This window comes from Camelus bactrianus, chromosome 9 (genome assembly GCF_048773025.1).
Source record: "Camelus bactrianus isolate YW-2024 breed Bactrian camel chromosome 9, ASM4877302v1, whole genome shotgun sequence".
In the NCBI taxonomy this organism is placed as follows: Eukaryota; Metazoa; Chordata; class Mammalia; order Artiodactyla; family Camelidae; genus Camelus; species Camelus bactrianus.
Genome location: NC_133547.1, coordinates 60,102,294 through 60,174,382, shown reverse-complemented (window position 1 = coordinate 60,174,382; position 72,089 = coordinate 60,102,294).

The window sequence follows — 72,089 nt, the reverse complement described above, 5'->3', positions numbered from 1 at the left end:
CTGTTACCTTGTTTTTAACAGTGTGGTACTTTTATTACAATTGATAAGCCAGTGTTGATACATCATTATTAACTAAAGTCCATTGTTTATATTAAGGTTCACTCTTGAAACATTAGGGTGTACATTTTACAGATTTTGACAAATGTGTAACATAAATGTGAATGAATCCACCATTACAGTATCATAGTCACCAGTTTGACTGTCCTGTGTTCCATCCATCCCTATCATACCCACCCTTACCTCCTCCCCCCAACCCCTGGTGGTATTCGCTGTTCTTTTTACTGCCTGTATGGTTTTGCCTTTTCCAGATTGTCATATAGTTGGAATCATACAGCAGGTAGCCTTTTCAGTTGGCTTCTTTCACTCAGCCAGATGCATTTAAGATTTGTCCATTTCTTTTCATGACTTGATAGCTATTTCTTTTTAATCGCTGAATAATCAGCTTGTACTTCTTATTGGGTGACATTGAGTAGGAACTCAGTTTTTCTCATATGGAAGAAAAGATAAGGAGACTTACCTTTTGCTCTCCTGGGTCCATCCTGGCATCTTAAATTTTCTTTTCTACTACTGATCCCCTGGTAGTTAAGACACCATTATAATATATAGGCACAAAAATAATGAGACTGATTTATTAATACACGTAGGAAGATCAGACTCATTCATTTGATCACATTTCATATATTCATGCTAGCATTTTCCCTTGGTTAATTATAAATGACATACAGTATCGAGTCTTGCTAATAAAAAGAGACTTATTCTTAATGCTGAGTGTATATACTTGACTTGAAACCAGCTCAGGTAAGTTATGTGTCTGTGTCTGTATCTGTCTAATATTAGGCACATACTCAATCCACAAATATTTTTGCACACATATTGGATATTAGGTTCACTAGGGATTGGTGAACAAGACAGAGCTTATAACATTCTATTGTAAACAACAGAGAGGCAATAAATAAATATTTAACATAATTTAGGTAGTAAAAAGTGCTATGAAGGAAAACGGGGTAATGTGGTGGAGTGGGAGCATGTGTGTGTGATGCATTTGTGTAGTGTGTGCAGGTAGTCATCTGTTGTGTGTACATGTGTGTAGTGTGTGTGTAGTGCATGTGTATAGTGTGTGCATGTGTGTATGTGCACTGTGTGTGTTAGGAGACCGGTTGCAGCTGCTTTTGCTAGGGTGTTTAGGAAGGGCCTCTCTGAGAAGGTGGCATTTAATTTGATAAGTGGGAGGCAAAACATGCGAAGATCTGGGTAAGGGCATTTGGGCGGAAGGAACAGGAAGAACAGGAGCCCTGAGTTCCTGGGAGTGTCCCAGGAACTAAAAGAAAGCTGACTGACTGAATTAGAGCAACTGATGGGGAAATGAAGATGTAGGAAAGGCAGGTAGGGACCAGATCTTATCTGGCTTTGCAGACTGTGGTAAGTTTTTGTTCTGAATGTACTATTAACTTTACCTAAAGAGAGCTCTGGCCCTTGCCCGTGGCTCCTGGGAGCTTCTTGTGATGTTCTGCTTGATAAGAGTGTCTTTGTTTATCTGAGGATCTTAAGCCACACTGGATAGTCTAGCAGTGTGATTTATGGTGGCGGCTTTAGGCCATGCAAGAGCAACTCAACCTCCAGAAAAACTGGAGACTAAAGATCAGCCTTCTAGACAGTCAACAAAGTCTAGGTGACTGAACTCCAGTAAAAGCTCTGGATACCAGGTCTTGGATGAGCTTCTCTGGTTGGCATTACTCCTTTAGAACTGTCACATGTCATTGCTGGGAAAAGTTAGTGCTGTACATGGAAAGGACAACTGGATGGTTTGTGCAAGGAACTCTCCCGGAGTTCCCACACTCCTCTTTAGTTGGCTGATTTCAATCTATATTCTTTTACTGTAGTGAACCATAACTGTGAATATAACAGTTTTCAGCAAGTTCTCTGAGTCCTTCTAGACTGAATAGGTCTAGAAGATCCTCTAAACCTGGGGATAGTTACGATGACTTCCAAACCAGCAATTGGCTCATTAGGGTGATTGATGTTGGATACCTCCGAAACTTGGTAGTTGGTGCCAGAAGTGAGAGTGTTGTGGAGACTCCCTAATCCCATAGAAGCCATTGGAGTTTAAGCAGGGGAGGAACAGGGATGGATTTTTACTCCAGGAAGATGACTTTGACTACTCTGTTAGGAGGCTTTTATAATAGTCTAGGTAGGAGATGGTAGAGGCTTAATGTGGATGATAGCAGTGGAGATGGTGAGAAGTGGTGAGGTAAGGCACACATTTTGTTAGTAAAAATAACAGTACTTATTGATGAATGAACTACCATACTGTCTGTCAGAGACAAGTGTCTATGACTGGTAGATAAATTCCAGTATTAAATACCAACATATTTTAGGTATGCATTAACAGGAAGACTTTCAGAGAAATCTAGAAATCCCTTCTTGAGTTTTTCAGGCACTTTGAGCTCATTCTCTCCTTAGGAGTATATCTTAAAACACATTTAATACCATACTATTAATGTTCAAAACCTTCCAGTAATAATTCTTTGTGTGTAATTCAAAGATGTGTACTTTAGGAAAAAGTTGGAGACTACATGATTTTGATATACTGGGTGTGCATTTGAAAGCAGGTACTTTCTTTAATGCTTTGATGCTGCTGTGCCATGCCTTGTGTCCCAGGACTTCCAAAAATTTCATGAAACTTTCATTTATTCTTTGGTATGGGATAAAAATGAGTACGAACATTGAAGAAATGTGCTCAGTGTCTAGCACTGGGTCTGATACATAAAAAGTACTAGATAAGTATTGGCAAGATAGAAGAACAAATAAAAAGCATTTGAGTCTTGACATCATCCTAATAATAAGCACATGGCAAACTCACAGGTCTTCCAGTATTTAGGTTTTGGAGCAAATAGGTGTCTTTACTACCACAATCTATTCTCTGAGTAAGAATCTAAAGTTTGGCACAGTTGAAAAGGGTATTATATGAATAACATCTACTCTACTATTAGTCCAAATTCATTGCCTTTTTTGGATGGAAACATTACTTTGCTTACTCACTATACCATCATCGAATTCCTGCTGGATACCAAACAGTAGGCTGGCCCTGGGGATTATAAAAGCAAAGGAGATGTGATCCTTACCCTGAACATTTGCATGTTCTCAGTGAGCAACACTTCTTTGTCAGGGAGGAGGAGGAGGAGACTGGGGTTCATTTTCTGTAGGACAAGATGTTTCCTTGGGTGTTGAGGTCCACATGGCATGCCTTGTGGACAGAACAGAAAACAAGAGGTAAACATCCTGGATTATCTTTTGTTTTTTACACAACTCACTTCAACATTGGGTAGATAAACAGGATAAAACATTCAAAGCAACAGGCTGTCAGTTCCTTTCTAGTAAAAGGCAAATTTCATACTACTGCTTCTGAACAGATAAAATTTTTTCTGACTATTCTCTATGAGTCTTTGGATTTTTGCTCCATCTTGCTCTGGACCCTGAGAAGTTGATGCTTCAGAATTCCATCATCTGGCCCACTTGCTCAAATTCTTAGGGGCTTTAACAAGGGGAAAAAACCCCCAAATACTGAAGGAACCCTCATGTAGTTTTTAATCTATAAGGAGATAAAGCAAATTCCTAAAGACATACACAATGAGGAGGATAATGAAAGCTAAATACAAAGTGCTCTAAGGGGAGGGGACGTTCCAGGGAGGCCCATATCATATCTATTGGGGCCAGGGTAGCTGGGACCTGAAAGGGAGAATTAGGAAGAATGATATATTATAATCAGTTTATATTGCCTCTCTTCATTCTATCATTGTATTTTCAGGAATTTTGCCTTTGGGTTAATGTCAACTTATTAGGTTGAAGTCAGCCACTGTCAGAGTATTTATACCACAGAAGTTGGCAAACACTACAACTTAGGGCTCCATCTATCCAGAGCTGATTGTTGAATACTCACTAGCACCATGGTAGGGGGAAACTATGGCTCTGATGTGGAGCTGAAATGGAAAATGGAAAACTCCCTAGGTAGAGAACCTTGCTTAAGTCTCAGCAGGGAGGTAAGAAAGGACACATTGTGTGTATGTGGAGAGCAATGCAAGCATCAGCATGATTGAGGAGTAGGAGAGACATAAAGAAGCGTTGAAAATGAGGCCGGAAGGTAGGTTAGGGTCTTGCATATCACAATATTCAGCTAAAGGATTTTTTATTTCACTTGATAGGCAATAGAGGGCCATTGAAGATTTTGGAGTATGAAAGTGAGACAGCCAGAGATGATGCTATACAGGTTGTTTAATCGCCATCCAAGATTAAGGTCACAGAGTCCTCTGGTCCTTCACGTGCAATCAGTTTCCCAGTCTTATAGCTCCTAGTTTCACAATTTCTTTTCACTGCATCCCATCATTCCCACTGTCAGTGGGAAGCTGGGGAGCTGGCCTTGGGGTACAGGAATGAGCTTTCTGTCTTTAGGGGGTCTTTTCCTCATCAAGATTGCATTTTTGGCATTTGTAGCGGTATACAATCGGAAGTAAGAGATCTAATTTAATTTGTTGCCCTGCTCCCCTCTCCCTCCCTACGTGGTTAGTTAGTTGTTTCAATATATTGACCAGTTCATCCTTTCCTCACCGATTTTAAAGGTCAGGATACACACAAGTAATAAAGGTTAAGATCCAAACTGATATCCTCAGATGACGTGATGCTTTTCTCTATGAGTTCTGGTTATACCAGCGTCCCTAACCGGATATAAACCCTTTCCTTTAACTGCAGAGTTTTCTAACATGCCTTATCAGTGGGTTTGCTTTAATTTGGGTTCTCCTGGAAGCTGAATCTGAGGCATAGGAGGGCAATGGGAAAGTAAAAAAAGGAAGGGAGGGTAGACAATAAACATTCTTTTATCATGCAGGTTACCATTGTGGGTAATTAGTTTTGGTCTTAATTTATGTAATGAAAATTGTGATAGCTAATACTTACATAGTGCTTATTATGTACAAGGCACTGTTCTAAATCCTGTACTAATCTTAACTCATTTATTCTTGATAACAACTTTATTATTTCTCCATTTTGCGGATGAGAAACTGAGGCAGGGAGAGATGAAGTCTGTGTTCTGGGTCACACAGGGCTGATTATCCAGGGGAAAATATTCTTTATAATGAAGTTGGTAAAAAGCTAGGGCTTCTGAAATTACATCAATGGTGAAAATTGATGCAAAGTATTGCTTTTGTCCCTTAGTAGCTAAATGTTTGTGAAAACTGAGGCATGACCCTTAGATATGCCATTCTAATTTGAAACAGAGTAGGCAAGAATTTCCCAAAGAAAACCATTTTAAAAAATACTGATTAAAGGAGAATGTCCATCTGAATGGTAGATTTTGTTAAACTGCTCTGTGTAGAATAAGGAATGAGGGAAAGAACAAAAACAAAAATCTTCTGTTTTTGCTGGCATTGGTTTATATACCTAACTCCTTCCCTCATCTTTGTATATCAAAAATCAAAATGGAGAAAACATTTTTATCTTTATTTTTCATTAAAATACCGTTAGGACTCTAATGTTGTCAGAATATGCTTAATATTTTATTTGCATTTCATTTATCTATCCCTTTGATGTAATTGGTACTCACTCACCCCAGGATACAGGTTAATAATCTCCTGACCTGAGCAAAAAAAGAATGATAAAAACAACATCCCATGGTTTAGGTAGCCATTTAAGTCACTGTCTCTCTTTTTAAAATAAACTGTTCTGTTTCTTGCCCTTTCTGCCCATACCATTTTGTGCTTTCCACCCCACCCCCATCAGAATTGGATTTGAATCTAAGGATATAGGAAGTTCTCTGAGCATTGTGTACATTCTTTCCCTTGGTTTTCCATTGAGTGGAATTGGAGACAGTTCACTTAGCTGCTCAATCTTACCTGTTAAACGATGATCTCTAAAATGTGTTAAAGCTTTAAAAGTTGACAATGGTACTAATTTCAATTATCTTTAAAGAGGAAACACAAGGTCTTTGTGGAATGCAGCTTAACACTTAATTTTATTTGTGAAAACAGCCATGGCAACAATAATTCTTTTGGCATTTGTTACCTTGTGTTGAAGCTGTCTACATGGGATTGTAAATTACATGATAAGAGAAAGTAAAATGAATCTTGTGTCCATCCATGGTTGTAGACTAGGGGAATGTAGATGGCATAATAACAGCGCTATGCTCACTAGAGTGCAGAAGCACAGAATGTAGCTGTGTAGGGATAGTAGGACAGTGTCCAGGAGAGACACTTCGCTGGGATTTCTGCCCATATGCCATTCACCCAAGCCTATTGTGAGTCCATGGCAAGAGTGTGGGTACAAGTTAAGGGTGAATATTTAGGATCAATCATTCAGTGTATACTTTGTGTGGTATATATTGTTTTGCCTCTTCATTTAAAAATTATAAAAAACTTTACAATATACCTGGCAAATCAAAAGAGGAATCTTTGTTTAGGGGATTTCTTTTCATCCAGCAAAGCTGGATCTCTATAGGTTAGTGTTCCATTGGATGGAAGATTAATAAGGATATTAATTAAAAGGTTGATGAAAGCTCCTTTTCCATATGAGCTACTGTGATTTTTGATGCCTAATTTGATTAAATGTTTCATGGAGGTGAAACCTCCCCACTGGGAGATACATACATTATCTTAATTCTTTGAGCCAACTGTTTCTTCTCATGTGACATCTTTACAGTATTCTCTCAATTGAGGGAGTATTGATCAGTTTGCCAGCATTATAGATTTTCATTCAGCAGCAGTGCTTCTGAAACTAATGCAGAGTTGACTCTTAGAGAAACTACTGTCCCATAAAAATTTTAAGAACTGGAGCAATGACTATCTGTTTTGATTATTTTAAGTGAAGTCCTTTTCGGCTGTCTGGTACAGGAGATGACCTCTTTGGGCCCTTTTCGGTAGTGTGCCCTTAAGATTTGTTGCTGGGAAAACTTACTGAATCTCTTGCAGAAATAGATCAACAAGGGACTCATAAGTGTTCATTGTTTTACGTTTGAGAGCCTTTTGCTGCTCTGAGGATAAAGACTGGCTCATTGCTCGGGATTAAAGGGTTTCAAGGCAGGCCAAATGATAACCAGCTGTCTTAAAGTAAAGTTTATATTCTAAGGCTTTTGTTTTATATTCCCCAAAGATTTTATGTTTACAAAAGAATTCAGAATGAATTTACCATTAGTGCCTGTTGGTATCCTCTTAAGTCTTACCATATAAGAAACTGGAGAGGAAGTTTAGAAGACAGAAGGAAAGAGGTATAACATAGGAAATGTGGATAAGAATCAAGGAAATTTTACAGGACCAAGAAACAATTGTGGGCCTAATAATGTTTTTGGAAACACTGAAGGCTAGACCAGTGAAAGTTATATTTTTTCACTAACATAAACTAAAATCTAGAAATAAGAAAATGAAGCTTGCTAGTTTGACTGTCCTATATCTTCAAAAAAATTAATAATTCTTTAATAAAGAAAAATGTGGTGCTTAAGAGGGGAAAACATAACCTGAACAAGATGGCTTGTGCCTAGTCCTTCAGTCGTGATGTTCTGTGATACTCAGCTGAGGATCAACATTGTAACAGTTGAGAAAGCAGCAGTGACTCTTGGTTTCTAGGCAAAGATGAGGTTTGCTGTTTCTTTTGGGGAGGGATGAAGCCACTGAGAAAGAAGGTCAGTCCCATTTTCATGAGGAAGTTTCACTTTGAGGTTTATTTTTTGCCTCATAAGAATTCTGAACATCACACTAAGGCAAACCTTGCTTCACTGTGAGCATTTTGCTTCAGCCTCGTGAGCATACATGAAACAGACACTTGGACTTTGAGGCAGGCGTCCAGGATGCCTCGAACTCACAGAATTTTAGAGCCCTCTTTAAGAAAACACAAAATGGTGGATACAAAACTAAGCATGAAAGTAAATATCTAGATTAAAAAACGAAGACAAAGTTAAAAAGCTTAAAAAGCAGACAAATAGAACAAGACTGATATGACCCAGGAACATAATATATCATTTGTATAACTTAACTGCCTAACACATCTCTGGTACTTTTTCTTATAGTTGTTGACTACCTAGTATGATAATTTTTGTTTTAATATTTTCCCTAGTGTTACTGAGATATAATTAACATATAATACTATAAAGTTTAAGGTGTCAACATGAGGATTTGATACACGTATTTGATAATGATTTTTAAATTTTGCTTTGGTTGAGAGGACAGAAAGATAATTTTGTTTTTAAAGCATGGTTGATTGACTTTTTTTTATTGTTGATGCTTAGAAAAGTTTATTTTAGTGGATTTACTTTTTATTGGTAATTCCATGTAAAATTTTAAAGATGTTTAGCATTCAAATTTAGGAAAATTGTCCCCCCATTTTTCTTCTGTATGGGTTATGAGCTTTGAAGGTATTTCTCAGTGCACAGTTGTGGTCTTTGAATTGACATCACTCATTGTTGTCGATGTCCTTGTACATGGTAAGGTTTATGTTATTTTCATCAATATCAGAACTTGCTATCAAATCAGGAAGAAATTTAATCTTTTCCCAGTGTGTTCATTTGAGTTCCTCCTCTTAATAAATTTAACGATCATACAATTCAAGAATGTATTCATTATGACTAGTCAACACTTATTTCTTCTTGTAATGAATTACTGCTTTGGATATCATTTAAACATTTTTGATACAATTCTTTTCTTGATGCTACAGTAATTTCTATTGATTTCAATTCTCATCTTTATCTCTTTTGTTACATATTTCATTATTTTTTATCTGAATTTTCAGCTCTTCAATACATAAATTTAAAGAAGCCAAAAAAAGATACCCTTTATATACATCCAAATCAGGATTCTGTAATTTCTTATTTATTAAAACCTTGTAAGACATCTTTGTAAACTTTGATTAAAATGGTATTTTCTAGCTTGCCTATTAAAAATAGAAGAAAGATATGTATGGTGTGTTTCAGATTGTACACACTGTATCATTTCTGACAGGAGAGAGGTTCTATTTTGACTGTGCATTGATGAGAACTGAATCCTCTGCTTGCAGTTTTATATATCCAATGATAGGAAGAATTTTTTACAAATAAGCTTCTGGCTTGATACCTTTCAAACCTTGTCATATCATGTTACAGCTCCTGACTTTGCTCCTTCATATCATGTAGCTGGGTGAGTGGGCACAGTGGGAAGTAAGGAGTACTTACTTGGTGGCCATTCTTCCAGGAAGAAAAACAGTAATTTAACTCTACATGGAAGGGACAGCAAAACATGTCACTCTAGCCCATAAACTCCAAATCAATGTATTCCCAACTCCTTTACCAAACAGCAAAAATGCCACCCAACACAAGAGGAAGTGTGACAGAAAAGTCAGAGTGGAAAGAGACAGTGTCTTATCTAATTATGGTTAAAAGAAATCTTGGCTTTGAAAATTTTATAAAAACATATTGCTAAGGCCTCTTCAGGGCTTTGAAAGGGCTGTACAAGTGAGGGGCCCTAAAGCTGAAACCTTATTAACTTCACAGTGAAGATGCCTTAGCTATAAGGTTAAAACCCAAATTTGTATGTTCTACTGAGGTCTTCTCTTGGCCATCGATATGTCTCTCTGGGGCATACATTCTCCATATGTTACCTAAGTTAATTTTTGCATTTAAATATTTTCTAGAATAATTGTTATCTCCTCTTTTCTTTTTTGGTTCCCTCTATCCATGTGTTTGTATTGAAGGAAACATCTCTCTGGGCATATGTATCCTCATGTACTTATGTGATTTTTAACTCGAACGTGAAGCCAAGTCCTTATTATAGTTGCACTTGAAACTGGTTCATTTGTATATAGGCTTTGGTTGAATTTCAGAGGATCCCTTGAAGCTTTATAGACATACTTTTTTTTTTTTTTTTTGCTGATTTTCATGTGAAATTTAAAGATACTTCTTTAAGTTGCATTTTGCATTGAATTTTTGATTACAGCCACTGACAAGTTAGATAGACAAATGGCTTGCCCCCGTTGTGTTTGAGGATATGACAACTGGGATGATTTTCCACATAGTCATAAACAAATATTCTTTCTTTGGGCACCATGTGATTGTATAGATGTGTGTAAGAAATGTTCTAGGGAAGATATGAGGGCATCAGGAGAGGATATAAAAGTACCAGTGATGGAGGTTATTTATGATACTACTTAGTGAGCAAAAGCCACAAACTTCAGAGAGCCCTTGGCTGCCCATTCCTTGGCTTCTTGGTCTATAATTTTGTGAGATGAATCCACCATCTTTAACACTAAGCTCGATAGTGGCTGGGTGTGTTATTTCATTTAGTGAACAAAGTATTTTTCTCAATATAGTGAAGTTACTCTTTATTATAGAGATAATTTTCTCATGTCTATTTGTCAAGGGAGTAATATCTAAAGATTTTTTAACAGATAATTCATAACTAATGAAAGCAATATCTGATTATTACAATTTTTTGAGGTTATCTTCTTAATTAACAAACTAAAATTCTCTTTCTGGGAAGCTCAGTGTAGTTCAGACATGACAAGTGAAGTGAACAGTGTGTATTTTCTTCCTGTATTAATCTCATCTATTTCTTTAGGTCAAGGTTAAGCAGGTCTAGAAAAACAGGCATCTGTGTTTGTAATGCAATAGAGTGTAATGACTGTGGTGACTTTTTCTAATTTACCTCAGCTGGATATGCAAATCAAACGATTAAACTTATAACGCGTAACTCTGTAGGGGAACTGATGGGTAACGAAAGTACAGAGTATTTACTGTAGCTAATGGGAAAGTTGGTGGATGATAGGAGTGTAATATGTTCTGTTTGCAAATGTACTAAAGAACTAGTTAGCAATATAAATGAGGATTTGATTATTTAGGAATAACCTTCAAATTGGCAAAATTAGTCCCAATAGCATGATTTAAATTTTAAAAATCAATCATTTATTTTATGGTATTTGAATTTACTAACTACAGCTTGTTACATGTATTTAGAGATCTGCTTTTATCAATGGGAAATTAGTAGTCTCAACATGGAACACATCTATGTAGTATATAGTTCTTCATTTTTATGTAATATTTTTCTTCAAGAAACTCATATTCATCACGTGATCAAGTGGCTAGCCCCATAATATATTTATTAGGAAGGCAAAGTTCAGGTTTACAATGATAACTTTATAGATACAAAAATTATTGATGCAATCATTTGCTCAAATTCTATCATTGAAGACACTGAGTGAAACTTAGCGTTTTGGTCTGAGCCAATATATAGACAAAACAATGATTTTCTTCCTATAGCCAGTTGTAAAGTTTTCCATTTTATAACCTGTGTATGTACAAATTCTCTAGCCTTCAGGGGTCACCTTCCCCCTTTATACCCAGATAACCTGTCCTCAAATATTCTATAGTTAGAGGGATAAATGAGTAAACAGAAAACAGTATGAAAAAGGTAACTCCATAATGTTAAGGAAGCAGAGAGAAGTCCCTCTTTGGACTGCATAAACCATTCACAAAAATATCCACTCATGATTAGAAGAGGCATTAGGGTTGATTTTGTCCACTTGACTCATAATGCTGGATGGATTGCTTTACTCTGTAACATCCTCCTTGGCCACGAATCACCTGACTTGAGCACTTGGAATGTCAGGAAGCCAGCAGGAAGCTGATAAGCAACCATTTTTGACAAATAAAGTAGCAATTTCATAGGTTTATCCTTGTAAGTTCTTCCTTACCATAAGCCAAAATCTAGCTTTCTGTTCCATTGTTACATAGGAATATTCTAAAACCTGTTCAGGAGTAGAGATTTAAATTCCGTCTTTGGTATATTATTCTGATATTTCATATTTCCTGTATTTTACCTTTGGTAAGTATTAAATATGAGAAAAGCAACTTGAACACACATTATTTCAAAATTATGCCTTTAAAAATGATCTATCCTAAATAGAATTGTTTTTTGCTCCCATTTGCTTCAGTTTCTTTTTTTTTTTTTTTTAATTTTATACTCTGTGATCTATATACTCTAGTGGAGATAAGTGAGGTAGAGGAATAGGATTCCATCACCATACTCTTCTCCAAATTTTCCTATATAAGAACCATGTTCTCTAAATAAAGCTGGGAAAGAGTCATGCATCTCTCTCTGTCTCTTATTTCTTAAAGCAAATGCTCAAAAACTGTAAGACAGCACCATAATATAAAGAAAGCTCAATGGATATAATACGTAAAAAAGTCATCACTAAAATAAAATAGGATCTGCTAGAATCTGTCTTGAAAATGTTTTACATTTATCTAAGTAATAATTCTGTCACAAATTGCCAATGTATGCTAAAATTATTGAGTCAAAGTTTGATGAGGAACAGGTTATTTGTATGGTCTCAAACTCTCTCCCTACAAATTGTAAAGGGAGAAAGAATAACTTTTAGAGTGAAGAAGCTTGACAGACATTGCCTTAACCAAGTCATCAAAGTTAATACTACCGATAATGGGACAAAATGATAGTGTGTGACTTCTGACATGTGATACACTAAGGACACCACATCACTTTATTGGTATTCCTGCCAAAAATGTACTCCATGTAACCTAAATTGGATCTTGATGGGGAAGCATCATCTAACTGAAACTGAGGGGCATTTTGCAAACTAATTACTCTGTTATCTTAAATATCTGTATCAAGACAAAGACGAGTCTCCAGACTAAAGAAGACAAAAGAGACATGGCAACCAGATATAATGTGTGAGGCCGGATTGCATCTCATACTGAATGCTATACTGGATAGTATTGGGACAGTTGGAGAAATAGATATGAATATGGGCTACTTGGTAGATAATGGTGTTTATATTTCTGACTTTGACAATTGTACTGTAGTTGTATAAGAGAACATCTTTGTTCTTGGGACTACACTCTGATGTGTTTAAGTGTTAAAGGGGCATGGTGTCTGGAGTGTACTCTTAAATGGTTAAAAAGTTATGGAATCTCTTTATACTAGTCTTGCAACTTTAAAAATTTTTTCAGAATAAAAAGTTTTAAGATGTTCTCCATAAAAAAAAAGACGTGCAGATTTGCTGGAGTTTCTCCATTTGATTTCATATAGGGTCATATAAGCATTAAAACAGTATGTCAGCTGCTATAAGGAAACATGGTAACACATGAAGAAATGGACCCAAATATTACCAAGACCAGGGCACATTTTTTAATACTGTTTTATTGATTCTGAGAGCATATTTTAACCTTTTGGAAGTCAAGATCAATCTTAAAATTGATGGCGTGCACCACAGTTGGTAGCTTTTTACTCTTTTTCTTGGTGCTAGATAAAATAATGATTTGAGGAATGTCAGATATGATAAAATATAGTAGTCCTTGGTCTTGTAGGTCTTGGGTTAATTTAATAGAAGACAGTAAGTTGGCAAGTTTTGTTTGGGAAATCCTTGGGAAATCCTAGTCCCTGTGTAGGACCTCAGGCTTCTCAAAGAATATCGTATGTATCATTCTTGAATCTAATCCTTAACTAATCATAAACATCTCAGTCTTCCGATGTCAGCCACTCTAACACAGCATCCTTCTTATCCTCCATAATATGATGGGGGAATGGGGGTGAGGGTGGAGAGAGAACATTATCAGAAAGACAAGAACAGTCACTTTGCCATGCAGCCTTCTTTTTTAAATTGGACAGTTTTGTGCAGTTTTCCAGGGAACCCCTGGCTTCTGGGAACTTTCTAAACATAACCCTCAGAGTCTAGCTGTACTAAAAATTGTGGTGCTAAGTCCTTCTTGCAAGTCCAGGTTCAGTAGATCAGAGAAGGGCAGTGGTTCTCAACATGTGGTCCCCAGACCTGTAGCATCACCATCATTTGGGAACTTGTTAGATATGCAAGTTCTTGGGACCTCCCTGTCCTCACAGACCTACTGAGTCAGGGACTGGAAAGCAGTCATCTGTGTTTTCACAAGTCCTCCTGGGGATTCGATGCATGCTGGACAAAGTTTGAGAACCAGTGATCTGGGAAAGTGAGAAACACAAAGAGAAACAGGCTGTCACAGGTGATTCTGTATAATAGAGAAGGAAATAAGAATATGAGAAATCATAAGACTACTTATTTTTTAATTAAAAAAATTTTTATTGGAGTATAGTTGATTTACAGTGTTGTGTTCTTTTCAGATGTACAGCAAAGTGATTCAGTTTATGTATCTGTTCTTTTTCAGGCTCTTTTCCATTATAGATTATTATAAGATTTTGAATATAGTACCCTGTGCTATACAGTAGGCCCTTGTTGGTTATCTATTTTATGCATGTTAATCCCAAGCTCTTAATTAATCCCTCCTCCACTCTTTCCCCTTTAGTAACCATAAGTTTGTTTTCCGTAAGACTGCTTATTTCTAAGCAGCTCTAACCCCGCTCCCCTACACTGAATTGTTGGCCCAGGAAGCATACTTTCTTTAGGAGGAGGAACAATATGCATTTATTTGCTTGAGTTGATAGCACATTGCAGGTGCTTCAGTGAGGTGAGAACAGTGGCAGGTATCTCTTGAAACACTTGCCATTGTGAGGGATCCCAGTGTGTGCTGGTCATCAGTATTATGAAGTAGCTCTTTCAAGTTTTTATCATTTTGAGCTTAACTGTCACATATTTTGTGGTTTATTTGTTCCTTAATTTTTTTCTATGGTTTTAGGGATGTTGTGCATTATGTAAGGTTTGATCTATAAGTGGTTTTATTTTTTTCAAAAAAATTTTTGTTATGCAAATGAGTTGGTTGCAAGGACTCATGAGTTTTGTCTGAGTTTAATCCCTCAATTGTTTCTGCTGACACAGATTTTAGTTCTAAGTTTCAGTTGATTGGTTTTCTCTTCATTGTGGGTCCTGTTTTTCTGCTTCTTTACATGCCTAGTAATTTTTTCGATGCAGACATTGTGAATTTTACTTTGTCGAATACTGGATATTTTTTATTTCTATACATATTCTTGAGGTTTTGGGAGATTTGTTGTGTCTTGAGACACAATTACTTGGAAATTGTTTAGTCTTTTGGGGTCTTTATTTTAAGATTTACTAGGCAGGTCCAGAGCTGTATGTAGTCCAGGCCTAACTACTCTCCCCTACTGAGACAAAATCCTCTGAGTGCTCTGCCCAAAGCCCCTTGAATTATGAGGTTTCCTAGTTTGGCTGCTGGGAACAGGCATTGTTATTTACCCTGTGTGAGCTCCAAGTTTTTTCCCTACTAATCCTTCGGGTGGTTTTCTCCTCAGACATGGTGTGAGAGTAGCTTCTTCACACCATGTGCTGGTCAATTCTCTACTAAAAGCTTGAGGGGGAGCCTCTGGAGATCTCTGGGGTTTTCCTCTGGGCAACTCTCTCCTCTCTAGCACTCTGTTCTGAGAACTGTAGCTGTTTGGCCTCTGCAGATTCTAATTTCCATCTCTTCAACTCAGGGAGTCACTGGGCTGTCCCTGGGTTCTGCCCTACATATTGGGTGGCCTGGAATCTTTATCCAGGCACCTAGCAGGGGCAATTATAGGGCTCTCCTTGTTTGTTCCCCATTCCTCAGGGATCACTGATGTTTGTTGTCTGATGTCCAGTGTCTTGAACACTGTTGTTTCACATATTTATAGTTGTTCCAGGTGGGAGAGTAAATCCAGTCCCTGTTACTCTATCTTGGCTGGAAGCAGAAACTCTTAGTGATTTTACATATAGTCATAGCAGTTAAAACAATTCATAATTTTAAAAAGATGCTGTCTCCATTTTAAAAATATCCAAAATATTTATTCAAGCTTATGAGATGCATATGAGATGTAAGACAGTTAAAACACCGTAGATTGGTGAGCAATCCAAAACATATGTATATGTTTGTGCATGTACACACACACATAAAACTCATTGTTCTGGTTAAGTGCTACAAATGCTAGTACTCTGAATTGCATATTCATTGCAGCAGAAACATCTGCAGACACATCCTCATGGAGGATCCTGCTTTAGCTTCTCATTTAGTGATGCTTTTGTTCAGGTAATGTTTGGAATACAGTTGTGTCATAGTCCTAAAACCAAAGTCAAAGCAGAATGAGAACCACGAACTTTTCATAATTCTCTTTACTTTTGGTTGTGCCATCAGTTTTTATAATCAATCTCAAATAGCAAAATTTCCCAAGTTTGTGTGAAGAGACCACCTTCCAAATTATTAGTGAGACAGTCCTTGACTCTAAATAAAGGTCATGAAGTGGGCTGGAAAAGTCAGATGAGGGCTTTAGGAAACACTTGAGAAAGGTAAAAAGTGAGAAAGAGAAGAGGATACAAACACATTTTAAGGTTAGATGAGCTGAACTCTTAAGTAGGAAAAATAATACAGTTACTTCCTCTTGTAAGTGGGTTTTGCTCTTCATCTTTGTTTTAATCAGGAATTATGTTACTTATAAGTGAAAACAGACATGGTTTAGAACACTATTAAGTTAGCAAAATGGGTTGTTTTTAGTGAAAACTGCCTGGTGAATTGATGGGGTGTTTCATGTATTTCTGCTATTCAATTATTCATATCTGAAGTACAACCAACCACTGAACTTTTACTTTGGTAAATAGTTACTAAAATTTGCCTAGAGGCAGTCTCTTAAAAACAGACATAGTGGTTGGAAAGAGTTAATTTAGTTCTTTAAATACTTGATTTGAATACTAATTTAGGATGTAAATGTCACAGTTTGCCAGTTCCAAAAGTTACAGTGATTATTCCACAAGAACAGTATTTGAATAATCATAACTTTTTTCACTATGGAAGAGAACCGATGATCATTCCACGAGACATAAGTACCAACAGCTGTACTCAGTCTCAAATATAATCTGAATTCATTGTTTTCATTATAATAAATATGCATTTTATAATTATGTTAACTGCTAAATAATATGGTTTTCTAATTTTGATCTCTGATATTTGACTGTATGCATTTGCAGAGGTATACTCTAAATGATGACTCAGTTTCTTAAGATAATTCACAAAAATGGCGCTTGAAAATAAGGATTTTAAACTGTAACCAACTTAACACAATATTGACTATTTTGTCCGTGTTTTCTATGCTAATGAAAGTTTGGTTATCTGAATTGTTGTATAAAGATATTAAAGTAAATGACTTCTATGATTTACTTTGAAAGTTCATTTTACTAGATTAAAATTATTTACCCAAGATAGGTGTATATCCAAAATGTTCCTCAAAGTGTTGTTCTTCAAATCAGCTATATCACCTGGAATACCTGTTAGAAATGCAAATTCTCCAGCCCCACCTCAGAGCTAGCAAATCAGATACTCTGGGGTTGGGGCTTAGTCACATGGGTCTTAACAAGGCCACGGTGCTTCTGATACTTGCTAAAGTTAGAGCACCTGTGTTCTGAAAGAACACTTCTTTGACTGCAAACAGATGCCAGAAAAGCTGCTTTTCACAAGAATTTTCCCCAGTGTTCGTACGCATCTCTGAAACTCCTGTCATAAATCTGGTTTTGAACTGTTAGATGAGGCTAATTAGTATTTGAACCTATTTAGAGTGAGTAAGTGCAGCCTCCTCAAACCATTTTTTCAATTTAATGCCCCAACGATCATTTCATTGCCTGAGATGAAAGTAACTAATTTGTCTTATGATTTCCAAACTGTAACTAACTCAACCTAACCAGGAGAAGTTCATCTAATTGGATCAATTCGTGATGGATAAACTCACCAGAACTAACCTGAACACAGAGATTTTCTTTTTCATTTGTCTTTCTCCACCCACAGAAGGGGGACAAGGACTAAACGCTGATAGTTACCGCTTTCATCTGTACCATTTCCAGCTTGCATTTACTTTCATGAGACACACTTAAATTTGCTTTGACGTAGACATTTTTGGTTAAACTTTAATGTTTATTATTTTAACTATGTAAATATTATTCTTAACTGAGCCATATAATGTTCTATAATTTAATTTCTTTTCTGAGGGCCATATTTTTATTTTCCTTGAAATGATTGTTCTTGTTTTGGTTGTTTGCTTAGTTTTCTGGGTTTGTGTCACTAAAACTTTCCTCACACTTTGTTTCAGTCTCCAATTTTGTTCACCTGTTTTCTTTTTTTAAAAAATAGCTTTGTTGAGGTACAGATCATGTATCATACAATTTACCCATGTAAAATGTATAATTCAATGATTTTTAGTATATTCACAGAATAGGTGACCACAGTCAATTTGAAGACATTTTTATCACCTCAGAGAGAAATGCTGTACCCTTTAACTATCAACCCTGGTCTTCCTCCTCCCCCACTCCCTACCACCCCTAGCCATAAGCTACTACAATGTTCTATCTCTTTAGATTTGCCTATTTTGGACATTGCATATGTATAGAATCACACATTGTGTGGTCTTTTATGACTGTCTTTTTTCACTCAGTGTGTTTTCAAGATTTATCCACGTTGTAGTTTGTATCTGTATTTCATTCTCTTTTATGGGTGGTTAATATTCCATTGTAGGAATATACCCCATTTCATTTATCCATTCATCAGTTGATGGGCATTTTGGTTGTTTTCACCTTTTGGCTTGTATGAATAATGTTGCTGTGAGTATTTTTGTACACGTTTTTGCATGGGCATATGTTCTCAATTCTCTTGGGTATATACATAAGGGTAGAATTTCTGGATCATCTGGTAACTTTATTTTTGGAAGGCAGGGAGGTTATTTGGTTTTTATTCATTTATTTATTTTTTAACAGAGGTGCTGGGGATTGAACCTAGGACTTTGTGCATGCTAAGCATGCACTCTGCCACTGAGTTAGATCCTCCCCCTGGTTACTCTTTTTTTTTTTTTTTTTTTTTTTTAACCTTTTGAGGAATTGCCAGACTCTTTCCTGCAATGGATGTGTCATTTTACATTCTCACCAGCAGTGTAAGAAAGTTTTGATTTCACCACTTCATTGTCAACACTTGTTATTATCTGATTTTTTTGATTTTAACTATCCTATTGAGTATGAAGTGGTATCTCACTGCTTTCACCCTGTATTGTAGATCCTGCATCTCCCTCCACCTTGGCTTATGTTCTTGTTTTGTTAGAGCATACCACCTAGTAGCTTCCTGAGCAGCTGTGAACAGGTGAATTATTTTAGGCCTTGCATATCTTAAAATGTTTTTATTCAAGTGGTTTGGAGTAGCCTGAGGCATTATTATTCATAATTTTGTATTATTTTTCTGAAAGAAAGCCTTAAAAATTCTGTAAGGTTCAGGTTACAGAAACCTGCACCTACCCTTGGGAGACACCATATAAATCTTTCATCTGTCCTATGATCACGTGTGTACCCCTAAGTCTAAAGAGAATGGAAGACTTCCCAAACTAGGTTCCAAGTCCCCTCCACTGCTAATATTAGGTACTCAAATATAATTGGGGTGAATATAATTGGAAACTCACACAATTCATCCTCTAAGCAAAACTGCATTCAAATAAACATTGTGCCATCTTGTATTCAAGGAAATAATTATGTAAAAGTAAATTAAAGTATTTATAGATATATTTCTAAATCAACATTTCTGGAAAGACTTTCTCTTTGCACAACTTGTTTTCTCATGATCCACATTTACAGTAGTTTTATTTTATGATTAGTAGGTTTCCCGGAAAGTTGAGGACAGAGGACTCTGTATAGAAGGACCCTGTGCAAAGGTTTCTAAAACTTAACTTTTGATATCTCTCTCCATTCCCAAAGTCCCATACTCTGAGCAGAAGCTAAAAGATGTCTTCTCTCCATGAGTCTCTTTGTCACTCCTGCCTCCAATTCCTGTACCCCTCTAGGATGCTGAGGGGATGAATCCTCTCAATTCTCTCCCTGCCTGCTTCTGCAGACACTTGTATTTCAGCTTCTCCATCAGTGCTCCATTTCCCTTTCTTCTTTCAAACTCTTTGGACATCTTTCACTTGTGTTTTCCTCACCCATTTTCCTTGCCTGGGTCAGTATATACATATTTTAAAATATTCCTTTAGTGTTACTTTAATGAGCTTTGAGGCAGAGAGGATATCTTAATCAGAGACCCTCCATACAGATTGCCATCTGGCTTATCTGCCTCTACACACTTGGTTCTTCACCCTGAGCACATCAGAATCACCTGGAGGACTTGTTAAACAACAGTACTCATTTTACTCTCAGAGTTTCTGACTAAGCATGTTTGGGGTGGGGTCTCAGAACTGCATTTGTAACAAGTTCTCAGGTGACGCTCCGCCTGTGGTTTGGGGATCTTACCTGGAGAACCATTGCTCTAGACTCTGTCCCAACCTAGTGCTTATTGCAAATGTTAGTTTTCTATGTCCTGCATAAGCATTTCAGCAATCCCTGGTTACACGTGGGATGATGTCCAAATTCCTTGGTGTGTCCTGGGTGATAATGTAATTTGGAAAATCATTTTGGCTTTGGGTGGCTCAGAAATTTCCCCTGGATCCTGTGGGGATGGTAGCCAAATCTCTGTTTTCCTTTACCTCAGTGGAAGTTGAGGTTGTGGACAGAAAGTAAAAGATACACACATGCACAGACATACTTGCAATTGTCTTTCTGGCTTTCATTTTCCCAAGATGAATATACTAGAGGAGTATGCCAGGGGAAGAGAAAGGAGGGGGAAAGGAAAGGGCAAAGAGATATCTCATAGCCTGGGAAGATGTTTGATGGAGGCTCCCCTTTTGGTCTGATGACCATCAAGTTTATTTTGACACTGACTGAAATGTGCATTTTAATGAGAAGTATATTAAAGGTGAAAGAAGATGCAATTCAGAGTCAAATATAGTGGTTACTAGAATTTGTTGGCTTCCTTACTATTTCCAGGGGTTGGGGTAATCTATTGATGATCTGTTCTTACGTGAGAATACATATGGAGAGGCATCGTTGGCCCCAGTTGATGTGATTCATCTCAGCTGTGTCGTGAAATCTTCCCGAGAGTTTTATTCTTCTGCCAGCACATCGAGCAGCTTTTCCATGTTGATCTTAAAGTAACCTGTGCTTACATTCCTCTCCCTTTGAAAAATTCTAGTATATGAGTTATAGTTCTGTATCACCCTTAGCAACTGTGAGAATTTGACTTCAAGTATATGTGAACTGAGAGTCATTTCTATTACTAGTTTTTGGAAGAGTGGAAACTGGGAGTTGGGAATAGAAATTGGTGCAATAAAATTTAAATGACACAAGAGAAGCTGAGGAGAGAGTGTAATCTCGTTCTTGGGGCTGAATCCTTGATGCTGTGGAGGAGGAACAGTGGTTAGCATGGGCACACAGTTACTGAGAACCAGGAGAGGGGTGTTCAGAAATCTTTACTTAGCCATGCTGAGTAGGTTAAATAAGCATTTCCCAGAGTAGTGGTTGCAGCTCCTGCTGCTTTTACTTTTCTTCCTGTCTTCCATCTCTTCCTCCTTCTCTTCACTCCTATTCATCATATTCTTAGTCCTTTTACTCTGCAACTCAGTTACTTTGTAGGGATTTATTCTGTGTTATAAAATTAGAAAGGTTTTTGAACATTGGGATAAATAACTTACACAGACAATAGTTCCTCTTAGGTTATGCATCTGCAGCATTGCAGAATGAATTTACAGGTACTGAACTTCCATAAGAATTGTGGCATTTGTTCTTGCCTCACTCGGTCTACTCCTTTATGGGCTCTTGTTTTGGCTGTGGGACTTGCCAGTGGGATAATAGCTAATATGATGTAGAGGCTGCAAAGGTACTTGTGTTTATAGCCCTTCTGTCACCATGTAAACAAGCCCTCCTAGCGTCTTAGAGGATGGAGAACTATGCGTACTGACACCCATTCAGCCAGGCTATCCAGCGGAGGCCAGAAACATGAATGAGGTCATCCTACATTACTTAGCCCTGGCTGAGCATCAGAGTCAGGAAAAACATTTATTTTGTGCCATTGAGTTTTGAGATGGTTTGTTCTATACCAGAAATTAATAGTATAGTTACCTCTATAGCGTATCTTTGCTAAATGAAATAGTGTTCATTTTCTGTTAATTCCATATGTTACCTTTGTTGTATTTTAATCAAGGCTAGTCATTAAGAATGTGGGCTCCATAGCTGGATTACCTGAGTTTAAATTTTGACCCATCTTCTAGTTGCATGACTTTACACAAGTCGTCAAACCTCTTTGAGCTCAGTTTCCTTATCAGTAAAATGGATTGTTGGGAGGGTTAGCTGAGAGTGCATGAAAGGCACTTCACATTGTTCCTGACATATAGTAAGTGCTCATTAAACATGAACAGTTAGAAGAGTATGCAATATTTCTAAAGGTGCTTATAGGCAACTCAGTACTGTGATCCTATTTATTTAAATAAACTTCTAAAGGTTTCTAAAATGTCAATTCCATTGTGAAACAGATTTTCATGAATAAACTTCAGGGTTGGTGAACGACTTTATCTTTGTTAGCATTCATCCCATTTTTTCCTTTGAACATCCTTTTCTTTCTGCAGGCTGTGGTTTCCTCAGGGCAAGGACCAGGAATAGCTGTATTATTAGCATCTAGCATTTCTGTCATTCCATGGAATTGGCAATAAGTGGCAGTTTAGTGACTGGAGTCAGCAGGAGTTAAGTGGAAGCTCCAGAACTCCACATGCTTTTGGCAAGACCACTCCCCTGCCATCACTCAACCACCTTGGCAGCTGGGGCCTCTACCTTAGAGCCATCAGGATCACTCTCATTGAGCCTTTATCCCTGTTTATGATGGTCATAAAGCCAAAGCTGTGGAAGGTGTTTAAGTTGGTGACCCCTGACCTAAACCCCATCAAACATGAAAGCTCAGTCACATCTCTGAACCTCTTTGCACCTTATGGTAAAAACCATCATCATATCCCATTTAGAGAGAGGCATCTTATTTACATAGAGGGATGTAAAGTGACATGAATCTGAAATCAGTCAAGAGGACTGGATAGGGCTGTGAGTTGAAACCAGTTTTTTGGAGCTGTTGACCTGTCTGTGGTGGTGAAGACAGATGAACTAATGCATGTAGCACATGTAGCTGATGCCCTGTCCCATGTCCCGCTGGCTTACAGTTGAGCCCATTTGTGGCTACTGTGGCTGGTTCCTGTGCCTTGTGAACAGCTTCCATTTCTAGTCCTGTGTCAGTGCTTCTCTACCTGGGAGCTTTGTTTTGTACTGTGTCCAAAAGCTAGGAATTTTCCTAGGAGCAACACCTAGCTCCTGAGAGATGAGAGTTAGTGAATACATTCTCCTGTTTTCCCATCCTTGGGAGGGACATTTCTGATCTACATGACAGCTCAGAGAATCCCCAGTGGGACTGAGTTCCAACTATTGGAATAGCCCCTCATTAACTCAGGCCTTTTTGGCTTTTCCCTCTCTCTGTCTCATTTTCCCCATTCCTTTAATTGTGCTTCCTGAGATCACCTCCTGGATAGACTACTTATGCTCAACTACTTACCCTGCTAAGGACCTGTTTCCCACACCAGGACTGCCTGCCTTGCTTTTTCAACAAGGAACATTTAAGTCAGAAATAAGAGTACTTATTCCTTCATGCTGAAGCATACAAAAAATTCGTTTTGTTCACAATAAGAAAAATAAGAACAGCTGGCAGTATTATGGGCCAGTGATTTCTACAACATTTTATAGATTTCAGAAATCTCAAGAGAAATCCTAGGATGGCAGACATGTTTATTTGTTTTCTGGATCTCCTCCAAGCCTATCCATTCATTACACCAGGTACCCTGCCCATATGAAAAAACAAGCTAAAAAGTACTGCAGTGGAGCAGAGTTGAGAAATATTTCATATTGAAAGTGACTGGTATTAAGTGTCAAGTAATGTGTCAACCACCTAGGGAGAAATCTCTGTCCTTATATTATTCCCTGAACCCAGTGGGTACTTAATATATTTTTGTTGAATTATGCTTGAGGATCTTAACATTTTAATTAAGGAGGCAAGACATGAACTCAGTGGTTAAGCACTTCTTAAAGGTGTTATTTAATTAAGGACAATAATTAACAAAATAGGTAATAAATGCCTAGAGTCATTCCTCTAGGGTCTGGATGCTGGAGTGAGTAGAATAAAATTCTAAAACTGGTTTAAAATGATATACTCCCTTCTTTTGATTTTACAGAAGCTGAAATCAGGAGCATTCTTTGCAAAGCCCTTCACTTAGTTAAACACACTTATGTGATTAAATCTGGTTAGAAGCAGTGTTTAGTGCTGTATTTAGAGCATAAACCTCAGTCAAAGGGTGGGACATTACTAGGATTAGTGGCCTAACCATCTATACATATATTTATGCTTCTTATGTTTGTACTTGATGTAGGATCCTTTAATGAGTCCAGGAAGTGTCAGAACTGGCTATTAGTGTCTTGACTTCTTTTTTTTTCCTACTATTGACTCATCAGCACAGGAAAAAAAAAAGTATACTCTCATTCCAGTAGGATGGTATGCCTGAGTGTCCTGAAAAGCCCCAGCATTTCAGAGCCAAAGAGGGAAAGGAATTAGGAAAATAACTCTGGAATTTGGGAGTGTTTGTGACTTGTTTACAGGGCAGTAAAATAGAATGGCTTAGTCCATGCATGTCCATATCAAATCAAATCAGACTGTCCAAGGTTGGTGAGAAGTTCAGTATCAGTTTTCCCTTGGGCTGAGCCCAGGGCTTCTGCCTTGTAGGACAAAGCAGGTAGAGATCTCTGGCCAGGTCCTCCTCAGCCACTGCAGCGGCCATGCCCTAGGGCCATTCATAGATTACCTCTCTTGTTCAAACCAAACTTATGTGTTCTCTATTGGCTCCCAAGGCTGTGGCATTGAGTGTGGGCCATAGATTTACAAACAGCCACTGCCATTTGAAGTCTTTTACCAACAAGTTGCTTCCACCCATGGAGATGGCTAGCTCTTTGTCCAGGAACTAGTTCTCACTTGGGGGGAAATAAGCCTGACATTAAAGATGTTCAGGCTGCCGTCCTCATGGAATAAAGGCAGGGGAGGGAAAGAATACATTTTAATTTTTTGCTGATGAGTTCATAGTAGAAGAAAAGCTAAGATGTTTATTAATTTCTCTGTATCTTCAGAATGGGAGCTTCTTTTTACAGAGTAAATGATAAAATTGTGAGGGGGCCAGATTAGGAAAAAACCTTGATTATCAGAGTGTAGAAAACTTTGATGGCCTTAATAAGGGTGACTGGACTCTTGCCTAAAAAGAATGGTGCATTTTGAATGGGGGATTGATGTAAGAAAATCTGTGGGTCAAGTGTTATAACCTCGTGTTTCTGAGGGTGAATTAGAGGAGAGAGAGTATGGAGTTGTTTATTGGATATGAAGGGTTATAGTAAGTCTTGGAATGAGATGCCTGGCTGGTGGCAATATGATTAGAAAGAAATTTAGGGAGGAATGGATGGAATATTATTGACTTACTACCTACTCTGTCAAAACGCACAGGGTGAATAAGGCCCATAAATTCCCTATTGTCATGGAACTTGCCTTCTAGAAAGGAAGACAGATGATAAACCAACCAACAAACAAAGTGCAAATGAATAAGAATTTTAGGTGGTGATACATGCTCTGAAAATAAAACAAGATGGTGCAATAGAAGATGACAGAGTGCAATAGAATGTACAACATAAAGACAATACTTTATATTGATTGGTCACCAAAGGTCTTTCTGAGGAGATAACCTTTGAGCTGTAAGCCACCTTCCTCCCCTCCCATCACACATGAACTCCTGTGCACAAATGCATGCCCATTAGAACCCTCCGCCAGAGCACTTACAGCACTGAGTGGTGAAAAAGCATTGGCGTGTATATATACTTCACCTTGATATTATGACGGCTTGTATTTATAACCCTAGCACCTACTATAGTACTTGGCACATCGTAGATAGTTGGTAAAGTTTTTTTATTTTTTTGGTAAAGTTTGTTGAATGAATAAATGAATGAATCATCTCACCAAGAGAAAGAGTCTAAAGAGAGGACAGTGGGTAAAGGATGGAGCTTTGGGCATCTCCCATAGCTGGGGACGAGGACAGAAATAAGGGAGCCAAGAAGGGGACTTTGGTTCTTGTCTTCTGTCACCCTTGCCCAGTTAGCATATGATTCTGTGCCTACCTCACTTGCTTCTCCTTAGAATTTCTATATCTGTCTGGAGGTAAGCCTTTTGGTATGGTAGCCACTAGTCACCTGTTGGCTTTTGAACGTTTGAAATATGATTAGTCCTATTTGAGAGGTGCTGTAAATATAAAATGCATACCAGATCTCAAAGACTTAGTTAAAAAAAAGATGCAAGCTATCCAGCAGATACTTTTTATATTGTGTTAAAGGATATTTTAGATAGGGTGGATTAAATAAATATAATGCCAAAGTTAATGTCATTGTTCATTTTTACTTTTTTAATGTGATTACTAGAAAATTTAAAAATAATGGTTGGTTCACATTGTATTCCTATTGCATATCATTGGTCTATATCCTATGTTAGATAGATTAGTTTGATATTAATTGGTCATTTCTGAAACGAGTAGCTTAAAGAAGAGTGATGGCTGTCACTTTATTTCCTGCTCAACAATATAAAAATACCAACACCTTAAAAAAAGTGGGGATCAGATGTAGAAGATATTGCATACATTTTATAGCCAAGGAGACATGACCCAGTACAAAACATGTTTGGGAAATACAGGTAAAATTAAAAAATTCATAACTAAATTCTGTCACTTTTATTGGAAAACAACTTTTAAGTTTTAGGGGAAAACAAACCCTCACAATATTTACACTAAAAAGTCCCATTTCCAATTTCATTTCTGTTTCATTCTTACACTTTGCTATTTCTGCCAGATGATAACTGTATGACTTACAGGTGTTTTGCTAGCTAGCTAGCTAGCTAGCTAGCTAGCTATTTATTTATTTATTTATTTATTTATTTATTTATTTATTTATTTATTTATTTATTTATTTATTTAATGATGGAGTACAATCCCTAAAGATGCGGTCAGTGATGTCCCAGTAGCCCATCTTGTCCTGGCTTCACATAAGTGATAGCAATATGAAGACGGTAAAAAAAGAAAGGCAGATTCTAGTTACATGCTCTACTTTTATCCTACCAATAACATTTTAAAGATTGAGCTCCAAGTGCTTGGACGTTAAAATTCTTTCACAGATCCCAAATTAGGAATGCTCCGTGTTGCTTTAATCTGTTCTGTTGCGATGGCTTTATTAGATGAAACACCCTGCTGAGCATCTGAAGGACAGTGGGATTATCACATTTCCCTTTGAAAATTCAGTAAAGACAAAATAAATGGTTAACAAAACAGCAAATTCAGTTTGCAGGTGTTCATAGGCGATGTAACCCCTGATTAAATGAGTGTCTCTGTTCCTCCTTGCTCCCGAAATGCCTTTTAAGCAGGCCAGAGAAATTCTTGAGGAAAAAGAAATCATAGGGTAAAAGTTGCTTACCTCTCCTTTTGATGTGTTGCTAATTGCATTGTGTCGACTGCAGAGGCAGCGCGTCGGAAATCTGAAAACTTGATTTTGTTAAGCTTTACTTTTGACTATACTACCCTGGGTGTGCCAGTAACAGTTCTTTATCATCTGTATCTCCTAGAGTGTTGACTCTAAACGACTGATTTTTTTTTCTTGGCAAATCTAATTAACTATTTGAAGAAATTCATCAAGCGGCACCCAGTTACTACATGTACTTGGTGGGTGGCTCTTTGAGATTCTCTTAAAAACTCAGTTACGTCCCAGCACTCTAAAAATTCTCATCTGCCAGAGCAATTTGAATTTTGTTATTAGTGTCTGCTGGAAATCATAATTCAATAAAGACTAACTCATTTAAAAATGTTTCATACCGGGCGTGCATTAGGTAACTTGGGTAACTTAGGAGACACAGAAAAACATACAAACATTCAGGTCTACACAGGAAATTGGAGTGGTAGTGAACAATTTGAAGGAGGCTTTTTGTATTTTTTAAGAAGCTGTAGCTAGATTAGGAGGAATGTGTGTGTGTGCAGACACACACATTTAAATCAGTGGACACAGCCGTTTCTTTTTTTTGCTGCCCTAATAGGCTAGCATTCTCCATCAATCCTCACGTGCAAGCTGGTGGGTATAAAAAGAGCCTCTGTCAACATTTACAATAATGATAAACAAGGACCCCTGAATATTTCTTTGTGTAAGGCTTTGTATAACCCTGGCTTCTCCCCTTGAATAAGGATTGTCTCCATCTCCTGTCCTTCCCTCTCTCTTTCTTTCTCTTGTTCCTTTTATGGACATAGGATTATTGCTATAGAAAATATGGTCATGCCATAGGGGAATGCTACCTCCTGCTCAGGGTGTTTTTTTCAGCTACATCTGCAGACTGCAGCTGCCGCAGCCTTTGAAAAAAAAATCCGGGTCCTTATGAAACTGTAATTCTTGAACAATGAATTCTTCCTCACAGGACACTGTACTTTTTCACTGCTGTTTAGCACAGTCTGCTATTAGTCTTCCCTGCAGTTTATTTGCTGCCCAAGTTCAGCACTTGACATATGTAGGAATATTTAAACAAAATTTTTTTTTCCCCAGAGAAGTTTGTTTCATCTTTGGAACCACGGGACTTCCTGCTGACTTTACAGGACCCCTCGTACTCTTCCCTCCTTTTTTCTCTGTGCTGCTTATCTGTGCCCATCCCCACATGTCCCTTTTCTTTATGACGAGGTCTCTCACACTGTTTTCCGTTTGTTTCCCAAACAGAATTCAGAAAATATTACCCCTTGCTCATTTTTCCCCTTCCTGTCTCTATTCCAAAACTCTTCACCTTTTGCAAAATATCAGAAGAGTTGAACTTGCAGTTTCTCCTTCCTTTTTCATTGTTTCAGTACATTTTGTCTTTTCATGAGCTGTAATTTCTCTTGCTCTTAAAATTAAACCCTATGCTTAGAGAGATTAAGTTTTTTTTTCTAAAATTGGGGAAAAATCTGTATTTTATTTTGGTATGTTTCCTTCTTTTGTCCTCTAAACATTTTTAGATACTTGGAACATAAGAGGGACTGATCTTGATTTGATAAATTGAAGTCTGCAGCCTGCAGATAAATAAAAAGACAGCTACATTATGGTTGATAATTCATCATATAGAGAGATACATTTTTGAGTCTTACACTTTTTGTGTATATCAGAGGAAATCAACCTTGATCTGTGATGTTGTAGCTCAATTTAACAATAAAAGGTTTAAAAAGTGAGTATTTTCGAAGACCAGTTAGTTCCCTTCTCTCCTTGAAATTCAAAAACAAGTAAAACCGAACTATTGACTGTCCTCTAACAATTATAAGATATTTCTTGTAAGTCCTTTAAAAATAAGAATTAAACCGAGAAAGAAATCTAAAGTTGTTATTTTTTGATTAGTACAGATGTCCATGCTAACATTCAAGCTTCTTGTCAGTTAATATTTTTATGAGGAACTTTTGGTGCCTTTTCTTTTTAAGAATAATATGGAGAAAGCAGTTGGCATGTTGACATTAAGCCGTATTGGGGAAAGTGGGTCCCTACTCTCCACATCTGTTCAGTGTTTCTGTTGCCTTTCATTTTCTAAAGTGTTACATATGGAATACATATGTCTTTCTGTTCTAGTACCACAGGAAAAAAAAAAAAGGGAAGAAATAAAAAGAGAAAAATCACAAAGAAATCAATAAACACCTGTAATTCCCAGATCTGCAGTTATTTGGGCTTAGAAGTGCCTGCAGGCAAAGTTAGAACAAAAATCCTAGGATGTCTATATGCCTTCATAGATTTCTCTTAGCCTGTATGAGAGTTTTTAAAATTTTATTTTATATTTATTTCATTTCATTTCATCTTACTTTATCACAGAATGGACCCTTCACCTTCTATTATTTTATTGCCCTGGATTTGTTCTCTCCAATGTATATTTCCTCTTTCCCTATACGCCATATTTTGTATTCAGCAAAGTGGAGATTTTTTTTCAGACAGCTCTAGAATGCAGCCTTGCTTTAGCTTTCACCACTTCCACAGCAGGTTTCCTACGTTAGATTGCCCCCTGCTGCTTCTGGAACATTAAAAATAAAGCTCAAAATAAAATATGTTTGGGGACCTACCATTATAAAAGCATACATTCAGTGAAATATATTGGAACCTAATTATTTAAAAACAAGTTCAAATATAAGCAATCATTGGTAGATGCTTCGGCATGTCATATAGAGATTTTAAACTTGAGAGAGAGAGGGTGAGTATGCACACGCACACGCACGTAGGCTTGTAGCCAGTTCACATGTTACCCCTTTCCACCAAGTTAGTTATGAATTAGAAGGTATTGTTTTAAATAATTATGAATCATATGATATGGCTTTCCTGTTTATTGTAGGCAGTGTAGTTCCCACAAGTAGGTCCTTACCCAATTGTACAATTTTTTTTCTTAAAAAAATTACACTTCTCCTCAAGGGCAGGGACCATACTTTCTTTGTTTTTCATCTTTAATCCAGTGCCTGACACATAAAAGACACTATTTGTTAATTTCACTAGATTCATTCCTTTAACAAAGAAAGAATAAGATCCCTCAGGTATCATTCATTAAAGTAATTTTTGTTGGGCTTAGGATCCAGAAGAGTAAATAATGTAGCTATTATGTTGACAGAAATAACTCCCAGTAAAGGTACAAGAAACTTTCAGTAATCCCTAATGTCAGGACAGATTCCGCATTAGTGGCTTGTATTTTTGACTCTAAGAATTTGCTTTCTTTTTATCACTGTTTCCGTCTTTCCCAGCTCACATTATGTATACAGACATGACCTTCTTTCCTGGGTGCTCCTCCATGGCCCCACATATATTTCTAGGATACCGCATTCAGACTTTGGTTATTAGGGCTTGTAAGCATCTCTCTTAAACCTGTAAGTGACTTGAGGGCAGGAACTATCTCTGATTCATTTCTTCATCCCCAGCATGTTTTGCCAGGAACGTCCATTTGCTATTTAATGGTTGACATGGAAATGGGATTTATATAGCTTCCAAAGAAAACAAGAATTTAAAATATGAAACAAATAATAAAAATGGAACTGAAATGATATTAGATGCGGTATCTAGTTTTAGGGGTAATTTCCAACTAAAAACAAAGGATAGCAATGCAACAGTGAGGTGTAAAATGACTATGATGCCAAAGGCAAGGATCGGATAGTGGAATGAAAACATGAAATTAATCATGATTGGTTGCTCTAATCTCTTTCCTCCTTCCCCACTGGTAATCATTACAGCATCTCTATGTATACATTCTGATACTTCTTCTTTCCTTCCCCCGACCCCAACAAATTGAGCCCATTGAATCTGGCATTCTGATTGACCAGCAGTATGAGTGACAGCTTGATTTTAATAGTGAGACCCTAGGGTAAGACTGAGGGATCTTGGCTCTCTTACATACCTGGATACTGTTAGAGAGTGTAACTGTACTTTAGATCTTTTGCTTCTCTTTCATTCCCGGCCTGGAAAGGGGTGAGTTCCTGGAGTACAGTGTTTAACAGGATAGTGAGAAGAGAGGCCAGACTCCTCTGCTGATGTCTGCTCAGCCAAGAAAGGTTCACTCTATATGACCTCAGAAAGTTCTTTATCACTTTTGGTTTCAAGTATGTACAAATGAAGTTCATAAAAACCATGTTTGATTTTTAACCTTTTGCAATCTAAATAAAAAGAAGAGCTTATTTAAAAAAAATTCCTTCAGGATTCATTCTTTCTTCCCATCTAGGAGTAACCAGCATCCTGAAAAATGTTTTTCGTCATTATGTTGCCCTTTAAAGTAACAGTTTATCACTATGCAATATGGAGGGATCTTATATATGGGTACCTGAAAATATTCTTTAGTTTGATTTATTTTGAAACTTTATAGAATGGTATCCTTGTTTAGGTACTCTCCTGAAACTTGCTTTTTTTTTTTTTTTTTTTTTGCTAAAATGTGTATTTCTAAGGTTCATCCATGTGATTGTATAGAGCTATAATTCATCTGTTATAGAATACTTCATTGAATGCCTGTAGCCCAGTTTATTTATCAAACCCCTACTGATGGACCATTGGATTTCTTTTCCACTTTTTGCTATTTCTAACATTGCTATGAGGAACATTCTTGCACACATGTAAGTGTTTCTTTAGGGTATATATCTAGCATGAGAATTTCTGGATTGTAGGGTATGTACATTTTCAAATTGGTAATGCCATATTATATTCCAAGATGGTAGTGCTAATTTTCACCCCCATTAGCAGGGTATAATAGTTTTCATTTTTCCATATTCTTGCAAGCCCCTGGAACCATTAGACTCTCCAGTTTTTGCCCATCTAATGATTTAAAATTATCTCCCTGTGGTTTTTATTTGAATTTCCCTGATTATTAGTGAGGTTGAGAATCTTATGTTTATAATGGCCATTTATGTTTCCTCTTCTGAAAAATGTCTGTTGATGCCTTTTCTCATTTTTTCCTACTAAGTTCTTTGTCTTTTTCTTCCCAATATGTAGAAATTTTTTAGATACTCTGAATGCTAGCCTTTGTTAGGTATGGATGTCCAAATGTCTTTCTCCATTCTATGGCTTGTCTTTTTGTTCCCTTTATGGTTTTATTTTTATTTTCTTCTTTCCATGGTATTTTTTAATGAAGAGTAGTTCTTAATTTTAATATGTTGTTATCAATCTTTTTCTTTCTGGTTTGGGTTTTTAACGTCTTGTATAAAAATATCTGAAGCCATAAAATAGCCTCCCATAACTAATGGCATTTTAAGAAGAATTCTTAAAATTTTAAAGTTGTGCTTTTCATGCTAAAATCTTTTATCAACCCTTGGGATTGGTCTTTGTGTATGGTGTAAGGTAGGAATCCAAACTCATTTTTTCTCCCTACATGGACAGTCAGATCATTTCCATGTATTAAATGCTCCATCCTCTCTCCAATGATCTGCAGAGCCAGCTTTGTTATCTGTCAAGTTTTCATAAACATGGGGTCTGTTCTCAGCATTCTGTTTGGCTCCACTAATCTATCCATCAGTCCTCTGCCTTTATGGTTTCCCTTTCTCTTCTGTTTTCCAAGACTAAAAAATAATTGGCCTTGAAAAAGAAAACCATTGTTGGCATTACCTTTTGTAAAACAACCTTAATGTGTAATATGGAAAGAAGCAGTTGAAAATCGTTTGTTGATATTACTGTATTTTTGTGGCAAATCATTTTAGGCATATTTTTGTGTATCTAGTGCCAGTAAAAGTCATTTTTGTTATCCAGATTCTTATATCAACTATCCAGTTGTTTAATATGTCAGACTCTTGTTTGTAAGTCTTGAGTGAGTTTTTGTCATTGTGATTCAGCTTCCTAAGTGAGACTGATAGAATTGTTGGATTTTGCTATTTTATATCCCTATGCAGAAAAACATATTGAAATAATGTTGCTTCCACTAGTGAAAATTCAGTAGAATTTTACTATAATACTGATACTGGAAAATGAATGAAACACCTGCTCTGTTGTAGACTTACTGGTTCATAGTGTGAGATGCTCTGTGTACATGTAAACTTGGTGGCACATGATTTGATTTATTTGAATCCTTGCAGCAGTGAAACCCAGGATGATTGTTTTTGTTTTTTTTTTACCATAAATGAAACATTCTAGGAAATAAACCTCAGATTTAATTTTTTTGGGGAAAAGGATTTCCTAAAAATTGAAGTTTCCATTAAAAGATTCATGTGGCTGCTTTCTGGAGTGTTTCTTACTTGGATTTAATAAAAGTAATACATACATTTTTATTTCAATTCTACAGCAACCTATATGTATATATTTGTGTTCATTATAATAAATCATAGGAAAATGGTGACTAAGGTATCCACACATCTCAAAGGTCTAATGTAATCATAAACTACTCAATCTTGACTCTCCAGCTATGATAATATGAACTGAAAATTCATTCATGTATATAGTACTTTTCTCTTAAATCATAGCCGTGTGTGTACAGGTGCACACATAATAGATTTCAACAGAGTATGGCCTCCATGTACTCCATATATCCTATAAAAATGTGCGTACTGGTTTTTGTGACTTCATGTACCACTTGACCTATGAATTCAGTTTAATTATTTTTGCTTGCTGAAGAGAATAGTTTTTTTCTTTCAAAGATAGTTTTGTTCCTAATTTTAAAATATACTATTTATTGCTCTGTTTAATTGATATTACTACCACCTCATTTTAGGCACGATAGTCATTTTAAGAAGACATCATTAAATACATGATCTCTGGCTTAGAAGCCATAAAAGTAGAAAAATAACCAACTGCTGGGAATCAAGGAATCTGGATTTATAGCCTGGCTAGAGTGCTGCTGTTGCCATCTAAAATCCTTCCTTTCTTAGATACATCCACTGAAATAAGGAAGTCTAGATGAAGCACTATTTTGAGTTCATTTAAAAGTGAAAGACATACCAAACCCTACTAAAACCATAAACTGTTAAATATATTATGTTTCTTCTTAAATTCCCAACTTTTCCAAAAGAAAGAATGTAGGTGGAGGGAGGACCTTTGTGGCAAAAGATCTTTCTTTGGCTTTGTGTGAAGGTCAAGGAAGGAGTGGGAACCCAGTGTGGACCAACATTTCCTGTTTCATGTTTTGACATTCTTAGTGTAATCAAGATCCAAATCAGTGTTTTCAAAAGGTGTGGTCCCTGAACCAGTGGTACAAATTCCTCTTGGGAATCTATTAGAAAGTCAGATTCTGGGGCCTTTCCTCAGATCTGCTGGATCAAAATCTCTTAAGGGTCAGGCCCAGCAAACCACTTTAAAAACCTACCTAGTGATTCTGATGTACACCGAATTTGAGACCCACTGATCTAAATTATGTCATTAGGAATTTAACCAAAATTTTCCTTGGAAACACAAATGAAGCACCTCCATATACATGACAGTTTATCAAGTGCTTTTTGTTCCTTTGTCATTGGTAAATAATAGAGGAAAAATGTTCCTAATTTTTATATCTTTTTTTTACATTAGCATTCCTCCAGTGCTCTTTATTTTTTGGCTAATTTTGTTGCTGTTCAGTCTCCTATTGCTTTAGGTTTAAGAAGGTTATCAATTTGACTGGATCACTTGTGCAACAATTCAATATTCTATGTGAGGGATGCCATATTGAGTGTTTTGGAAATAACAAAGGAGAAAACACAATCTTTTTCCTTAGGGATGAAGAAGAAAGCCTAGTTAGGAGTGCACCAATTCCTTGACTTGAAACTTCTCTACAATTATAATAAAACAGCATAGCCAGGGAAGAGCTATCTGAATTGGGGTAAACAAATTTTCTGCATGAAATAAATTAATTTTTTGCATTAAAATATTTTAAAGTGGTGATAAAATACACATAAACATAAAATTTACCATCTTAACCATTTTTAGGGTCAGTAGTGTTAAATACATTCACATTGTTGTGCAATTAATTTCCAGAACTTTTTCATCTTCTAAAATAGGAACTCTATACCCATTATGCAACAACTCCCCAACCTTCTCTACCCCAGCCCCTGGCAACCACTGTTCTACTTTCTGTCTCTATGAATTTGACTTGTCTAGGTACCTCATATAACTAGAATCATACAGTATTTGTCTTTTGGTGATTGTCTTATTTTACTTAGAATATTGTCCTCAAGATTGATCTGTATTGTACTGTGTATCTGAATTTTCTTTCTTTTTAAAGCTCAAAAATATTCCATACCACACACACACACACACACACACACACACACACACACACACACACACTACATTTTGTTTATCCATTCATCTGTTGATGAACTCCTGGGTTACTTCCACCTTTTGGCTATTGTGAATAATGCTGCCGTAGACATGGGTGTGCCTTTCTTTAAATTTTTTTTTGATATATATCCAGAAGTGGAATTACAGGGGCATATGGTAGTTTTAATTTTTTGAGGAATCTCCATACTGTTTTCCATAGCAGCTGCACCATTTTACATTTTTAACAACAGTGTGTAGGGTTCCAATTTCTCCACAACCTCACCAACACTTGTTTTGTTTTTGTTTTTTTGATAGTAATCATCCTGATAGTCATGAAACAATACCTTATTGTGCCTTTGACTTGCATGTCCCTAATGATGAGTGATGTTGACCATTTTTTCATATGCTCGTTGCATGAAATAAGTTTTAAGTTGAGCTCATAGAAAATCATGGGCATGGATTGTTGAAAGGTGGAGGGGGAGAGGGGTAATTTTCCCAAATGAGCAAAGGGCCGTGAGAAAAATCAGAAGATTAAATTTATATTAGTTGGGAAAAAAGGACTGTTTTGAAGGACAGGGAATGATGAGGTAAGAAGGGTGGAGAGTCGGTGGTGCTGGATGATGGAGGACACTGTTTATCACATGTGCTGCTCTATCATCACAGAAAGTTCTTGGAGAGTTTTGAGTGCTGAGATGATATGATAATAGTAGAAACTATAGAGATGTGTTCCTCTGGTAGTTGTTGATTGTATCTCATTGGCTAGGGACAGAGGCAAGAGATTGTCTTCCTAAGAGCTCTCACCCTAATCCAAGTTTGAGGTTTTGAAAGACAAACAAGTGACCTAAAGAAGAGTGTTAAATTATAAGAAATGGTCTTTAGAATGTTAAAGTAATTTTAAAGCTATTTAAATGATCTCCAACTTGGTATTTTTTTAGCTGCCACATTAGAGGCTTTCAATTAATTTATCTGCAATAACCATATGCCATATTCTTTAAAAAGCTGATCCAAACCATTGAAAACCACTATAGGCAGAGTAGAGTAGGTGTGGTAGACTGAACCTCACCCCTCCAGCCCACAAATATATAAGGTTGTAGCATCAAGAACTTAAAAATATTACCTTATTTGTTAATGTTACCTTATGTGGAGAGTTCTTGCAGTGTGATTATGTTAAAGTTTCTGAGATGAGGAGATTATCCTAGATTACCTGAGAGGACCCTAAATGCAACCATAAGTATCTTTATAATAGACAGAGGTAGATTTCTCCCTCTTAACCTCTCTCTCTCTCTCTTTCTCTCACTTACACACACACACACACACACACAGAAACACACACACACACACACATACACACACATGCACGCACCTCCCCCCGCCACACACAGACACAGGAGAAGTTATGTGAAGATGGAGCGGAGAGAGATTTGAAGATGCTGGCCTTGAAGATCGGGGTGATGTGGTCACAAACCAAGGAATGCTGGCAGCCAGCAAAAACTGAAAGAGGCAAGGAGTGGATTCTCCCCTAGAGACTCCAGAGGGAGCACAGAATTGCCAACACATTGATTTTGGCCTAGTGATACTGACTTAATGATTTCAGACTTCTGGCTTTTAGAATGTGAGAGAATAAAATTCTTCTGTTTTAATCCATGGAATTTGTAGTCGTTTGTTGCAGTGACTACAGGAAGCTGATACAGTGGATGAAAACACTGCAGCCAGCTTTCCTGGAAGAGTAAGTTGGCATTGCCACTTGCTAGCTTTGTGAACTTGTGCATCTAAATTGTATCTCTGTTCCTCATATGTAAAATAGAAATAAGAAAAATGGGATCTGCTTGATAGGGTAGGTGTGAGGACCAAATGAGCTTGCCTGGCCATGGTAAATTCTGTCATCACTATCACAATCACTGACATCTCCATCATTATCATCATGTCCTTTTCACAGTCATTTCTCTACTCTTCATGATTGGATCTTTACTGATCTTCTAATAACCACAGTTCATAATTTTTACTTTGAAGCCTTTTCCACTTTTGTAGCTCTGTATCTGAGCTCATGATTTAGATTCTCATTGAAATTTTATTTTCAGCAAAGTGAGGCCAGCTTCTCCTTCAGGAATAGATTAGAGAATATTGCAAAAAATCTGATTATGGCCGAGGTTACCCAGAGCAGCTGTGAGGCTCTATGTCCACCTCTTCCTCCTCGTGCCTCCTTCTGTGATTCCTTCTTGCCCTACCTTTTCTTCTGTCTCCTGCTCCTATCTAAAATGGCCCTAAACCCTTCGCTAGCTAAGCATAAGGTATAGAGTCATTTCTTGATTATGAATTCTAAAGGAAGACACTGTGATGATAAACCCAAATGTTAGATGAAGGCATGCCTCATTCAGTGGCAGCCCAACAGGTTATGTGGCTTTATAGAATTAGAAAATTAATCAGGCAACACACTGGTCTCTAAATTATTTGAGAATCCAGATTTTGAGTAATTGATCTCATCTTGCCTATTTCTATATTTAGACCTTATGTTAGCTTTAGACTAATTCCTTTGACTGGTTAAGACCATGACTGCCAATAGAGGTAAGCTTGCCAAGACTGACCACCAGATTCCTACCTCCACACCTCAAATACCTGCACTAGCTTACTGATGTGTGAGAAGAATTTCGCCCTATGAGAAAAGAAAAGGTACAGAGAGTTTGGGTTCTGTAATTCCTTTGTAATGTACCTGATTTTAATTTACTCTATTAACCCCTGGGTGGTGTTCATAAAACAAATGTTAATATTGAGCACCTACTATGTGCTGGTACATTGTTCCCAATGGTGACCAAGACATAGTCCATGCCCTGACATCTATGCCTTCCACTCTGGCAGGGGACACAGGCAATTGAGGGGGCAATTAAATTACAGACTCATGATGATTACCACAGGGATAGTTCAGGATGAACATATGAGAGGCTCTTTTCAGTGGCTGTGCTTTCACTGAAATTGACAGTAGGCCTCCGCTTCTTTCTGAAAAGGTTTATCTACTTTGCTCAATGCTGGGTGTTTACAGGATGTCTTTGAAAAGGCCATAATGATATGCTTTCTTAGCTACACAGTGAATTTCCAGGTATTTACTTGGCTAAAAGTAGCTTGGGAACAGATTTTTCTCCTGTCACTTTGGCGCACGCGAGGGAGTACTAGAAATTCTGAAGAGGCATGGAAATGGCAAATAATGAAGTCTGGATGAAATGTTTCACTGTGGTTGAATTTCAAAAGCACTTTTATTTAATTTATTAACAAAGCTTTAGTTTGTTCAGATCAGCATACATTTGTAAGTAGGAGGTAAGCTATTTTCGTGAAATAGAGCATTTTCCTGGAACTTATTTTAAGAGAAAAGGGCTAAAACTCACAAAAGCTAGTGCTGTGATCTCATCCAGTGGTTATCCCTTGCTCAATGTACAGCTTTGCCCTAACTTTGTTTGTTGGAGGAAAAACAAAATTCTGAACATATTAGTAGAGCTTCTATGTTAGTTGTCAAGGTGGTGAACAGTCATGGAAATCAGTGATGACAGTCTAAGGATCTAGCTTTTCAGAGCTCACACATCTCAAACTTGTTATATGGCCAGCACTTATTACTCATCCCATGAGTTCATGAAGCCTACATGACCTGAAGATTTAATACCATTGTCAACATGGCAAGATTTCAAAGAGTCACATGTTCATTTTTTAATGAAGGAAGAGGGCCCATACTCTGAAGAGAGCAAGCTTTCAGTTTACAGTGTTAAATCTCCTATTTTGGCTTTAAAATCTTGAAATTAAAATACCCTGATGTTACATTGAAATGGATTTATGGGATATTTTAAAGACAGGATGTTAGGAGTTAAGAAACATCAGCTGCATTTTTGAATAATTTTTCAAGTATAAGTGGAAATATAATTCTGGGCTTTTTTCTTGTTAGTATGGTCTGCCCTTTCTGAATTTTCTATCCTGTTATTCATAGGGATTTCACTCTTTATCCCCAACCTTTGGACCATCTGTTTTGCTGAACATTCTGAGCCACAGCTTCTTCATAAAGGTGATGCCATTCAAGGCCAACATATGCACAGCCAGAGGCAAAAATTCCTAAGTAGAGTCTTGCAAGGCTCCAAAAACTCCTCTTCCCCAAATAACCCTCCCTGCTTTCCCTATAGCATCTACTGCTGTCTCCTGAATTTTTCAATCACTGAGTCTTCCTGTGGGTTAGCAAATGCCATTGGAAAAAAATGCAAGCACCTATAAGTCACATAGACCCTAATGCAAATCAACTCTATGGCTCTTTCAAGCATATAGGAAATGGAATTTAAATCTGGGATAACAGAGAGGGGTAATTTGAAGTAGAAGTTCCTTTAGAGATCAGGCTTAAGTGGGAGTGAAAGGTGGCTATACTTAGGGCAGAATTTGGGAGTGCAGCAAGGGAAGGTAGGAAGACACATTCATTGACCTCATAGTTTCCTGGTTAACTCATGCTTGTAACCCACTGTATTGAGGCTACATCTAATTATGTTAATAAACTATAAATGGTAAAATGGCATACAGTTTAGATTTCAAAGCATTTGGAACCCACATTTTTCTGTACCATTAAAAATGTAGTTTTAGTTTTGGCAGCAGCATAATTCTATAGTGTGATATTTCTACTTTATTGTTTCTCAAAGTAGGCCTAAAATGTTAATATAATATGAAAAAATTTCCCCTGGTGAAGTGTGTCCTGAGTTAGTAGGAGGTGATTTTTGCATTAAAAGGAAAGTCTTGCAGAAATTTGCAGACTAGTTATCATAACTACCCTCAACTCTGAAATTGAAAGATTTTATTAATGTCAGGTGACATACATTTGCCATCATTTATCATGAGTTCAAATGTAGTTTGCTCTTCTTGACTGCCTCTGGAGTAACAGTCAAGTTTAGTAGTTAACTCTGGAACCTTATGACCTTGGTTTGAATCTTGGTCCCCCACTTACTAGGTGTGTTACTGGTACTGAATCATTCTCTGTCTCAATTTCCTTGTCTATAAAGTGGGAATAATTACTGCACCAAGAGTGACAAGAACATAGTAGTAGGTGCTCAATGAGCATTTGAATTCCTGTGAATAGATGATGAATATTCTTGTCTCTGGAAATGTTAGCTCCAATGAAATAGTAACATAAGAGTACTACAAACTAGGTTAGTTGATGAATGAAATATAATGAACTGTGTCTGTGTGGCATGTCATGGGAGAGATTTAGTTTTGTCATGCACGGGGAGGTTAGACTAAGCACAGAAGACTTCAAGGCGAGAATGAACATGGGTCTCGGCATTTGGAAGTGCAGAAGTTGTTGAGTTTTTGAGAGAGGAGGAGGCTGGGTAAGTGAGGACTGAATGCATAATGCATGACAGAGAGCTTGGTAGTTATCTTGAAGGCACTGGGGAGTCCTGAAATATTTTAAGTTGAAGAGTGACATGCTGAGATGAGTTTGAGTAACACCAGTGTGCCTGCCATACAGAGAATGGATTGGAAGGGGTTTGATTGGTGCAGAAATTGAGTTAAGAGGCTATTAACAGGCAAGAGCAGTGGTGGCCTGAATGAACCAGGGTCGTATGCCAACTGGGATGGAGAAATGGATAGATTTGAAATCTATTAAGAAGATAGAATCAGTAGCATCTAGTGATTGTTTCAATGTGGTGAGCAAGAAAGAGGTAAGAACTGATAACTGTGGCTGGTTTCCAGGCAGTGGCTGACGAAGACATTGCTGACCTGGCTGGATGCCCAGCGTTGTGGTGGGCCCTGGGGCTTATAGGAATAACGTGGTCAGAAGGAGCTGCGGTCTGAGAGGAGACAGCATCACAGGTACAATGGAAGTATTTGGTCACAAGCTGGAAGTCAGGAAGGTGTAGAGAAGCATAGAAGTATATGATGTTAAAAATAGAAAATGAAGGCAAATCTGGGGCCAACGTCCAGGACAGCCTGAGAAAACGACCCTACACTCAAGGTTCCACAGGCAATAGGGAGCTTTTAACTTTTTTTAGTCTAATGTGACTCTTTTCTAGTGAGTACTACCCCCAGAACAGCCCCTGTAGGCTTTAAATGCTCTAGATAATTGCAAACCTCTGTTGACTCTCCGTTTATCTGCTCTGGAGCCTTAGCATTAGCAGTTAAGGGTTATGTCTCTATCCCTGAGGCAAGTTGGTCACCTTGAATCTGGGATTTTCTTGGGCTCATACCTTTAAGTTCAGAAGATGCACTTTCCCTTTGGGAAAGTGGACCCTGAAGAGCTCCTAATTTTTCTTCATCCATGTCCTGTTTGTGACATTTCCATTCCTCAATCCTTCAGGTTTCTTTTTCCTCATTCTGCTGAAACATGATGCATTTTATCTAGGCATTTCTGCAAGCTTGGCTCTAGAGGTGAGTTAGGTCAAATTCAGCTAATTGAGAAATTAACTTTTTTAAAGGAATTTTATTTTATTGAATTATAGTCAGTGAGAAATTAACTTTCTAATTTCACAAGATTCAAGTTTTACAAATCATGGCAAAACTTTTATGATAAAATACAAGTCTGAACACAATGTGAAGTCCAGCACTGGTGGGTGGGAATTAAAAAGTTAATGTTCAGAAATTAGCAATCGAATCTTTCACAAACCAGCTAAGAATGGTAGAACTGTTCATTTGTGTGAATGAACTGTGAATCTTTTTCCAGTTTGTTTAATATTAGAAATTCAAGAAGAGGAAGATTCAAAGTATTTCAAAATATTGGCAGCCTTCTTAAGGTGATCATTATAGCAAGCTTCACTGAAAGTAAACAGAGCTCTCTTGCTTCTTCGGTAGACAAACTGCGATGGTGAGAATGAAATTAGCACTGAAAGTATTAAAATATTGATAGCAATCATTCCATGTCCAGGCTTTCCCAATTAATAATTAATTTTACCTTGAAGGTAACTGTAAGAGTCAGACTTATTTTTTATGCTTTCACTTGGCAAGAATGTTGACTTTCCCTGCCTCAATGTTATCAAGTCTCCAGCAAATAACTCACATTTTAATGTGGTTAGCAGCTGGAATTTCTTTTTGTGTGGCTTCATAAAATGAGGAAAAAAAAGTTTGTTGTGGATGGTTTAGAGAAGATGTGAGTTAGTCATGTCTCTGATTTGTATGTGGCATCAGTGAATTCGTACTGTGTCATTGCCTGTTACGTACTTCTGACAGCGTACTTGTTGCTTTAAAAAATTTACAGGGGCCATATCCGAAAGTACAGGGAATGATCTTTATCCTTTGCACACTGATGATTACAAGGGTTATAGATGGTTACAAAACAGATATTTTCCTCACCAAAATAGGAAGGATCCTTCATTTATCATGGCTTTTTTGTTTGGGCAAGGTAAATTTGTCTTGAACTTCTTGCATTATCACGCATGAACAACTTTCTTGCAGTGGTGGTATTTTGGAGTTAAAAGAGGCTCTGCTATCTAAGTGTTGATCTTGCCCTAATGGTTGGTAGCAAAACTATGTCCTAATTTATTTTATATATCCAATAGTTATCTATTCAGAAGTCCATTGGAATGGATTTTAGGTTGTATTTTTTATTCTGATAAATAAAAGGTGGCTAAAATAGTCACTCGTTCTCTCAAGTATTTGCTGACGACCTAGTATAATTCCCAATGCCTGGCACATAGGTTTGTTGATGCTGAGTGTGATATAATTCCAGTCTTGAGAATCCAGTAATTCATTTCCTGCTCTGTTTAGTCACCAGTCTTCTCAGTGGTGATTTCTTGCCTTTGTTTCAGTCTTGGTTCCTCAGCTCCAACTTGATCCATTCAATCTTCTTGTTACTATGTAGTCCATCATGAGCAGTTTTCAGACTATTAGTTGCAATAATACACATAAGACTTGCAAGCATTGATTATTTTGAATAAAAAGTCAGAAATAGAAGGTAGTATTTTTATTTGGGTGACCGCTTTGTAGATGGAAGAGAAGCTACTGACCAGGTTTCATAAGCCATCATATTTATTATTAATAGGATTTGTGTGGCTTATACTGTTTCTATCAATTCCTGTTCTGCTGATCCACTGGCATAAGTTACGGTGAGACACTTGCCAATGAATTGGACAATTATGGTTTTCGGTAGCTACACAGGAGATTTATATGGTCAAGGCAGTAATCTAATTTCTACAATTTTAAGATCAGTTATCATTGTCACTGTGAAATGTAAGTGAGCCAGAATAAATTTTAACCTTCAGATTGATTTTATTTTGCTCTTTATAGTCACTCACGGAGGGAGAGAGTATCTGTGAAAACAAAGGTGTACCAACACAGTATACTGTCTTCTAGATTACTGCATTTTTCCAGATTAGGTAGAAAGCACACTTTTAGGTTATTTGTGTCAGTCACAGAAGAGTTCCCAGTGTAAGTAAACAAGAAATGCTATAATGTTTTATATTCAACCTTCAAAACCCTGTTGATTATGCATAAGATAATATTCTTCAATAACATCACAAGTAGACAAATGAAATCAATAGTTTTATATTCCAGAACACCACGCATATCTGTTATAACTATGCATTTGAATGCCTCCACCCCCATTTCTCAGTCACTTTTTCATACATTATAATGTGATGTCATAAATGAATATGAAGAGTACTATATGGTAGATGAAACTGTACAAAAAAGACTAACTTTTGAAAATTATAAACCTATCTCATTATTTGGAAAGGACAATGTGCTGACAGCTTATGAAAATAGGAGAGGTGTTGATCAACCATTTACCATTTTATTCAATAAATAAAATATGTCATCCACTCCAACACACTTAACATGCTACCATGGCGGTGTCAGTGTAGACAGAAGTGCATCTTTGTGGTGGTACCTTCTAGAAATATGAAGTCTAGCTAGAGAAAGTTAGTCTGGCTTCTTGTGAAACCCGGTTATGACAGGATATCCAGGGGTATATCTGCATATTACTTTTAAGTTTGAAGCATTCCGGAGAATTATTTTGAGAGGTAAGAGAAGAAATGCACTTTGTACATTTAAAATGACCTTGTGAAATGATATGATTTGCCAAAATGCACATTATTGTAATCTAGCTGGGATAGGTGGCCAATTGAATGTTCGCAGAACTGTAATTGTCTATATGCAATTTGCAAGGCCCTTTTTGATAGAGCTAGCAAAATGCACCTTTTCTTTCAGTATCCATTTGGTTAGGATTGCATCCATTACTTATAAATGATGACTCCTTTTTTTTTTTTTAGGAAGGGGGCTACTGTAAATACAGGTGAAAGCAATTTCTAATAATGTGTTTTTCTTTTCTGTTTTTGTAGTTGTAAAAATTATTTTTAAATATACTGTGTTATCTTAAAATTCATTCTAAATCATTTATTTGCTTAAAGAGAAAAGGGAAATATAATCTGAGAAAGACAATCATATCCAAATAGAGGGAAGTTTTTGCCATTCATTTTACAGCCAGAATTTCTAAACATGGATGGAAATATTATCTAAGTTTTCATTATTAAAAACTGGTTAAACTTTTACAAACTTAACTTTGCTGATACCAACCAGAAGCAATTAAAGTACAAAAATAGAATCATATCTGTTACGGGAATGGTACATTTTAACTGGAAAAAAGCTATGAAATAAACATTGGTAAACACAGTGGTACTTTCGTTTTATAATTCTAGAATATAAACACATGAACAAAATTACAGAAAGATTTTCTCTTATTTTGTCTATAAATGCCACTGTTAGCAGTACATGTTAGGTATATCTTCTAATTGAAATATTTTTAATTGGGAAATATAATAAAAAAAATGAAAATGTAATCTTTGTAAATTCTGAGTAGTATCTTCCACATTAGACCTGAATGTAGATGCCTTGTCCAGTAACCACATCTAGTTAGTTCCTAACCTAGTCCTGTCTCTACTAGCTATTTGAACATAGGTGAATTATTTAAAACTCTTTGTACCTCAGTTTCCTTATCCAGAAAATGAAGCAAAATAGTATAATTGTACTTCCCACTTGAGTTTTTATAAAGATTATGTTATTTAACACATATATCTTGTATAAGGATTCAAATAACATGCACTATTGGTTGTTCTAAATTATGCTATATTAATAAGTTCCTTAGTAATTAAAAATAAAAGAGTTTCTTCAAGTTATAAAAATTACATATTTTCATTTAAAAATTTTTGAAAAATGTAGAAAGATTAAAAAAACTTAATACAAATCCCTTACCACTCCCCACAGAGATAATATCCATTAAATTTAGCTGTAAAACATTTCATTCTTAGCAATTCTGCTTTCTTTTGGTTAGTATTTACTTACCATGCCTTTCTTGATCAGTTTATTTTCAACTTTCAGTGCCACTCTGTGGTGTCTCTCTAATAAACAATGTGTAGTTCAATTTTAATTTGTGAGAGTATGTCTTTAAAAAAAAAGCAATCTAAATCACTTGCATTTATTATGGTAATTGATACTTAAAATAATTTTAGTCTTTCTTTCCTATTTACCATATTTTCCCCCTTCTTTCTGGCCTTTAGTTGAATTATTTTTGTTTTCTTTACCTCTCCTGCACATTTTCTCTTGTCAAATGAATTTGAAGTTTGCATTCAATTTAAATTAATTTAATATTTACCCTAAAATATTTGACATACATACTTTAGATTTTCCTAACAGTGTAAAGTTGATGGAAATCCTATCCTACTCTTAAATAAAATAGTGACCATAGAACCTAAATGCCTCCTTCCCGTTTCATGTTATTGTCAAGCATTTCATGATATGAAATGCTCCACAATTATTGACTCAGTTCTACCAACATATGTTACCAGTTTCTTTGCTTGTTATTATTTTGTGTATCCCATTCCTTCCTATGGGATTCATTTTTCCTTCTGGTTGAATACATCCTTTAGTAGTTCTTTCACAGGAGTCTGCTTAGCAAGCTTTTAGTTTTTATGTCTTTGACAGTTGCCTTTTGTTTAAATTTTTAGATGATTGTTTAGCTGGGTATGGAATTCTAGGCTATGTTATTTTTCCTTAGTATTTTAAAGTTACTATTGTCTTTGTGCATCTGTTGTTGCCTATGATAGGATTCCTGTTGGTTTGATTGTTGTTCCTTGTAAGGTAGTTTATCTTTTCTCTCTTAGAGCTTTCACATTTTTTCCTCCTTTTTCTTCATGTTCTGTAATTTCATTACAGTTTGTTTGTCTTTATTTAGTCTGGGAGTTGAGGGACTCTTTCAGTCTAAGGACTTATGTCTTCAGTTCTGAAAAAATTTTTAAATATTATCTTTGTAGTCTTATTCTCAGATAAGTATTTAGCATATGCTGGAGCTTTTCACACTCTTCTGTTTAAATTTCTATTTCATATTTTCCATTTTTAGACTTCCTGTTGTACATTCTAGGTAACTTCCTTGGACCTATCTTCCAGTTTACTAAGTTTCTCTTCCTCTTTCTCTTGTGTGCTCTTTAACATGTCATTCTTTTGTTTACCAGTGATAATTTTTTAATTCCAGAATTCTTTTTCAAATTTTTCACTTTTCATAATACATACGTACCTTGTTTCATTGTGCTTTATTTTATTGCACTTCACAGATAATGTATTTTTGCAAATTTAAGGTTTGTAGCAATGTTGTGTTGAGTAAGTCTATTGGTGCCATTTTTCCAGCAGTGCTTGCTCTCTTTGTCACATTTTGGTAATTCTTGAAATACTTCAAACATTTTCATTAATATTAGATTTTTTGTGGTGATCTGTAATAGTGATCTTTGATATTACTACTAAACTCAATGAAGGCTCAAATGATGGTTAGCAATAATATTAAAATTAAGAAATGTATATTGTTTAGTCACTATTACACTGCCGTTGCACTTAATAGACTACAGTATAGTGCAAACGTAACTTTTACATGCACTGGGAAATCAGAAAGTTCAGTGTGACTTGCATTATTGTGATATTTGCTTTATTGTGGTGGTCTGGAACTGAACTTGTGGTATCTCTGAGGTATGCCTGTACCCTGATCCTGCCATGTGGAATCTATTATCTTTTTCATCTGCTAAATGGTTATAAATGTTTATTTTAAAGTTTTTGTGAATTGCTTTAGGATTCATAGTTATTTGGTTATGAGCTTTTGTTGCACTTGCAAACTTTTATAGCATTGGATTTCTTTGTATTCTTTGTAATCTTTTTGTTTGGGTTCATCAGTAGTAATTAAATGTTTATAGGTACATGCTGGATTGTGGAAGCATCTTTATGGGGCAGGTTTGTACTTTACTGTGGATGTATGGGTCTTCACTGTGGGTGAATGGATTTCCCAGCTGTGGACCGCTTTTAAGTTAATTTCTTAGTTTGCAGTTTCCTAATAGCTCTAAGACTTTTACACTGTGCTTAATGCTTTGCAGGGTAGGGAGTTCAAAATTGTCATGGTTGACTCTGCTTCCTGCCTGTACCTTGCAGCAAAACTTGTCTTTAGGCTGTTGGGATTTTTTTTCTACTTCTAATTCATCCCTGGTCTTATTTTATGGAGGAATCTTGGGACTGAAATTCTTCAATTCTGTGTCATTGTCAAAATCTACATCCACTTCTTCCTAAGGGATACATGATTACATTTTTGGCCCCTAGAAATGTATTTTTCTTATTTTCACATCCAGCTGTATACTTTAAAAATTTTCTCCAAATTTTATTTGAAATTTCTAAACATCTTTGAAGCGGGAGGGAAGACTTCACGTGTCAGATCAATCTGCTATCTTTGCTGGAAAGGCATCCATTTTTAATTTTGCTTTCTTTTTATAAAATTGGGCTTTCTGTATATACATAATTTTGTACTTCTGTGAATTTATCAGGAGTGTTATACCTTTATTCATCTTCTAAACTATAATTTTTAATAGTTACTTTCCACAGAATGGATCTATCATTTATCCCTGTTGTTGCATATTAAGTTTCTGATTTTTTTTATAATTATAAAAAATTCTTCTGTGAACATCTTTATATGTCTTTGTTGAGCAGCGCTTCCAGGGCTATCTTCTTAGAGGTGAAAGAATTATTGTGTAACAGGATAGGATCTTAACAATTTGAAAGACTGATTAAATATTAGTAAGGGGAAGTATAAAAGATGTATTACAAAGATTCTGAACATTAAGAAAAAACAGTAAAATCATTAGAGGAGGACAGAAAATCACTGGATTAGAACTGTATACCATTATAAACTTCAAATCTCTTCTCACTTACTTTATTCATACAACAGATATTTGAGACATAATGCTAAGTATTGTAGTTATTATGGAGAGATGAGAAATGAGTAAGACATGGTTTTTGTTCTTGAGAAGAATATAGATAAAGTCTCAATGAAGATAAATAGAACAATAAGGAACTCTAATAAAAAGCAGCCCCAAATAAGGAATATACTACAAGTAACAGGAGAGTGCTGAGATCTCAGAAGAATTAGGTACTCAATTAAGTTCGAGGAGGGGCCATATTTACATATCTATGTACAACTCTTAAAATGACAAGAAAAAGGTTTAAGAAACAATGAACACGTGGTTATAGGAGAAACAGTTGCTTTAGTTAATAATTCTGTGAGTATAAATACCTCAGTAAGCATTTTCTTGTATGACCTCTTAATAGGGCTCGCTCCTAGTCCTAATGGTTTGTTACCTTGTCACCAGCCAGAACAACACTATGAAGCCTGTTCTTTAGCTTCCTTCCAGCAGCCACACCCTAACAGTCATCCCAACTTACTCCTTCCCGATAGAAACGTCACTTCCCGGTCTGGTTTCCACCATTCTCATACATGGTTGTGTGCTTCAGAGGATACTCCTGTTATAGGGTTCCAGTTAATCTAAGTCAGTCATAGAGGTTCCCTTGCCAATGACTGGTTTAGGCATAGACATGTAATACAGTTTTGGCAGGAGGAAAATTTTGCTGGGGGCTTTCTAAGAAGGTTTATCCACTGATACAAGGCGGGGAAAGATGGTCCTTCTTTCGCTGGCTGTTGTTGGGTCTGGATATTTTACCTGGAACTGTTCCAGTCATCTTGCTATCAGCCTTTGCGTGAAGTCAATACATAGGAGAAGGCAAAGCTAAGAAGCAGAGGGGGGACCTGGGGGTTGCTCCACTACTTAATATTGTGATGATAAGTGCCCAGACAATTTGAGTTGTGTTTTTCTGTTACCTGAAGCCAAAATCTTCATAACTGACACAGGAGGCAAGGTGTCCCTTGGGACTCTTGTTACCTCAGGACAATCCCTGCAGTCTACTGAAGTGTCTCATGCAGGGATGCAGACAGTGTTCTAGGTAACTTGGGTTGGTTTCCTATCTGCTACCTTCAAACAGCTACCAGAATTACTGGATGTTTGCATTTCCAGATCACAGTGTTTCTTTCCAGCCTTTCTTTTCCAACCTAAATGTAGGTTCTTTCAATTGATATTTGAATGACCTAAAACCAAGAGAACTATTGATGCCTCACAGTAATGATCCATGTATTTCCTATTCAATTCCTTTGTCATGAAAATTAAGGGAAAATTACACAGTGAAAATTATTTTTGGCCAAGTATAATGAAAAGTAAAAAATTCTCCTTTTCAAAAGTGATGAGATAGCTTGCACTCATTTCCTCCTTTGTTGTCTTCACTGTGTCTTGACCATAACTTGTCACTCACTTTCAAACTTTTTCAAGCTTTGAAACTTTTTACTGTTTCTGAATGATTTCTGAATGGTCAGCAGCTCTTCCCCTGCCAAAATGAAGTTGTAACATATTAGATTAAGTTGATTTTATAAATTCAAATTTATAATTGAAGATTATGGGTAACAACTATAGTTTGAGGTCACCTTGAGCAAATGACTTGTTTGTTTTAGATTTCCATGTTGAGAGAATTCTGATGCACACCTATAAGTAGTTGCAAATTTGGGGATTTTGTGTATTTGCTTAAGCAGCTTGTTTTGTACTCTCTAGGTTCTTAAATTAAGGATGGTAAAAAATACGTTATGCCAAGTTCACAGAGGAGAAATTTAACCTAGGTGCATAATGTAATATAGTGGACGTTTCAGATTAAGTTAAGATTGATTTATAATATTCTTGTGTGTGCATGTTTTTAAATACCCATTTTAGAAATAAATGCTACTTAAATGAAGAAACTAAAATAATGTAGTTTTGTAACCCTTGAAGTACCCTGGCATAGCTTAAATTTGAAGACCACTGCTTTTTAAAAATTAGTTTTTACAATACTTCCCACACCATGTAGCAATTCTTTGACGAACTTTGTTTCCCTTGAGCTGCTCGAAGGCAGGGTTTGTGTCTCATTTATGTCCGTATTCCTGAATTGAGGTACCCAGTTTTATTTTTACAGGGTTACCCCCTCCTTAGACCAACCGAGAACTTCCCAAGGCAATATTCCACATCTTATAGCCCAGTGCCCACTGCATAGTGCATCTATGGGATGAGTTGTATTACATCCCAGCGAACATTTCTCTGCCTATAAAAGACCAAATTAGGAGTTGATCTCAATGAAGCCTCCCTGATAGTATATGCCAATCCATTTACGGTAACTTCTGTTGTTCCCTTTGTGTATGAGATAAAAAGATACTCATTGTAGAAATTTAGAAAGTATAGGAAATTACAAAGAAAATAATTACTGTGAAGCTTTTGCATTTCCTTTCAGTCTTTCTTCCCTGTGTATATTACATAAATGATACCTACGTCCTGCTTATTTTCACTAACATACTGTGGGCATTTCTCCCCTCTATTAAAAAGTTTCAATAAGCCTAATTTTAAATGCTTTGTGAGTTATTCTGTCTTATCAAAGTACCATGGTTTATTTAACCCATTAACTATTCTTAGACATATAGTTGCTAATCTGCTTTTATAAATTATGCATTACAAAGTGCTATGATATTCTTGCATATGATATATCAACTGTACAAAGATTTATTTGTTTAGGATAAATTCCTCAAATAAAAAAGTACTGTGCCAAAGGTACAAACATTTTCAAGGCTTTTGTTATATTTTTGCTTTAGATAAATTTGTCAGTGTTCCTGTTGATACTAGAGAAGAAGTTGTATCTGTTTGGTAGCATTTGGGTAGTTGTTGATGCCTCAGGAAATGGGAGAATTAAGAATTTTAGAATTTGAATGACAGTAGAAGCAACAGTTAAGTTACATTTATCAAATCCAGCAGATAACAGAACCAGGCCACCATGCTATTTAAGAGAATTGCCTTTCGGACAATGTATCTTGAGTCTCATTTCCTTAGGGATTCCACCCTCCAGGGCTTTTTGCTGCCTCAGTTCTTGCTGGATTTACATTTCCTGAGTTTCATTTGCATCTGACCTTTCCCTAAAGAGCAAGGGACTGAGAACCTTGTCAGTGATATACTCCACTTAAGAACCAGCACCTATTTATTTTCTCACAGGCTGACCTTGGGCTCTGGCTGAGGAATATAGTCCTGATTTCTCCTCTTGATTTTGTGTTAAGAAAGCTTTTTGACACTCACACGTGCAGGAAGCCTTGATATAGTGGGAACATCATTTTGTTTCAGGGAAAAGGATGATATGTATAAGGGGAAATGTAGAAACTCGATTCTTACATATTTAAAAATTTTAGCCTATTTACCCAGAGGCAGAAATTATTTGAGGCTTTAGGGGAAAAAAATCAGAATATTTGAAATTCATATGTTGTTATGCGATTTAAAGTCCTTTCATTCATCTAGATCATATCAGTCTAATTTTAAGAGAAATATCCAAAGGGTTCAAATGTAATTTTTTTTAATGTAGAGAAATGGCACATTAGGAAAAAAAAAAAAACAAATCGGCTTTTCACAGTGGCAGACTTGAAGCTGTTAACTAATCCCATAACGAGCGGTATTTACCCACACATTTTCCAAATTAAATATGGGTATATGCAGGCCTGGCTTAAGATCCTATAATATAGATGCTTTACATGCTAAAGAAAAAAAAAAAAGAGAAAACCAAAATTGCCCCAAGGATTATAAGCACTGAGGGAAAGGTGAGAATAAAAAATCCAGAGAGAGGGAATGATTTGACTTTGTAGAATGCCTGCTTAGGACAGAGAGGGGAGGAGATTGTACGGATGGTTGAAGAATAATGCAAGTGCCTGAGCATTGCTTAGAAGATCTGATCAGTTATCCAGAACAAGTCATGCTTACATGATTAGAACCTGGATATTAAGAACTACATTCAGGCAAGCACTGACGATTGTTTTTTGCTGGGAGGTATTAGAATTTATTTCTTTTGGAATTACTGTGGAATTTCTATTTGCCCTTCCCTGCAAAATTCTTTTTCAGATAGTTAAATTACATTTTTATGTCTTTAGTTTAATTTGGATTCAGTTCAATACAGTTTTTAAAAACAAGAAATTAATCCTGCACTGGGCTAAAACTTGGATTGCTAGAATGGCTGATCATTGCATCTCCCCTTAGCCTGCAAATTTTGAGAATCCCATTAAATTTTATTCAGGAGTCCCTTACCAGCCAAATGTATTGTTTCCATGGATACAATTAATGGGGAAAGCAATTTTATAAGACTGATGTAAAAAATGAGCACTTCATCAGCCCCCCTGCTGGTCGCATTTAGAGACTGGAGGAAGGAAGTCGGCTCTTGTGGGGTTGGCAGAAGCTCTGTGGTGTAAAGGGGGCAAAACAATGAAAGCAGAAGTCAGAAGTGTCTATTTAAGTGTAAGGAATTATCCTTGAAGACTTTATTAGGAATTGGAAAAACGCCACTAAATTGTGACACCTTTTCACACACTTTCTATTTACAGAATCTACTCTGTGACAACCTTTGGGGAAAAAAAAATTCTTTAAAAATACTGACATCCCTTCTCCGTTAATTGCTGAAATAGGCTTGAGGGGATTTGGTACAAAACAGATAGACCCAAGAAAGAATGAAAGCCTTGGTGAGATGAAGTCCTCACTAACTCTTAACTGTTGCTAATTTCCACCACATTTAAGTTTAGGTGATTATTGACACAATTATCAAAATTTCTCTTGATTAGCATTTTTATTTATTTTTTTCTTTGAAATACGATGAGGTGAAATCGCTATCACCCCATCTCATTTTCCAAAATATTAAAGTGAAAATGATAGAACCACAGTACAATTTCCTAAGAATCGAATGCTTTCACTCTACTGCCCCAAGCCCAGAGCAGAAATCTAGAGATTTCTTGACAAATTCAGGGCCTTGCTATACAATAGTTACATAGCATTTGAAAAACTATGAATTTTTTTTTCGTAAGCCTACTCTAATTTGGGGAAGAAATGAGACTAGAACAATTCTATGTTCAGTTTAGTATCACTGTGCCGCTTATGACAAAAATGTTGCCCTTTTCCTATTTTCCTGTGAATGGAAGGAAATACAGGATAAGCCAACATTTTTGTTTTTAAATAATAGAATGTGAATAAGAACATTTTAGGATGAATAAATTCAGTTTAATTGCATACAAGCAAATCCATTTAAGAAACTATTTGCTTATATTTTCTGCAGTGCAGCTATCCTGTTTTTTCCTTTCTTTTTTTTTTTTTTTTTTGAGATTGCTTGAAAGGGGGCTGTTAAAAAGATGCTTTCCCCTGCAGAGGGCAGTCTGCCTCTACAAAATACGTGCAACCCCGGTAGCATTTGAGCATACAATATGTATAATTATTTTTTAAGCTGTGAATGTAAATAATTCTTTTTTCTTTTGGATAAGGCTATGGGAAAAAATCTTCTGTATTAGGAAAGTATAGATTATGTATAGCTGTATGTCTGTGTTTTCCTCTTGCCCTTTTATTTATTGTCTTGCTGACCACTTTTTTTTTTTTTAAAGATTGAAGGCATTTTTGAATAAGCATTAAGCAAGAGAGATAACAAATAAGGTCCCAAATGTAGGAGGAAATGGTAATCAGGAGAATAAGAGAAATGTCAGGCTGGGTTGTAGATTAAAAATGTATTTGTATTAAGAATTTGAGGGCCTACAAATTGCACCGCATAGGCAGAGAAAGTAAAACATACCACCTGATATTCTTTTAAAACACAGAAATTAATCTCAGTTTAAAGAGGTTTCTATCTGCAGTGGAGATATTTAATCTGAAAAGTGTGAGAAAATAGGTATTTCTTTTTGTAATATTTCTTTCCTGTTTGATGTACGTCTCTGTCTGAGAGAGGAATGGATTAAACAGAGGCAGCTCTTCCAGAGGAGAATCGGAATCCTTCGAGAAGAAGCACTGATAGGCGTGTAACTGATGCACAGATAAATACGAGACAACAGAATTCCCAAACAGTTTAATTGCAGATTTTCTGGACTTTAAAGGGGAGGGGTGCACTTTCTGCTGACCAGGAGAAAAGTGCCTAGAGATATTGTGAAGGTTTAGTTTAAGGGTGTGTGAAAAATGATCAAGCTGTACGTGATCATTTCAATAGATCAGCTTCAATGGGCAAAATAAGCCACCTTCCTGTTGTAGAAATTCACAAACACTGGGAAAAAATTAAATGGTTTTTGTTTATTGAAAAACATAGAAAAGAACTGTGTAAAAGACTCCTTAGAAACACAGGAACTAATATAAGGAAAAATGCTCAGCCACTCATGTCTTGGGAATATTACAGGAATCTGCAGCTCACCGATTTTCACGTCGTGAATGCAAGTTTGGAAATACCTTTGAGAATATCTCTTTTGCTGGTTGCCTGCCTATTTACTTGCCAGGATTTTCTCAGTTCCTTTTCTAAAGCAGTTTGAAAATGTGATTTCGTGTTGAGATGCTTTTGTGAAGTGCAATTTATTTATTTGCTCCTTACCACATGTTTTTATTAATGTGTACTTATTATACAGCAAGATCACGCCAGCATAAAATATATTGTCTCTAAACGAAGAGGAGGGACTGTAAGTGGTTTAATTTTTGGAACTTATATTTTTGGAGCCGGCTCTCAAATCATGCAGCTTTGTAGCCTGCGATTTATGACGGCTGCGGTTGAGCCAGGTGGAGCAAAAGCCGCAAAATGGCAGGACAATTACTGTAAGGGAAGATCATGGAGGAGTCTTGTCAGTTCCCAACGTGAAATTTAATCAGGTTACATAGAGTGATGTGATCTATCTTGTTAGCCCATTCTGAACTATTTTGAAAATATAAATTATAACCCTTTCAAAATTTAAAACATAGGGAGATTCAGAACTGCCTAGGTTTTTATCTGGATTTTTTTTTTTTTTTTGCTGCCATGAATTTTATATTAGCAGGTTTATTTTGATCAAGTGGTGTATTCTCCATCATATTGATATTGCACATACAATTATGGTGGTTAGGTTCAACCATTTAGAAAGAATTTTATTTTAGCAAGTTTTTTTGTGACCAAATAGTCTTATTTTCTATTACATGGACATTTTTCTATCCCATCATAGTTTCTAAAGCCAACATGTAATTCTTCTCTTCCAGAGTATAAAAGGTTTGCCTAGGACATACTGGTTCATCTCTGAGGGATAATTCACTCTGTGCTGTCATAAATAGTTGGCTGTTGCCTATGCCTTCTAAACAAATCTTAAAATGTTATTTGTGTTGTATCTTTCTGTTTTAAATGAAAACCATTTGAAATTCCTTGAATATTAAAAATTAAATGTGATTACAAAAAGTACAAATGTGATTAAGACTTCCAGATATTTAAAGAGTTACAATCTTGGATAGATAGGTTATTTTTCACTTAAAAAATCACTGTCAACCTATGTGAAATTTATATAAATTTGTGTCATCAGTATTGGTACGACTTAAGAGAATGATGCTTTCTCTTTTTCTTCTTACGCAAGAGCACACATGTACATATGTATGTGTATATATAAAATGCATAACACTATTATGTAAAAATTATGTCAACTTTCTTCCATGGCTAGTGAGGTACACCCAATCAACTATTTGTAAATTAGTACCCTTGCCAAAATAAGTTAACTTTTATAGTCTGACAAGTGCATCATGCACGCTGCAGAATCCACACAGTTGGATTTGCCTTGTTCTTCCTAACACCTTGGGAACAACGCTTACAGAGAAAGGAGTGGGTGGTTTTTACATGACTTGAAAACGTTAAATAATATTCCAACTTGTATATATATGTGCTATTAAGTGATCTTAATGCCTTAATTTTTTTTAAGGATTGTTTTAGGATTTTAAGTATACATTGAAATTATGAAAAAGTATACCAAAATATACATTTTTTCCTGTCATCGCAAGAAAAATCAATTTACCTAACTTTCACATTTGATTTGAAAAGCAGAAGCATTCGGTGCTGTGGTTACCCCTGTCTTGAGCCTGCATTGTACTGCATTTTCTTGCTACCTTCTGTAGCCGAGTACAAAAAAACCACAGTGGGAACCCTGATTTTTCAGCTATTTTGTATCTTTGTTGCTGTTAGACTCTTAATTCTGCTTGAGTTTATATTTGCGTTTGCTCTTATTACACCAAAAGAAATTCCTTGGAATGCATATTCACTTTCTCCCCATTCCTTTCATTTGCAGATGAAAGGCAAATGCAGATTTAAAAAAAATAAATAAATACGGTGTGGTTAGGACCATTCATCACACTCCCTGTCTGCTGGGTCTTTGTTTCTGTTTCATGCTGCGTGCATTACATTACATTTCTGAACCTGTTGTGAGTTTTTTTTTTTTTTTAAAGCGTTTTTCTTTTATAGTTTATTAAAATAAAAATATTTTCAGTCAGCAGAAATCCCATTGGTTCTTCTGGAAAGCTTGCCCCACAGGCCTTTGCAGGACAAGAACAGATTGTCTGGGGCCTAATTCTGAGCATTGTTTTTTATGAGGAAATCAAAAGTATAATTGTTAAAACCCAGAGTGTCCTTTTATGTCTGAAAAGGAGAATTAAATTGCTGGTGGCAAAGCAACAGGGGATAGAAAGCGTGGATGTGAGGCAGGCCCTCTGGAATTGGGGATTTGTTGTTGAAAGTAAAGGGAGAATACACTTCAGAGTGTACCCAAGTGAGTGTGCATTTGGCCGGTAGATCAGGGAACCCACCAAGTACAATGCAACGGGAATTGAAAAGAACAAATGCAATAAAACGGTCTCTTTGGCCATTCATTTTCCTGCTGTCAAATTCTTTCTTAAGAAGTCTCAATTTGCAAATAGTGGAGAAAACATTCTGATTCAAACTTGGAGGGTGGACTGTCAAACACCTCCTAACTTTGGTTCTTTCTAAGAAAAAAAAAATTTATATTCTTGAGGGATTTTTAACCCAGACATTATTCATGACAGGACTGTCTAGCTCTTTGACCCTGTGCTTTCATTTTTAATTCTGAAGAGAAATAGCTTGAAATTTCTATTTCATTTGAGCTAATTCCACTTTCTGGATATGATGACTAAACAATGTGTTTTGATTTTGGAATTGTGGCATAACCGTTCTAGATTTCTGAATTTAATGAAGTTCTAAGACCATCCTCAGAGGTCTGTATTTCGTTGGAATGGTCAGATAAGTTTGAATTTTGCCCCATGACCTGCAGCATCTCTACATATTTTGGGGTACAGATGTAAGACAAAAGACTCCATGAAAGCACTTTGTGTTCTAAACTGAATTGGGATGCAACAAAATAGATTAAAAAGACAAAAAACCCAGGGCTGTGAATCTTGACAAAACCTCGGTGGTGTGCTGTGGTGGACAAATGGTTAAAATATACACTCATTGGAGTATGAAGGCAGTTCTTCTCGGCTGTCAGATAGTTTGACCAGTGTCAGGCTATCCTGACGCGCACAGCATACCTTCATTGCATCATAAATAAAACAGACAAATTACTTTTTTTTTTCTCTAGGATGGAATAAGCACCATGAGAGGGAACGGAAAAGGATTAAGCGGGGGAGGGGTGATTTGGAGGGTCTGGTGGGGGTGAGTGAAGAATTAGAAGGGAAAGGAAAAAAGAGAGATCCTTTCAGCCCCACTATGAATCTCGGAATGGCAGCCGAGAACAATGAGAAAACCAGGCAATTACCTAGAATCCTGTTCCCTTATCCAGACATAGAAAATATATTCTTGCGCCAGCCTTCCTTCCATCCCCCACTCCCCACCCGCCTCCTCCCCTTCCCGAGTCTATCTAATTCAGTTCTTTAGTGGAAGGCCCAGCAGATGTAACAAAGGAAGAAGGGTTTCTGATGATGGGCCACTCACCGCTCAAGGGCCCAGCCTTCCAGTTCTGCAGTGGGAAACATTTTTTCATATTCTGTGCCCTTACAGACTTCGGTAACCTCTGAAGCCACAGCAGTGAAAAATGAACAGAGAGGTATTTTATAGCCTGAACTCTTTTTCCTGATTCCCTGAAAATCAAGTGGTCAGGACCCTTAATCACCTAGCCCAAATGTACCAAGCCGACATGTCGCTTCAGCCTTTGGAAATTCTGCTGTAAGGTGTGACTAGGAATTTGGGGCTCTGAAGCTGTTTTACCCAGAAACGTTCCTGAATTCCAGTGAGGAATTCTGCTTTATGTCTTATATAATTACTGCAGTCCTGTAAGAGCTTTCCTGCTACCCAGCTTTTCCCTTTGATTAGGCACCAAGGATGCTGGTAGCATTGGTGATCTGACAGGTTCTTTTGGAGTGACTGGAAAGTCTGTCCATTCTTCACTCCTGTGCTACTTGGCCACCTGACCAAAGCTCTTAGGACATGTGTGGAAGAATGAGCCATAAATGACTGTTCATTCTGAGGCCTTTTCGTTGGGAACATAGGTGACCCATTATATGCTGAATGGGAGTGTTTGGTTAGCCAGTCTATTGAAGAGTGACATTTAAGTGAGAATATGTGTCTGAACGCCTGTCATTTATATTCCAACATGGCAAGAGTGGCTCTATTTCTGATTTCCTACATCTTCCATCCACCTCCTCCCACAGTCGGCAAGAGTTACTTTGCATTGTCTGGAATGGTGATGGTTTATAACATTTCATCCATGCTTCTTATCATGACCAGTAGTTCATAAAGCAAGACAGCTGCCTGGGGTTAGGGTGTGGTTGGCAGCTGCTTACAAAAATTCCTCTCTGCACTCTCTACAGTAGCTGTGCAACCACTGTAAAAAGTGGAATACCACGGCTTTCCCATAGCAACGTTTGCTCAAGATAGTGCTTGAAAGAGACCTGAATTTCTCTTTGGAAAAACAATTAGCAAAATCTCAGTGGCCAGGAGATTGCCAAGACCACCTCCCTGCATTAGCCAAAGAACACTTTCTGGTATTCACTAGCTTATTTAACCTTTTCCTTTAAGTAAAATAGACTTACCAGAAATGCCATTGTTTCTGGTGGGGTGGTGGTGTTTGGTTTCAAAGTGGATGCAAAGTGCTCTGACATCTTTGGTGCCTTTAAGTGTGATTTACATCTTAGGTAGTTTTCACTGTATTAATTTTACAACTTGGTTGTGACTCAGGAGGAACTGGAACCCTGGGTTAGACTTCGCCGTATCACCCCGTAGGATGTGAAGGTTTGCAGTTGAAGCCTGGGTGTTCAGATTCCAGTTTTGCCTCTCACCTGGTGTGATGTCAGGGAAATCGATGACTCACTTAGGCTGAGACTCAGCTTCCTGGGGGACAAAAATTCATCAGCAGTCTGGTGAAGTTTAATAAAATAAAAGCATACCATATCACTTGGTAAATTACCAGATCCCCAGGAATGTTATTATTAATTACTCCAGTAAGTACTCAGAAATATTTGTTGATTGAGACCGCAGTTACGTAAAGATGAGCCTAGACTGAGCAGCTATTTTCTCAAGAGTATTGTATTCTTTAGGACAAACCCCTAACAATAAAGGTACTTCTTGGTAAATGCTAGAAAATATGTTGTAAGATGACAGTGTTCAACTTAAAAAAAAAAAGTCACCTGAAACATCTTTAAATTACCAGATAGAGCTTTTTCTCTCTCTCCTTAGAAGTCATATGTGAATTTAACAAAAGTCAGTGCTGAGACAAACCAGAAAATAATCCAATTAATAAGCCCCTAGTGCAGCTGGTAAGTTTATATAGCAGATACATCATATAAGAAAGGAAAAGCCCTAATATTCTTTACTAGCAGTTTTTCTAATATTTAGACCAACTTAACTGGACCCCTTTAAATCCTTTTGAGTTGTCTTTCCAAGGTTTATCTACTACTGACTATTACAGAGGATCCCTCATTAGATGAGACTACCTATTTTCTCCAAATTTAATTTCTATAAACTTTGTTTTAATAACACTTCACTATATTTGAGGTTTTCAATTATCAAGATAATTGTTTTCAACCTTAGTGATCTTTTAATTCCCATGATCTAATTTATTTATCACATTATAATCACCTTGACTCCCCACGTTGACTGGGGACAGTTGTGCATGTTGTATGATGCATCCTATTAGAGAGAGCCCGTGGGATTGATCAGAATGGCTTTTACTTACAAGTGTCATGTATGAATGAAAATGTATAAAATTCAAAGAAATGAAGCAGAAAACCTTTTCTGCGTAATTGTTGTACTGAAATGGCTCACCCCAGTTTGTCTTGGTAGGGATTGAAGTTGCCCGGGAAGGATTCTAGCCCATGCAAGACAGTTCAAGTCCTTAGTTGTATGAACTTGAATAACTATAAAACAGTTATTTGAGTGAATAATTTAAAAATATTTTCTAAAGCTCTAACCTCATTTTTTTATGGGCTTACAGCATTATTATTTTTTAAAAAGTATTTGACAAATTGAAGTGTTATTTGAAAGAATGGCTTTAACTTAGAAAACACAGAAGTAGAGGGAAAGGGTTAAAGTTTATGTGCTATTTAAATATACATTAACTCTTTTTAAGATGCTCTTTGGACACTGAGATTTGTTTTTTAAATGTTGGAGGATGACAAGTAATTCTAGAGGGACATCAAAGGACAGAGGATGCTATATCATATTAAGATCACAGTTTGGTGAATCTGTGCAAGGATTTTCCTTAATCCAATGTAAAGGTTTGTAAGAACCTGTCATCTCACTGCTCGTTGGCTGCGTTTTACATAATACCCTTCAGTATCATTGATACCAACCTCGATGGCATTATTATTGCTATTTACAGTCGTGTGCTAGTAATGTTAAACCCGAATGGGATTAATAAAATAACTTAAGTGATAAAGATTTTAATGCTATTAACAATCAGTAATACTTCTTGACAGTGCAAGAAAAGGAATAGCATGCCATTAGCCAGCCTAGACAAGACTCCACAGTCTGTAAATACAAAGATTCCAGGTAATTCATGTGAATAAACATTATTTTCTTAAAGTGCTCCCCCCACCACTTTCATATTCTTTCTCTCCCTTCTTTTCCTTCCTCCTGTCCTTTGCCTTACTTGACGTCCTCCTCCGTCTCCCTTTCCCTCTTTGTTATTTCTCTGTGTATGAAGATACATTCTTCATGATCTCTCATCTTTACTGCTTTGCAGTTATTCTGCTGTTATTGTCTGGAAATTGACCATTGCCTAGCAATTGTGTGTGCGATTTCTGCCAATAAACATGCTGGCTCAGCCTGCTTTCCTTCCAGCTCTCTTTGCCTTCCTTAGCTAGTGCTTTCCTCACTCCCACTGTCTTCCAGCTTCCACCTCGACACTCTTCATCCTCCCGCAGATGCTTCCTGGGGTTCTTTTTGAAATGGATGCTAGCCTTTTGTTCCAGTCCCACTCCGAGTTGCTAGGGTCAGGCAGCTAGCAGCCTCCCTGGGGCAGTGCTATGATGAATTTTGGCATGGCCAGGCTGTTTAACAACTCCATCGCAGAGTGCCAGCTTCCTCAAAGATTGAAAGGAGCTGTGATGAGCTTTTTCCAAAGGCTCCACTCAAGTTTTGAAATGCCAAAGATTCCCGTGGATCTCTAAATTATGTGGTCACTTTTTGAACCACGCCTTCCCAATAAAAATGAATTTTCTTTTCCAAGAAACATAGCTACTCTGTGATCTTATTAGTTAAGCACTCACATTTTCCTGGGATCCAAGTTGTTTTGATTTAGTAATTTTTTATTTAAAAATGTTCAAGTCCTGTCAACCTTTTTATTACTGATTGTCAATTATGTCTCATCTTTGCTATCATTCACACTCTTTCTTCTTTTAAAGTCATAATTGTTATAAATGACACTCTCAAATAATTTTTTAAAACCCTAGTCATTTCAGAAACATTTGGAAGGTTGTCTCAATTGAGTGTATTTTTTTTAGTGGGTAGAACCTATTATTTAAGCCCAAATTATTTATCTAGCTCTGTACATGTATGAAAAATTATTTAAATTAGAGTACATTTCTTGTGCCTTTATGGTGTTGAAAGTTTCTTTCAAAAAAAATTTTTTTAATCTACATATTTGGATTGCAATGTTGCCACTAAAGAGGCAAATGGTGGTCATTAATTGAGACTACTTAAGTAGTCACACAAGGAAATACCGCTGGGGACCTTCTGAGGTTAATCATGAATGGGAAAACATTTAAACTTAGTTTATGTGACTGTGTGCACAAAACCTGAGCATACTCTACAGCTTCTTTGCACACCAGGTGTACTTTTCAGCTGTACTTCACTGTAATGAATCCCAGCTTTTCTGGTACCAAAGAATGGGAGAAAATGCATGATGGTGTGTGTGTGTGTGTGTGTGTGTGTGTGTGTGTATGTATGTATGTATATGTATATGTATATGTATATGTATATGTATATGTATATGTATATGTATATGTATATGTTACCACTGAATGTGATGAGTGTTCTCAGGAAGGATAACTTGGGCCGAGTTAACAGCTCTATACCCTCCTTCTTATCCTTTCTGGTATTCATTAAGTTAATATACTGTTGCCTGCATGGGGCAGTTTCTTTGATGGTGAGTACAGTTAAATGCCTATTTAGACATGTCATGGACTAACCAATGCAAGAAGGTGCATGAAGTGTGGCAGAGAGAGAGAAATTGTTGCTATATATTTTTTAACTTAAAAAATGCTTCTTCTTAACAATCCTTTGCAGCTGGCAGAAGGCTAAGGTTTCTCACACTATGAAAGGAAGTCAGACCATAAATAAGCCAGTCAAGCACACCTGGAAAGAATAAAATGCCTTTCTAGACTTTACACTGTGCTTAGAATGGATGCCAGCCTGGTGAGTGCATTCAAATGGTATGGAAGAATGTGTAAATGCCACATTAGTATAAAGCTAGGGAAATGTTTCCATTTTTAATCTCCAACTTTTAAACTAATGGTTTACAGGAAAAATATGCAAAGGCATTTTTCAAAGTTGAATATCTTGCTGTCATGTTTGGGGCGATGGACCTCTTTCAAAAAGTAGCAACAGAATGAGATAGAAAGCTACGACACTTTCAGAGCCAGACAGAGATTAACAAACTTCCCAGTTTTCACACTTACAGATCTAATTCAAAGATGTACATCCCTCATCTGATGTGCGTTCAAGATCCAGTGATCATTAGCCTTTTTTACCTCATCCCCTTTCAGGATATTACACAAGATTTTTTAATCACTGCACTGGTCAGACATGCGCTGGTGCAGTTCTTGGGCTTGCAATTGTGGATGCTTCTGTTTAAACATTTGGCCGCCAGTACTGTCTGTGAATTCTATGCCACCTGGCTTAGGCCTTCTGTAAATTTTAAGGTAGGGGACTCAACCTCCCCAAAAGCTGGGCGCTGTGGAAACAAGTCAGCAAATTTAATGGTTGTATTACTTTTGTCTGAAAAGTGTGCGTTCACAGCCTCCCTCATCTGCACAATAGGGTTCATGCCTAGGCCATGGGGATGGAAGGGAAGCACATTATTTGTGGGGCCCAGGCAAAACTGTGGGATAGACACCTCCTTGCTGAAGAAGAGAGAGTTGTTCTTGAACAACCCATTCTTGATTCTGCTCTGTCCTCAGATTCTATAAAGTTCAGATGGAGAAGAAAACTTTCTTTATATTTGGTCTGTATCAAATTTTACAGATTAGTGCCAATGGCAAGTTGATTGTTGAATATATTTTAAAAACATTTATGAGTGTAGCAGGAAAGTAAAGGCAAGGATACCTGAGTCTAGCTGCCTAGTAGGCACATTCCTCCTTCCTTCTCAAGTTAATCTCCCATCGCTGCTTCCTTCTAGTGACGGACACGGGTTCTCTGTGTCTTCTGGCCTGTCCCCTTCATGAGCACTCCCTAATACAGAGGACACAGTGAGCGGAGGAGGCTCTCGAGAGCAAGCGGAGGGTTCCCTTGTAGAATGTGTTATATCTTCTTTACCCACGTGGCCTCTTCCCAAAACATGGGCTCTGCCTCCTGCTGTGACGCCAGAAGGGGATGGGAGGAAACACATAATTATTAAATGTCTGCTACTTGCCAGGTATTGGCAGGACAGATGGCCCTCAGGTTGTCTTGAGCCCCTGCGATTGTGTGAAGGGGTTTTCCCTGTCAACTTTCGGGCGTTTTCAAGGCATCTGTGTCGCATACTGAACCTTGATGGACTAACGTTACTGATGATTGTTTTGTGCCAGACACTTCATATTATACAATTTAATATAGATAAAGGGAAGAAAGTCTAAATGTTTGACTTTTTAAAACACCAACTTAAGTCCTTCTGAAAAAAAGAGTAGGGAGCCAGAAAAGAGGAAAAAAAGCTTATTGTCAATTTGTTCTGTGGAAAAATTAGTTGCATGTTTTGATTTTCTATTCATTCATTCATTCACTCATTTTTCATTCAATCACTGTATACTGTGTAACTCTATTATACAGGCATTGTTTATGGTGTTACGGGGAAATGGAAGAAATGTAAGTTATGGTCCTTATCCTCAGTAAATGCACACCTTAATATGCATAATTTATAGGGCTATGTTGTAATTTTCAAACATGTCAACACCTGAATTTTCTGAGTCAAGATTTTTTTGACCCAGGAGTCAAGAAACTAAATATTTGCCTCATTTTTATCTGAGTAATGATCATTCTTGCTCACCTTAAGTAAAAAAAAAAAAAAAAAAAAATTTTACCTGAATTTTTATGAACATTTTTTCCATTAATTAAAAAAAAGATTTATGTATTGAATGTGCTTAGAATGATTCTAAATGAATAGGTATCTTAGCTGAAAGACTAAAAACTTATGTTGATAGTTCGCTTCAATAATAATTGAAGCCTAGGATCCATTTTGACACAAGTTTGTTTGTAGACCAGATGCTGAGAATACTTGCCTGCTGATAGAGATGGAATTCACTGTTCATAAAGTTAGTATATATCCAAAAGGAGAAGAGTAGTATTTTTACAGTAATGTGCTGCTAATGTTTGAAGTGTTGCTTTTCTGGTATTATTGCCTAAAATTTCCAATGGTGTAAATTAGACCCTCTAATACTTGGCTCAGCAGTAAGCAATAATTGAAGATATTTGATGGTTTTTATCCGCATGGGAGAATGTGCCACATAATTCAAAAGCAGCAAATCTCCGCATTCAGTTTATTTACATTGCATTTTTTAGTTTCAATATTTTGAGAAGGGAAGGAATAGTTAAATAGTATTTTCCTAAATGACCAATAACAGAGATAGAAATTTAATAAAGAAATGAATGGGGCTAACCTACATTAATATGCATTTCTTGTATATGAGTTCAGTTTACACTCTCTTTCAGCAACTATTTTCAACTCTTTATAAGACTCTTAGCTCATTTCGGAGGCATGCATCATCTTTCTCATTTTAGGATGTTTTTTTTTTTAAATCAAAGCATTTTTAGTTCATAATCTTTTAGTTCTTTTTTGGTTCAGAATCAAATAGAGAAATACTCGAGAATAAAGAACGCAATATCATTAGTTTGTTAGGAATGTCACATAACACATGTGGGTATTATATGTCACAGTGTTATATATAAATCTCCTTACTGAGTTTATAACTTTACTGTCAAAATTCACCTGAGGGTGACGCTCTGTAGGTAAGAAATCTTAATTGAAGAGAGATTTACAAAACCAAACGTTAAAGAAAACACCAGAGAGTGTTTCTAATTTTCCTAAGCACAGTTTTTATATTTGTACTCCTAATATGGCAATATGATTTTTAACACTAAATTTGACAGGCAGTAAATCTAATTATTACTGAGCATATGAAAAAATATATATATAATGTAAGAGAGCTGGCATCTAAATATTTTGCTTTCATGTTCATGGAATATTTGTTAACAAAGTTTCATAAGGATTTTAAAATCATTACATATCACAGTTATACCTCTAATAAACTAATTATATATGTTGTTTCTACTCTGTAATTAGGTATAATTATACTAATTGCATAAACAGATGATAATCAACCCGAAATTACTTTATAAAACAAGAACATTTACACAACAATAATGTCATTAAAAAACATAAGCCCTCAAGAATGAGACAAAGCAAGCACCACCAGGAAATTCAGTTAGGGATTAAGTGTCTAGCACTGTAGGTATAATAGGGATGCTGTCACCTTCACATTACCCTAATGCACTCCATTCCTCTTAGATATAGTATGTTTAAATCCCGAGCTGTGAATTTCTAGGCCTTTGTGTCTTTGTCTCACCACCTTAACATTTTTAATGTAGTTTTTGTTGTGTAAATCTATATAAGTGCCATCACCCGTCAGCGGTGACATCTGATGGCATGAGGCCGACCCAGTCTGCATGTATTAGGGCTTTTTGTGTTTGTGCAGTGGAACCTACTTAAACAAATTCCAGTTGAAGGAATAAACCTGTAAAAGGAATACACTTTCCTTGTCCTGAAACAATAGCTCACTGTTGAATGGATGCCCATGAAAAGAATAAATCGACATAGAAGGATAAAGTTCTTTTCCTCCAAAAGGCAAGAGGATGGTAATGATGATTTTTGACTTAGTGAAAAAATAAGTCTCTTGATTTATCAGCTTGATATGGAGACCAATCTAGAACACATTGCAGGAAGCCTCCTTGAAATTATTGCTAAATTTAGGATTGTTCAAAAACAATTTCAAATAACAAAAACAATATCAAAAACTCAACAATTTCATAGAAAATGTTGAAGACGGAGCAGGAACAACATTGACATTCTTTACATAACTCTAATATTTAGTCATTCTATCAGTGCTAGACACCAGTAAACCAAATACCTGAAAAGCTATGATTAGAGGTAAAATCAGCCTCCATTAAATACAGTATTTACATTGAAACTGACCTTTTGTGTTGTCTGTGAACAGTAGTTCAGAAACTTCAGATCTTTTATTAGATATGCCTTGGGTAAGATTTGCTGTGAATTTGCAAGGAATTTGGGGCTTTATAAATGTATTGATTCTTGAGTCTTCAGCTCCTAATACTTGGGGGATCTGTGCCATATGAAAGTTTAGTGCCCATTATTACCTGAATTTGTAGCAGAACAATTGGAGTATATTTAAGAGGATTTAGGGCTTGAGATGCCAACTCAAGTTCAACTTGAGAACTTGAAGATGCCAATTTGTGTTCTGGTTTCTCCATCAATTAAAAAATACAATTAATAGAAAAATATAGATGTAATATTCACAACTGCCAGCTGCTGATATAAAATAGACACACAGATACTTCATGAATACTTGCTGAACAATATATGAATATAGGGGAAAAAAGAAAAAACAGTGTTTAGTAGGTTTCTCAAAAAAAAAAAAAAAAGCTGCATTGCCTCAAAGATTGGTACTGTTAGTTAAATTTTGAACTAACTTGAATTACCAAGTTAGTTGAACTCACTGTCTGATATGAAAGTGTACTGATCAAAAAGGAGTGAAACCACAGAACTGAGGGTAGGATATAGGGAAGGATCTGAATGATTCTCCCAAACCCATGAGTCTCCTTTGTGGGCTGAAGCAGCCTTCTTGCCCTGTCTTGCTTGAAAACCCTGGAATGACCTCCTTGCAAAGAGAATCCATTCCTCTTTATGGCACATTCTCAACATGATACACCATCCCCAGACCTGTATCTAAAGACAGATCCTAGCATGTCCTGTAATACTAATTATAGAGTCAAACTGCAAGATTTTGATAATTTTAAAAATCTGGTAATATGTATGTAAATGGATTCTGAAGGTATAAGAACAAGGAAGGAGGAGTGTAATTTTAAATTTGGCTGACTTAATTGATACAGATATTACAGATTTTGGATTCACTATAGTAGCTTAAGTGAGAGTGCTTAATGTCACACTAGGCATTTGACTGCTCAGGAAATTAGAAAAGTTGGAGTAGATTTATAATGTTTGCCTAACTCTAACCATGTTACCCAAGAAGATTCAGAAGATATTCCCTTCTGGCATTTATAAATTGATAAATGAGAATATTCCAGGTTTTAGAAGAGTGCTGTAGTGGCCATTCTCAATAAGCCAAGGTTGCTGGTGGGAGACACAGCAGGGTTTCATGAATTCAGTGAGGTTGCATGGGTCCCAGGATGGCAGGGCCTAAGTAAACCATTACAGACAAGGTAGGTATGGTTATTATAATAGGCATCAAATCTAGTGTGATTACAGTTTGACCAGCTACAGTGTTTGGTGTTAACTAGGGTTAAAATAGTTGGGTAAACCAATTAGGTTCTACTTCAGATGAATAAGAAACACTACATACTTGAAGAACTGAGGCCTGATAGTAGTTGTGGTCTCTATTAAAAGTCCCAAATCTGTATGTTTACAGGTTCAGAATTTTTTAAATGAAGGAGAGACCAGATACTCTTGAGAGGGAGAAATATACAATAACATCTTAATTAATATATTCAAATCTTTTATCCTTTACAAAGGGACCTGAGCCATTCACCAGAGTAACTGAGCACTTGGGGAAAAGGGAAATACCTAGACCTTTCATAAATTAATAGGTGTTGGCTCTGAGCCAACTATGTGTTGGGGACCCAGAACACAAGCTGGTTCTTCTGTGAGAATATGGGACTTATGGAATTCAGATGATAGAGATTTGATCCAAATCTGTCTCATAGTGAGCCCAGTGGGACCCTGAATGCATCCCGCTTTTATTTCTTTAATTCGTGAGTTTATTGTTGGAGTGCATATCATCAGCAATAGAAGGACTCCATTATGGCATGTAATATATCAGAAAGGACCAAGTGGAAACCACTGGAATTTGTCTTACTACCAGGAGAGTAAATGAAAAGCAATACCACATCCCTGGGGAACTGCAGATTTAAGTATCATCATAAAATACTCTTAAGTGGTGGAGATGTTGAGTCTTATCACTTCCGAACATAACTCTCTAGTATGAATAGGTCTTAGAGAATGCTGGTGGATTATCACAATCATAAATTTAATAGGTGGTAACTTAAGTTAAATCAAGTGTTCCAGATGTGGTGTCTTTACTGAAGCAATGAACATAGCCTTAACTACTGCTTTGCCAAATCTTTTTTTTTTTTTTTTTTTCTCTATCTCAGTATATGGTTGACCCTACAGCAATGAAGGAGTTAGGGGTGCCGACCCTCCACACAGTCAAAAATCTGTGTATAACTTTACAAGTGGTCCTCCATATCCATGTTTCCACATCTACAGATCGAACTAACTGTAGATCATGCAGTACTGTGGTACATATTTACTGAAAAAAATCTATGTATGTAGACCTTCGCAGTTCAAACCTGTGTTGTTCAAGGGTCAACTGTATCTAGATACCAATAGTGTTTTTCTTACACTTGGCATGGATAGCAATATACTTTTGCCATTTTGCCTCAAAGTTATGTATACTCTCTGACCTTGAGCTGTAATTTAATCTCTGGGGAACTTGTTTGTTTCATTATCTCAAAGGACATCAAGCTAGGTCATGAAATTAATGACTTTGTGCTGATACAATTTGGAGAACATGAAGTAGCAGACATTCTAGATACATGCATACTGGGAGATGGGAGCAATATCCATGATCATATAAGGTCTGAGTTGCTTGGTGAAGCAGGTAGAGGGTCCAGTGTTTTGGAAAATTTCAGGATATTTGCTGAAGCTTGATTCTTTTATCATTAAAGAAGAGATAAAGAGCTTATTTGATCTCTTTTCATGTTGAAGGCAATGTACCAGACTTGGCTGTGCTGCTTGAAGCCACCTACTAGGTGTAGCATTGCTGTCAGGACCTCACCCATATCCCCTCACCTTTACCCCCTCACCATTTCAAGAAAACTTAAAATTGCCAGCGCCTACATTATTTTTCCTGAGGGATTTCTCTGGCTGCCAGAGCATACTCTCTTGCCTGTTACTCAGAGTGTCTTGACCAACTGGGATGCTGCATGAAGAATGTATTAAGTGTCATCAGGAGAAGAGTAGCAAATGTCCCTGGGGTTTGAGATTAAAGCCATGCTCTCCAAGTCAGGCAACTAGCTATTTCTCTTGAGAAACAGCTCTCAGCTTGCTTTAAGGTCCTTGCAGAGACTAAATGTTTAACTATGTCATACCAGATAACTATTCACCCTGAGCTGCCCATAGTACATGTTATGATTCACCTAGCCATATATTTGGGTATGATAAACTGCAATACAGTTTCAAGTGCAGGTGCTATATGGGACCTAACTCAAGTAGGGACCTAACTCAAGTAGGGACCTAACTCAAGTAGGCTTTTCTAAGCATACTTATGGTCTCAAAGGGAGGTCCCCATGACCAATTGATTAAGAAGGAAAGACAGATGGAGGTTTAATTATCAGTGGTTCTGCATGGTAAGTTAGTACTAACCTGAAGAGAACAGTTTTAGTTTTACAAATATACTCTGTAGTAGCCTGACCTCAACTCTAACTTCATCTCATCAAAGTTTAATTGACTGCTGTCATTGCTGAATGCCCAATCTTCTAGCTGTGGTCTCCAGTATGCTACCATATTGAGGGGAGATTAGCCAGGCACCAAACTATATTTAGGCTGTATCATCATGGAGCAAGACTAATTTTGAATTTGAACTTGATTTTGTTGCCTGCCAATGCATTAGCTAGGACCACCATCCATAGAGTCACTAAAAGCTTTGTTTTCTATCATGATGTCAAGCACCACATAGTTCCTGAACATGAATACACTTTACATCAAAAGAATAAGGCAGTGGGTATAGCACATGAGATTCATGCAATCTTCCAGAAGCTACAGTGTAGTCTGTGCAATACAATTTTTAGCTTTCTGGCCTCTGGAGTTCAGGAAAGCATATAAAAGGAGGTAGGAATGCATGTTAAAATCAATCATTTTCTGCAATTTATGCAATCCCCTATAATGGAGAAGGCTTATTGAAGACTCTGTTGTAGCTTTAGATGAGATACTACTTTGTGAAGTTGAGGTGCTGTCCTATGGGATATTTTGAATTAATATGTATGCTTTGAACTAGTGATCAAAATGTGATTCTGTGTCTGTCATATCGAAAATGTATAAATTTGGGAGCCAAGGTGGAGGAAAAGAGAATGGTACCTCTCACAGCTACAGCTAATGACCCAATTCACAAAGTTTTAATTCCAATATCACTCAGGATTTAGTGCAAGAAAAAAAAAAGCACTCCGGGTATTTTAGGCAGAAAAGCTTTAATATAGGTAATTAGATGCATATGAAATCATTAGAAGGCTGGAGGAATGAGAATCAGGGGTCATTTCAGGAATAATTAAGTTCAAGAAAATCCCCTGTAGCCACAATTCTAGAATCAGGTAGTTGAAATGAAATGGCTGGAATCATGAATGCCTATCAGCCATACCTGGAACATTTC